The sequence below is a fragment of the Medicago truncatula genome, chromosome 5 (genome assembly GCF_003473485.1).
Source record: "Medicago truncatula cultivar Jemalong A17 chromosome 5, MtrunA17r5.0-ANR, whole genome shotgun sequence".
NCBI lineage: Eukaryota > Viridiplantae > Streptophyta > Magnoliopsida > Fabales > Fabaceae > Medicago > Medicago truncatula.
Window position 1 is genome coordinate 17442752 of NC_053046.1, and position 56252 is coordinate 17499003.

General features: G+C 31.6%; 4 protein-coding genes and 1 non-coding gene across 6 annotated transcripts; 4 read left to right on the plus strand and 1 right to left on the minus strand.

The window, feature by feature from the left end:
* Nucleotides 1-6538: 6538 nt before the first annotated feature.
* TRNAL-CAA (transfer RNA leucine (anticodon CAA)) lies at nt 6539-6622 on the plus strand. Its single transcript has one exon. It is a non-coding gene; the product is annotated as a tRNA-Leu (tRNA).
* A 21930-nt stretch (nt 6623-28552) lies between these two features.
* Nucleotides 28553-34884, plus strand: LOC11411434 (cullin-3A). Of its 2 annotated transcripts, XM_024783278.2 has the most exons (4): nt 28553-28696; nt 28828-29019; nt 32002-34044; nt 34498-34884. In XM_024783278.2, exons 2-3 carry the CDS (start codon nt 28859-28861, stop codon nt 34037-34039), a joined length of 2199 nt encoding a protein of 732 aa, XP_024639046.1. In that variant the 5' UTR covers nt 28553-28696; nt 28828-28858; the 3' UTR covers nt 34040-34044; nt 34498-34884. The 2 variants fall into 2 exon arrangements, with proteins under 2 accessions (XP_024639046.1, XP_003613712.1); XM_003613664.4 differs by lacking the exon at nt 34498-34884 and having other exon boundaries at nt 32002-34181.
* A 2322-nt stretch (nt 34885-37206) lies between these two features.
* On the plus strand, nt 37207-40962 carry LOC11408876 (cullin-3A). Its single transcript, XM_024783149.2, has 3 exons — nt 37207-37367; nt 39098-40001; nt 40711-40962. The coding sequence occupies exons 1-3, from the start codon at nt 37207-37209 to the stop codon at nt 40957-40959; spliced, it is 1314 nt and encodes a 437-aa protein (XP_024638917.1). The 3' UTR covers nt 40960-40962.
* A 251-nt stretch (nt 40963-41213) lies between these two features.
* LOC11419090 (soyasapogenol B glucuronide galactosyltransferase) lies at nt 41214-43079 on the minus strand. Its single transcript, XM_003613666.3, has 2 exons — nt 42456-43079; nt 41214-42086 (listed from the first exon to the last, which is right to left on the minus strand). Exons 1-2 carry the CDS (start codon nt 43077-43079, stop codon nt 41214-41216), a joined length of 1497 nt encoding a protein of 498 aa, XP_003613714.1.
* An 11208-nt stretch (nt 43080-54287) lies between these two features.
* LOC11427750 (uncharacterized) lies at nt 54288-55360 on the plus strand. The gene is made up of 3 exons (XM_024783170.2): nt 54288-54564; nt 54729-54887; nt 54986-55360. The coding sequence occupies exons 1-3, from the start codon at nt 54544-54546 to the stop codon at nt 55256-55258; spliced, it is 453 nt and encodes a 150-aa protein (XP_024638938.1). The 5' UTR covers nt 54288-54543; the 3' UTR covers nt 55259-55360.
* Nucleotides 55361-56252: the final 892 nt, after the last annotated feature.

Genomic DNA, 56252 nt, shown 5'->3' on the forward strand with positions numbered 1-56252 from the left:
TCCATAATCTAAACTTTTATGTTCCCAATAATTTTTTTATCATCAAAAGTAGTTGGTAAAAACAATCTCTTTGCATTTGTTTTTTTAAAATAAAAAAGAATTTAACATTATAATGAGTTCTTAAAAGTTTTTTTTTAAAAGATAATAGAATAATGAATATGGGTAAAAGCCCTTAAATATGACATGAATTTTTAAAAGAGTATTTTTTTTTTAAAGATAAAAGATTAATGAATATGTGTAAAAGCCCTTAAATATGACTAAAGTGATTATACATCACAAGCAAGATATATAAATGAGTGCCAATCAGCTGGCAATATTCATTCTGGTATAGTGAAACTGTTGGCATGTATATAGTTTTGTTTTAGGAATCTTCTCATGGTTTTTTGTAAAAGTTATAAGTGTTTTTTTTTCCTCCTAAAAGCTAAGCTTTTAAGAATCACTTCATGCTTTTTATAACAGCCATGTATGCACAACACATGAGTACTCTTAACCCCTTCACGTTTCCTACATGATCCAAAGAACGTATCGTAAAGTTGTATTAGAGTTTTACATTGCGTATGTAAATAAACAATTGAATGTGTATATTTACTTAGACGCCCTCATTTTATGACTAACTTTTAGAAGTGAGATTAAAGTCTATTTCATATACTATACAAATCCGATTGAAGATTAACAAGAAGTTAGACTCACAACCCACACTAGGCGTGAATGAGTGTATTAAAGTTATATTGAATTCACGTTATCAAGGTTCATATAGCTTTGGATGTATATGTAATTAGACATCCTCGTTTTATGTCCTAACTTCTAAGAGTGAGATTCAAGTCTATTTTATATACTATCAAAATCCAATTAAAGATGACAATGTAGAAGTTAGACTCACAACCTACACTAACAGTGAATGAATGTATTAAAATTATATTGAAGTTCACATTATCATATTTCAAGACAACCTTTCCAAGTAAGTTTCACACAAACCATCATTTTCCCATCCTGTCAATAATTTATTCACGCAATATAACAAACACGCCAATAACTAATGCTTTAATCACGTCATGTACACCCCTTCACCACGTGCTATTCACACACTCCCTCACCAACCTTGAACTCTTTCTTTCTCACATATACAAAAAAAATCTCACCACATCATTCACGTTGCTAACCACATTCACATGACCAACGTTCACTCCCCTCACAAATCATCACATATAAACATCCACCCAGCAATGTTATAAATTGCGATCTCCAACCACAATTATATACAATCATAACATTGATTAATGTTTTAGTGTGGCGTCTATAGTTACATCGGTTGTATTTGTCCGTGATTTTCTGCAGCAGATATATCGGTGTTGTGTGAGGCTTGCAAGCACTTGAGGAGGAAGTGTGTTAATGTATGCATCTTTGCACCCTACTTTGGTACCAAAGTAGGGTGCAAAGATGCATCCATTAACACACTTCCTCCTCAAGTGCTTGCAAGCCCCACACAGCACCGATATATCATGCACAGAAAATCACAGACAAATACAACCGATGTAACTATAGATGCCACACTAAAACATTAATCAATGTTGTGACTATATATAGTTGTGGTTGCAGATCGCAATTTATAACATTGTTAGTATGCCTTAGTATTTTCAGTTATGATATTAATAAGTTTTTTTATGAGACATTAGTGAGTTGTTTTTTGAAATCGGCAAAAGACATTTGGGACTACATCAAAAAAGAATATGAGGGAAATGAAAGAACCAAAAACATGCAAAACTCAACCTGATTCAAGAGTTCGAGATGCTAAAAATGAAGGAGACGGTAACCATAAAAGAGTATGCAAATAAGTTGTTGGGCGTTGTTAACAAGGTGAGATTACTTGGTAATGATTTTTCTGATGAAAGAATTGCTTAAATTTTTTTGGTTTCTGTGCCTTAGAGATATGAGTCAAAAATTTCTTTATTAGAAGAAACAAAAGATTTGTCTAGCATTTCCTTTGTAAAATTGATGAATGCATTACAGGCACAAGAAATTATTGTAAATCAAAATCCTATCATGAACCAGTTGTCACCAGAAAATCTTCACCTCTGATACAAACTTGGTTTGGTCTCTAATTAAATATAGACCGTCTTGGATTTTTTTTGCCCCGTTTTATAAGAATCTTTTAAATTTTTAACTATATTAATTATTATTTATACTAACATACCCCTGCTTATGTTATATCTCTTTCTGCAATCTGTAATGAATGTTTTGATGAAAACATTAACTGATTTCCTCTCTTGAAGTGTAAATTTACAACACAATATTAATTGTTAACAAATTGAATATCATGATCAATTTTCTTGTTTCACTCAAATGGATCTTATGATGGATGCTAGGAAAAGTTTATTTCTAACACTTATTTTTAACACTATTATCTAATATCATGACCATTTTTCTTGATTCTCATGATTTACCCAAAGGGTTCTTATATCGGTGCTAAGAAAACATATTTTTCCAACACTTTTTTTAACACTCACTCTCTTGATGTTGTTTAATGATGTTGATCAACTAAGCTACAAGGAAATTGAGAAAGCAACGAAAATTAATTCCTTGGATTTAATAAAGTGCTTGTATTCCATGGCTCTCGTGAAGGATGGAAATATAATCAAGAAAGAGCCGATGAATGGATATATTGGTGAGGATGATGTATTCTTTGTCAATGACTAGGTCTCAAGTAAGTTCTATAAAGTTAAGCTACGGACAACGGACACACCAAGAGAATCTGAATGCGAAACTACAAACCCGGAAAAGCGTGGAAGAAAACAGAAGGCCTCAAATTTAAGCAGCAATTGTGAGGATCATGAAGTTTAGGAAGAAATGTTATTGCAGAGGTGACAAAGGAGTTAATCTCTTTATTCCTTCCTAATCCAACAGATATCAAGAAAAGGATTGAATCTCTTATTGAAAGAGATTACTTGGAGAGGGACAGTATTGACAATAATTTGTATAGGTATCTTGCATGAAGAAATATATATATAGGTGACTGTTCTACATTAGTGAGTAAAGTGAGGAGAAGCAAACAAGTTCAATTTAGAAATTAATCTGACATTGCACAATTTTTTTAGTTACTAGTTTTTTCTTGGTAGGATTTCTTTCTATCTATCTTAAAGAGATTGATGTGTTGTTATTTTTCCTGTTTTGTGGATATGATTCAAAATCTGGCTTGTTTCTAAGTGAGCAATATTTCTAAGGGTCATGCTAACTCTGTCCTGGGACACAGGTTAAGGATACCAAAAAAGGAAGTTGTTATTAAAAATGAAACTTTTTTGTCTTTTTATGGATTGATATTACACAATTTTCAAAGTAATAACTACTATATAATTTTCCTTTTTAGTATCCTTAACTAGCGCCTGGTAAGCATTTCCCTATTTTTCTAATGCATTCTTTTTTTCTTCGTAATTGATCGATTTTGTAGTTTTTTTGATAATCTCGATTTTATAATTTTTAAAGATGGATTACAATACAATTACTCAAGATTGGCAACAGATAAAGCAATTATTTTATTTTTCAATCAAAGATAATATTCCAAAGGAGATTTGCCTCTAGAATCTGTGGATTTTTAGGGTTACTTTTGAATGATAATAATATTTTGAGAAATGCTAAGGACAAACTCTCAAACACACTCTTTCAACACACTCCAATAACATGTTGACACATCATCCCCATCCTTTGTTTAATTAACCAACAACCTAATATGAAATTGAAATGTATTAAAAATTGGGGTGAGGTGGCTTCCTATTATTGGAGTGTGTTGAAAGAGTGTGTTTGAGAGTTTGTCCTTAGCATTTCTCAAAATATTATTATCATTCAAAAGTAACCCTAATATTTTTACTACCTGAATCTAACCATAGGAAGTTTAGTAACTTTTTCCATAAGAGATTTGTCCAACGCATAGAAATCTTCAAACATATACACGAATGCAATATTTGATGCGATTCTACAATGTAGATATTTAAATTTAAATGAATGTCATAAACTTGGTATAAAAATTTCTTCTTCAAAGATATTAAAATATTCTTAAATTGCTGGCCTCAATAATATACATTGCAAGCCTTTACTATTTCTCCAATTTTCTGTTAAGTTTATGCTCATATTCTGCATTGCGAAGCCTTTCCATTTCTTGCAAACTCTCAGATTTTGAGACAGTTTACTGTGGTAGCACCATAAAAACCGACTGAACCTTGGTTGAAACATCAAGTTGAGCAGGATTAATCAGTTTTTTTCTTAGCCTAACAGACAAATAAATTACAACGATCCCTCAAAAAAATAAAATATAAATTACAACGTATGTCTTAACATCAACCGTTATTATGGGAAGAGGATAAAAATGCCTATCCATAATTGAGATATGAATCCATCAAGACATTTTAAGTCCAAAACAAGAGGCATGAGATAGCACTACAACAAAATTGAGATCTAGTAACGGTTGAAAAATGTAACTAAATCAAGAAAAATGTTGCTAAATCCATAATTGAGATATGAATCCATCAACACATTTTAAGACTAAATCAAGAGGAATGAGATAGCTAGGTTGAAATAAATGTTCTATTGCTACAGAGAGTTAGAGTTTATTTACCAAGTATTGGATGCATAGCGGAAACCTGGATTTTAGTTGGATATTTATATGAATCACTGACGCAAGCAAGGACACCAGACACAATGACATGACGACACTAGTTATAATTTGAAATCTACATAATTGAATATAATCACATGTGTTGGTGTCGTGTCGGTCAGGGTCGTCCCTATGAGATTGGAGGTTCGACTCTCATAATAAAAATAGACCCCATATAAAATAAAAAAAAATAAAAAATTTAAAAGAGAAATCTTTTATTTAAATTGAAATTAACATCCGTATAATGACTATTAGCCATCGAAATCAAAATTAGCAGTTATTTTTACTAAGGAACATGTTTTTTTTACTTAGATATAAAAATATGGAACATGTCAATACTCTTTTTTTCTTGATGCTCATCACTTTTGGAGGCCCAACTCAGTTGAACAGTTTACATCCAAAGAACGGGTCTGGTGTCGATGTTGGACACTGACACGTCCAAGACACTAGACACTCCCTCTATCAGAATTGTCAGTGCTTGAATTTTGATTAATATTTTTTTTTATCAACAAAAGAAGGTTTCAATAAAAGAAATGTTTAATTTCACTTTTAGCCCCTATGTTTGGCTCCTTTTGAATTTTGTAGTCCCCCATTCAAAGTTTTGTTGAGTTAGCAATTTTTGTTGACACGAATCATTTTCATTTGTCCAAGGTGAATTTTAATTAAATTAAAAAAAAAAACAAAAAAAAAAAGAAAGAAATTGATTGATTGAACATAGCATAACCATCAAGCACACTCCTCTCTTTCTCCCACAACATCTATCTCCAATATCATCATCATTATCTCTCATTAGAGCTTCATCATCACTCCCTTCATGATATTGGAGATGAATGTTGTGAGAGAGAGAAGCATGGTTGATGATTATGCTACATACTCAATCAATTTTTTGTTTTATTTTTTTAATTTAATTAAATTCCACAGTGAACAAGTGACAATGATGCTATGTCAGCAAAAAATGCCAACTCAACAAAAAAATTAGATGTGGAACTACAAAATAAAAAAGGCTAACTATAGGGGTACGTCTAAAATCAAACAACAAACTATGGACCAAAATCGTTCAATTGATAAATTAAGGAATTAAAAGTGCAATTAAGCTTAAAAGAACTAAGAAGTGTGTATTAGTAAAATGTAAACATAGATTGAATGGATATCAAGGGAACAAAAACAAGAAAAAAAATGTAATTAAGACAATTGAACACAATAATAAAAGACATGTTTATATTTTTAAGTTGATCAACAACCTAAAAATGCAAGAAAAACACTTTCCTTAAGGATGCATTCAGCAATATCTATCTACAACTCCGTGTCTTGAAATCCACAAAGGCGATGGGAACTTTTCATTAGATATTAATATGTACTCCTTCTGGCCTTAAGTATAAACAACAATTTATTTTTTAGATTCATTAAATAAATAATGTATTCGTTATGTATCACAGACCAAATACATTAAACATTATAATGATATATTATGAGTTTTAGCTAGACAAATTAAACATTTTTACATAATATATCTTATAATAAATTTCCGCAGATTAATTATCCGTAGAGTAATGCTAACAACAATCTCTCTTATATTCACTCTCTTATTGGTTTAAATCATTATGGATCTACACTTTGAAAATTAAACCAACAAAAATTGGTGGGACATACATTGATTTGATCAAATAAAAGAGTGAGTGATAGAGAGAGTGTTGAAAAGTGAGTATTGTTATCATTCCTCATTACCCATAAACTACAACAGATACATTGTTTGTACGTATAATATAGTTAAATAATTAAATAATATAGTTAAAGAAATGAATGCTTTCTAAATAATCTTCATAGTAACTTAACTCTACGTATTAGTATTCTGTGTGGTTTATGTATTAAAAACAATTACGGAGAAGGCAACAAGAAGTCAGGATGGCCGAGTGGTCTAAGGCGCCAGACTCAAGTTCTGGTCTTCGAAAGAGGGCGTGGGTTCAAATCCCACTTCTGACATTTTTTATTTTATTTTTTCTCAATTTCATTTGTTCTTTAAAAAGGAAGTTTGAGTCATTGAATTGAGGCCCCATGAGACAGGACTTGGAGACAATAATTTAGAAACAAAAATACATTAAGAATTTTTTATTGGAAATTTTAATAAATAATTATGCTTTATTTATACATTATAATAGCACCTTCAAAACATTAAAGAATGTAAGTTTCAATAAATTTTGATACTTAAATTAGGGTCCTAAATTTTCACAAACTGCATTTCTAGATAACAATTTTCTTTAATTATAAAATTTAGAGTAAGGATATAGTGAATAAGTCTAAACATATAGGACTTTCAAGCACAAACGACACTTACAAAATAAATTTACATTTTTAATTTTCTAATCAATGTCCTGAGTTTTTAATTTTCCATTAAATAAATGTGGTTCATAGTTTTTTTTTTTTTTTTTTTGAGGGATGTGGTTCATAATTTATAACCTTTATGGTACAATTTTAATTCTCTAATCAATTTTACTTTCTTGTTATTGTCCTGTATCAAGTTTACCTTTGTATTTTTGGAATAGAAGGTAAACTCCATAATAAAGATAGAGAGAATATGTCCAACGACTTTATAGTTCTCTGAATTTATATTACAAAAAATCTGCTTCCAATTTGTTTAACTTATAAAAAAATCTGCTAAAAAAAACTTCTAAAAAAATCAACCGTGTGATTGTTATGTCCGACCGAGAGACGAGCGAAATAATGGACTAACATTTCAAACCCTTAAGAGATTTAGACACAACATAACCATCTATAACTTTAAGGCAATGAGTATATAAGCCAGCTCTCTTATGTATCAAACATTTCTTTCATTTATAATTGATATGAGACTAACCATTCACATAATTCCAACATTTTTCTCTCATGTCTAAGTCACCCACATAACTAGTTTGATCCACACTAAGATCTCACTCGTGCTCCCCACCAATAATTTAAACATTAATGACTCTAAATAAACTATGACTCCACATCTTCACAAAAATCTTTATAGTTTTATGTATATGACCTTTATTATATATATCCTACGTTTCCATCCTTCATAATTAAAAAATCTCTTCACAATCAAGAGAACTTGAGAAGTTTTTTTTTTTTGAAATAAGAACTTGAGAAGTTAATAATACAAAATATTAATTCCTTTACATGTATATATCCGGCATGCTGATCTTTATTTTCTTATCTGTAAGCTTTCTCTCCTTTGGTTGAAGAGCTCCAAAGAAAATGATAACACAGACAGAAGATTGTGGAGGTGACACAAAAGGAATGGTCCCCAAGCTGTTATTTTCCAATTTGGACCTTTCACGAGGGATTGATTAGTTCCGATTGTTCGAAAAAGAAAGAACAATAATATTTGTATAATCATTTTGTAATAATTTTTAGGTCAATTTTCTTATCATTTTTAACTAATAAAAACAATAAATAGAACAAAAGAAAAAAAGAGAGAGATAAGAAACACGATAAAAATATGACTATCCAAAAACTGTCACAAAATAACTGTACAAATATTATTTTCCAACAAGAAAATATGTTGTATAATAATAAACGTGATTTTGCTGTTTTTATTGTGTTATAAATTCCATTTTTGCTGACAATGCAACACATGTATATCACGTGGATGATTGAAACAGAATGTCTGCATGATTTACATACTTTTGTTTTGAAACAGCATGCTACATGGCTTACATACTTTCCTTAAAACCTCGGAATTTTCTGGACCCTCTTTTTTGTCCAATTGATGCATATGGTTGCTGGAATTTAATGTAGGTTACTATTTCTCATACTGTACAATACTGTTCACTGTAGTACGAAAATTTTCATCACACTGTGCATACTGTTCAAGAAATGGATCGTCTAACTTTAAGTTCTTTGTCTTTTTTTCATTTCAATTTAATATTTTTTGTCCATTTTCATGTATATATATATATATATATATTTTTTTTTCAAGCTTCAAAACTAATATTTTTATGCAAACATAGATGATGATCATAAATTTAAAAATTGAAAGACCATCGTCATAATACACACAGTTTGGGAAGAGTGTTAAAAAGAATATGTTCTGACAAGTGGTACGTAGAGAATATGTCGATATTCACATTCTTTCTATTCTAGTTTACTACCAAACAAGGCATCATCATGAATTCACATGCGACATTGATTATGAGGAGACATTTGCACCAATGATAAAAATGAATATTGTAGAATCTTACTTTCTCTTACTACTTACTTTGGATGAAAATTGCAAAAAATTTATGTTAAAAATGTGTTCTTACATGGACACTTAGATGAGGATGAAGTGTATATGGAGATTCTACCCGACCCTAATATCACATGTGGAACCAATAAGGTGTGTCTACTGAAGAAGGACATATATGAGCTAAAGTAGGGGATGGGATTTGCTGCTGTAATATTTACACGCTGTAGCTGTTCTACACCGTCTGATCTGAAGTGAACGGTTAAGATTTGACATTGTGTGAAATTGTTGAAATTTGTGCTGTGAATTGGAACCGTCAGATCATAGATTGATGGCTGAGATTTGCTACTGCGGCAAACTGTGTGAATTCACAAAGGTTATGATGTGTTTGGGCTATAAGCAAATCAATGAGACCACACACTTTGTTCTTGAACCATTTACAATGGAGAGACCTAACCGTACTTTTTGTTACGTTGATGATATTATTGTTACATGAAATGATTTGATTAAGTTAGCTTATAGCTTGTTGGATTAGCTTATAAGCTCGTTGGATTAAAACGTGACGTGTTTGGTAACAAACTTTTTTCATGAGCTTATAGCTTTTTGTGAGAAGCTATTTCAAGTAGCTTTTGAACTTATAGCTGATACCTTTTATATTTTCTTCCATTTTTAACCTTTATTATTTTTTATAAAAAATAAATTGCCCACTAAATAGGCCTTAACTGCCCACGTTCTATTATTCATTTTTCTTTAATTCTCTTTTTTACGTTGCTTTTTTTTTTTTTTTTTTTTTAAACTCTTGTTCTTATTCTCTTTTTTTACGTTGCTTTTTTTTTTTTTTTTAATTCTTGGTTTTTTAAGGATTAATTCTAAAATAGTTCTTGAAAATTGGGGTAGTTATTATTTTGAAATTAATTATTTTTGCTACAAACTGTTTTTGAAATTAGGTATCAAAGATAGATGATTGAAGGATAAATAATCCAAATAAATTTATCATTTGCAGATATGCGTGTGCACTTACATCCAAGAAAAACATTAAAGTTACTTTTATCAACATTATGTAATATTTTTATTAAATATTTTCTCTTTAAATATCCGAGTTTAATGGTGGTCGGTAGACGATCTAAAACAACTTTGCACACATAACCAATCAAAACATTTTAAATTGTCTCACAAATTAAAAACATGAATTGATGTTGCGATTCTAAGTGTTTTGATTAGTTGTGTGTGCAAAATTATTTTGGATTATCAACCACTATCATTAAACTCTAAAACGTTGAATATTTGCAACGCGTTAGTTGCATATTTCATTTGCTTGTATTTGTGGAAACAAATTTTTATGTACCGATATAATAAACTTTTGAAAACTTATGACTATTTTCTATATCAACATTAATACATTGTTCGATTAAGTATTTTTTATTTTATATACAATACAATGTTAAATATTTGCACGACACTCGTTGCGGATTATGTGTTTATATTTGGTGAAGCAAAATTTTATATATCGATGTGAGTAAATCTGGATTCTGCTATTGTGGATCCTTCTATACCACTTAGCTAGTTAGCATTGCACAATTTGCATGGATTTAAACCCAAGTCCAACATTTTGCCTAAGCTCCTTCATAATTTGCATGGATTTGGACTGCTGCATTCAAGGTAACACATTCACACGGTTAATAAATCTAGACTCTAATTTTTATTTTTCTTTTAACAAGATCTAGATTCTTTAATTTATATATCAATCCACGTTACTTCTTCCTAAATTTTTTCTTTGTTTTTGATATCAAAGATTTAATATTCATAAAAATAATGTTAATATGTAATATCAACATTTCAGATTTAAGACATATTTAAATGTCCGACACGTATACAATACTCACTTATTCTTCTAATTACATACAAATACAACCACTTATATTTTTGTCCAATTATTATTACCCATGATAGCATATCAGTGTCATGTATAATGTGTGTTGATACTTCGTCTCATTATTTTTTTTTAAGAAGTTAAACTAACTGATTCAAATTAATATAAAGGATAATCGAACCTGAAACTTTGAAAAAGACACACTTCTATGTCCAAAGCTAATACCACCAAATCAACTCTAAGAGTGTGTTTGGATGAGGTAATTGAGAAATTTTAAAGAATTTAGAATCCTAGACAATTTAAATGATTCAATTAAATTACTTTAATTTCTCAATATTTTTGTTTGGATGGAGAAATAAAAAATTTCATTGCCATCATTTTTGGGCAACTTTTATAAATTTTATTTTTTTGGGCCAAATTTAAAAATTGAAATTAGGGGTCAATTAGTATATTTCAAAAATTTTGAGGGGCCAAATTATAATATTTTAAAAATCAAGGGGTCAATTTGCAATTTAAAAAAATTATTCGGTTCAAATTGAAAATTTTGGAAAATTTGAGGACCAAAATGCAAAATTTGAAAAAATATAACAATGAAGAATTTTGAAATTCTTAACTTTTAGATGTCATTTGAAATTCTCTAAATTCAACTTGAACAAAATACTTCATAAATTTCCATCATTTTAAAAATTCTTTAAATTATTATTCAAACAATGGAATTCACCTCAAAGTATTTGAATTCCCTCAAAACATTCTCCCATCCAAAAAAAACACTCTAATGGTTTTGTTACTTCATATTCTATTTAAAACTTTCACAATATTTGGGCCATGGTAACTGCCAGCCACTTCATCCACCACTTGATTGCCCTTATTTGTCAAAAGCATGTTTGAACAGATGCCTAATTTGAGTGAGATGGGCAATGATTTTATCATCACAAGTGAATGTAATGCATGTCATGTTATCCACATCTTGAATAAGCTGGGGAATTTGCATGGTGTTTGAGAGAGGCACAATAATAGTAGTACTCATAAAGGTCACTATCTAATGTTCTTTCGTTGATAAGGAGTACACATATATACCAACAAGAGAACAAAGGATGCAAATTAGTTGAAGGAAGGAATTATGGTTTTTTTTTTCTCCCAACATTATTTGTCCCTTGTGCCCTTCTTGTCTACCTTGTTTTCAACACTAGCATATGAACATCTTCTCCCTTGGTCACAAAATTTAGTAAATGTCAATGACTTTTTATAGAATATTCACACACACAGATCAATAATAGAGTTGGAAACAAATCAAGTTTCATAAATGTCTAGAAGTCTCCAAAAACCTTAATGATCTTGAGAAAACCTTGATGAGCTAAGAACCTCCACCTAAAATTTGACTGACATTATGATAAATATATAAAAAGGGTAGGAGATGAAAATTGTCTTTATATATATAACATTCAAAAGAGAATACCAATATCTAAACATATAGAAACTACACCAAGAAAATAAATTGGAATGCTCAATAAGGTACAATACATTTCTAGGTGCATGCCTAGAATTCTCCTCTATAGCTAAGAATCATTTTCCTGAAATGAAGAAAATAATGAATTCAACGTTCCAAGTAATTAAGCAAAAGTATACATACACAAAAACATTAAAATATAAATCAAATAAAAATAGCATGGCTATATGCATATATTATATATATATATATATACCTATTGATCTTTTGCAATGGAGGACTGCTTCAAAAATTTGGTCATCATGATCAAGATGAAAATTTCCAATAGGAGATGATTTCTGTGAACCTCTGCTCAAGCTTTTAACTAACCTATTTGTCTTGTATATATCATTATCTCTGGACATTTTTCTTGATGGCCTCTCCATTTTATGCCTTAATGTGTTCAAAGACCTGAAAAATTGTACCAAAGTTCTCCATGTTGATTTTCTCAACCTTGTAAGAAAACCATGACGAATTTCCATATTCCTTGAAGAAAATGTTCTAGAAGAAAAAGTAGCATCAAACATTGTTTGAATAGGTTCTGAGGTATTACAGAACAACTCTACTTTTGAAGAGTCATTATAAAAGGGCTTAAGAAAGCCATCAGAGAAAATTTCATCAGCATGAACAAGCACAGCATTTGATTGAGAAATGCTATCAAAATTGAAGTTTTGGGTATTATTTGAGGTGCTATCTCCATAGAAACTATTAAAAGAGTCTCTATGAGGCTCATCATCAAGGTAACTCACATGAGATTTATTAGAGTTTGATAACCAACTATATGAAAAACTATCACTAGCAAGAGGCAATGATGTTTCCATTTTAAAATGTTTATTGCAACAGATGTGTTGTGTGAATTAATATAAAAATGTGTATACCAATAAGGACAAAGTTTATTTGAAGCAACAATGAAAGAATAATATTAGAAAGGCTTAATGATATGTTTCGTAGGCGTGATTTAAAAATTAGTCCCTGTAATTGCTAATCCTGACAATTTACTCTTGCATTGTTTAATCATTTAAAATTTTGTCATTTGACCAACTTAATCACTGTCAAGTCATCAAATTAGCAAAATGGCATGGGAATGGACAAAAATACCCTCGTCTTTATTATGAGAAGAAGATGAAGACAGGGGTAAAAATGTCATTTCACGAATGGATGACGAGGGTATTTTTGTCCATTCCCATGCCATTTTGCTAATTTGATGACTTGACAGTGATTAAGTTGGTCAAAGGACAAAATTTTAAATGATTAAACAATGCAAGGGTAAATTGCCAGGATTAACGATTACAGGAACTAATTTTTAAATGACGCCTAATTGCAAGGACGAAACACATCATTAAGCCTATTAGAACATAGACTCATGCTAACAAGTGCTTGTTATGAAGGTAAAAAAGGAAATAAGTGATATATTATAAGTAAAAAATGTCAATTTCTAAAGTTGTAAGGTGTAAAATACATCTTTCTCAAGGTGTAAACTTCTTAACCAAAACATCATATGGGTTAAAAAGTTTCGACATGAAAATACAACCTAGATACTAAAAATAAAATTTGATACATTAATATTGAATGAAGCATGGACACCTCCAAAATTAATCGTGTCTCCATGTCCGACATTTGTATGATACTCGTACAACACGTGTCACTGTCTCACAACCCAAACAAAGGTAAAAAAATTATTTCTTCGCTTCGACACAATTTAGGCATGTTTTAAAAACATCTACATTGGTAATAAAAGATGTGTTAAAGAAACGACGATCAACGACGATGGGTTTGGTTAAAGATATTAAATTTAATTACATTATGTATAGCTTTTTAGTAGTATATAAATTAAACATGAAATATTTCATCTTCATTTTTTTTTTTTCCGTCAAAAAAAAAAATGAATATGAAATATTTCATGTTTAAAATATTTTCATAATAAAACAAATTCCTATATTTTGATGCATATATATTTTGCTCGATTCTCAATTTAAAATCTTTTTTTTTTTTTGTCAAGTAGCCTAGTGGCTAGAGCTCACACAATTAAATTATGGAGAAGTGGAGTGTCCGGGGTTCGAACCCCGGCCCCTGCATATAATATGCAATATCCCTACCAACTGAGCTAAGCTCACGGGGATATTTAAAATCTTTTTATTAATAATCTTTATATCTTATTTTGCGTCAAAAATATTCATATGTTATTTAATTATAATAAATAAATGATTTAAATGTACCTTTTATTCTCATATTTTTAGAAGAAAAATACCCATTTTAAAAAATTAGATTTGGTCCCATATTAATTTTTTTTAAAAGTTTGGTTCTTAATCTCATTTTTTTTATCACTTTTGATGATGTGATCTATTTAATTAGGAAAATGCTAGATATCAAGAATGATTTATCAAAAAATATTTAAGAATGACATGACACAATAATCATCCTTAGATTTCAGTCTCATTTATTCCTTTCATAAAAAAAATAAAAATAAATAACACCCACCACCCCATGATTTCCGGCCCGACAGAGATTTTATTGACTAACATTAATTTCAGTACAATTTCTTGATAAAATCTAATGGTGATTATTCTGCCATGTCATTCTTGAATTTTTCTTGAGAAATTTTTTCTTGATATATAGCATTGCTCATTTAATTATGATGTGACCGAGCTTGTTCGGTGATACTGAATATTTATGTCAGCAAAAAATATCTAATAAACACTTTCATACCCATAAATGAATAGGCCACATCATAAAAAATTAGTCCAAATAAGATGAGAGATGAAAATTCAAGATTTTTTTTTTAATTGGGAACTGAGAGACTTGTTTTTAAAATACGAAGACCAAATATTGATTTTTGTTTTTAAAAAAGAAAAAGATCAAAATGTATTTAAGTTTAAATAAATATATGTATCAAATTTAGTGTCATACTACATCTGATCATTATTATAAACAAATATTATATTTTCAGATTCATTAAATAATTAATAAATCTAATTTATAATATAGTTCAAATGAATCATATATTCCATGAATCTAAAAAAAATTATTTATAACGGAGAAAGCATCTGTACGATATTAAATGTGTTCCCGACATATGCGGGTGTAGGCCTGAGTTTGTATCTAGGTAATCAGAGGCTAAGTACGATGCATATATTCTAGAGGAATGCCACACCACTCGTAAATAATACTGTAGAAACAATGGCGACATTTTGTATGTGTTATTAATTGCTTATAGTGACTAAACAATGGTGACCACAAGAGGAAAATTTGTCTATTGTGTTGACTGTTAAGGTCAATAGGGAACAAATGGAACAAAATATATGCAAGTATATTTTGTTTGATTTAAGAAGGAAATTTTGGTTGATTTCTCATCTTTATAGTTATGGTTGTCTGTAATTTCAACTAGACGAAGTTAAACATGTGTAATAGGTGAATGAAGTTAATTAGATATTGTTGAGTCAAGATCTTCTCCATATTTTATATTTTCTATATTTTATATTACAAAGGTTTTGAAAATATAGAAGGTAATAATTGACGGTAATAGGTAACAAAATTGTTTAGATGAATGTTATGATTGTCATATAGTATTTCATAATATTAAGAAGTATAGACGTTGGTACTGTACCATAACATAATTTTTCATGACATCGTCCTTGATACCGTAACGTAACATTATAGGTTAATTAAGTACAGAGACGGATCTAGGTACTAATGAAAAGGGGCAGCCGCCACCCATGAAATATATAGGACCCGTGTAGGACTCATGTGCATATTAAACGTTCGCCACCCATGCTTTCATATCCACTTGGTTCACTTATATTAAATTTTATTTTTTTAATTAAAGGTCCACTCATGTTCTCTTTTTTCTGACCATCCACTCATATTTTTTTATAATAATAAATATAGCATATTGAATTCATCAGTCTATTAAGTTTTATTCCTATTTCTAAGTAGAAGCCAACGAAATTAGGGGTGATAGAGATACCCTAAATGATACATTCAAGAACAATTATATTCTAAAGTTCCAATTTTTAAAAATTTCAAGTACCGCCACACCTCAAGATTTAGTAGTATATATTTGTTATTGTTTATCTCGCAAACAAAGTAGGAGCAGGGAAACAAAATAGGAGGAAACTGTTATAGGATGGACTCCGTTTAGTAAAAACAAAGTAGCAACGATGAGTTGAAAATAGGAGCAACGATTATAGGATGAAACAGTTAGCGTCCGGATTAACTTTAATAAATATGAGATAAGAGATCTATCCGTTTGAAAATAAGATTTTGATTAAATGAATTAAATTAACTAAATTAAATAGGTTTAATTAAATATGGGTAATATAGTAAAAGTAAGCATATAATTTAGGTTAAAATTAGGGCAACAGTTAACGTCCGGGTTAACTTTAATAAATAAGAGATAAGATATCTCTCCGTTTGAAAATAAGATTTTGATTAAATTAACTAAATTAAATAGGTTTAATTAAACAGGGGTAATACAGTAAAAGTAAGCATAGATTTTAGGTTAAAATTAGGGCAACTGTTCGGGTTAACTTTAATAAATAAGAGATAAGAGATCTCTCCGTTTGAAAATAAGATTTTGATTAAATTAATTAAATATAATAGGTTTAATTAAATAGGGGTAATACAGTAAAAGTAAGCATATAATTTAGGTTAAAATTAGGGCAACAATTAGTGTCCGGGTTAACTTTAATAAATAAGAGATAAGAGATATGAAAGTTATGATTATTTTTTTTGGTGGCTGGGGTTTGAACCCCAGAGCTTTGCATACATTAAACATTATTCATACCAACTGAGCTAAGCTCACGAGGACATATGAAAGTTATGATTAAAAGCACTAATTTGCGCTCGCAAAAGGAAACTTATAAAAATGAAAATTAGGATATAAAATTAAACTATTAGAATGATAATATAGAAAAATCCACATAAATTTAGCTCAGTTGATATTGACATTGCATATATGTAAAGATCGAAGTTTTAAACCCCAAACACCAAACTATTCATCTTTAAGATATGAATTTATAGTCACTAGGTTATTTGACAAAAAAAATTGATAATGTAGGATTTTTTTTTGTTAATCCTCCAAATCTCATGGAAAATTAGCACTAGTAATTCAGAGTAAGACCGGAAAGAATCGAACTCATATTTTCTTGAACAATTAATCTTTGATAGATTTCATTAGTCACTTAAGTTCAATCATTTTCTTAATCTTTGATAGAGCTAATTAATTACTTGACTTCAATCAGTTAGTTAATATACAAGGAATCTTATTTTCACATCTCACATTTTAAAAATAATACATGAAAGGTGTGAAAACTTGATAGCACACCAAATGAATGTTAAAACTGTTTTTTTAGATGATGAATTAGAAGAAGAAATCTATATAAAACAACATGTAGGTTTTGTGATATATGGATAAGAAAACAAGGTTTGTACGTTAGACAGTTCTCTGTATGTCTAAAACAAGGCCCTAAGCCATGACACGAAATCTTTGACAATCTAATGATTTCAAATGAGTACAAAGTAAATGAAAGTGACAAATGCATTTATTACAAATATGAAAATAACATTTGCACAATGATATGTCTCTATGTAGACAACTTACTCATATTTGGTTAAAAAGTTCATGGTGTAAATGTTGTGAAATCTTTGATATGAAAGACCTAAGGAATTTCTTTGGATCAATCTCACTATGTTGAGAAGATCTTAAGGAAATATAATTATTTTGGTTGTAAACCTGCAAGGACACCTTATGATCTAGATGTAAAACTCTTAAAGAACATTAGAGATGGTATTAGACAAACTGAATATGCAAGCATCATTGGAGCCTCAAGTATGCCACTAACTGTACTAGACCTGACATTACCTATGTCGTGAGACTCTTATTTAAGTTTACAAGTAGAACGAGTAAGGAGAATTGACATGCTATTAAAAGAGTCATGAGATATCTCAAAATAACCATGCTCTAGGACTGCATTATCCAAGTTACAATGTTGTACTTGAAAGGTACAATGATGTAGATTGGAATCAGGGGCGGATCTCTTTGGAGACCCCCAGGTGCCTCTGCACCCCCAAGTTTTTATATAAATTTCATATTATACATGATATTTCAACTGATACGTTGTCGCTGCAGCGGTCATGCAGTCTCTCAATGTAATATAGGTTGCACATTCGAACCCTGGCACCCTCCTTTTCATAATTCTTGCTGGGATTCGAACCAGCATCCTCGAGTATCAAATAAGCGATATTACCACCACAACAATTAACAACGTTGCACGTTTTGTGAAACTGTTTAATATATATTCTTAAAATATTTGGCACCCCCGAAAAAAACTCAAGATCCGCCATTGTTACACCTTATCACATGATTTCAAAGCGACCAGTGGCTATATATTTTGCATTGCTAGAGGAGCTGTTTCGTGAAAATCTAAGAAACAGGCAATTCTGACTCAATCTAAAATGAAGTTTGAGATGATAGCACTAACTACTTCAAATGAAGAAGCAAGTTGGATAAGATGTTTGCTAGCTGGGAACCCTTTATGGGAAAAACCGTTACCGTATGTTTTAATTTATTGTGATAGTATTGCGACTAATGAAATGATTGTGAATTGTTATTACAATGGTAAGAGATGACAGATAAGGCGAGAACACAATTCAATTAGAGAATTTATCTCTAATGGAGTGGTTATAGCAGATTTTGTATGTACTGATTAAAACTTAGTTGATCCTTTGACGAAAGGACTAACAAAAGATAAAATCCTAAATACTTCTAGTAGGATGGGACTAATGCCTATAGATCAACAGTGATGGTCAGCCGACCTAAATGACTAGAGATCCCAAGAAATAGATTCAATGGGTAATAATAAGTCATGAGATGATAAGAACATGCTACGATAAAACTAGAGAAGCATGATTCTTGAAGTAACATGAAGAAAAGATAATAGGAACTCTTAATGAGATCTATAATGCATATGAAGTGGAGTACAAATCTACATGAGTACTCTTGATAGACTCATCTATACGAATGTGGAACTGAGACTGGTTCCAATGTGATTTTGAGGAAGAATATTAGAGGGTTTGTTAAAATTGGGATAGATGTTTAAGGTAATAAATGCACGAGCTTTTAGAATACACCTTAGGAAAAAGGTAGTGTGCGAGTTCTATATCTGAGATAGAGTTCAATGCTAAGAGAAACTCTTGTTAATCAGAATTTTACTTGTTATAAAAAAATTCAAGTTCTAGACAATACCTTTATTTATTAGCAACCTTCTAGAAATGTCTTTGATGGTATTTCTCGAAACCATTTTTTAATTCAAATGGGGGAATTGTTGGAACACTAGTTAAATGAGAATAAATACAAAGTCCAATTAGGATAGAACTAGTGTTGTGTGAGTTGAAAAAAAAAATATCCATAGAGAAGATAACACACGCTAGTAGTGTTTATATAAGAGGGGGTTCACTTCCAAGTTCACGTCCATAGGGTACACATTTTTGTGAATGTAGTGAGCACTCAAGAAAATATATATATCGCGCCGTCGCCGGATGTTCGGGCCGGACTTGGGTAAAAAAGATGTATATTTATTATCGCATAAAAATGTTAAATTAATATATTATTTTAATCATTATACAAAAGCGCTTTCTTAACGAATATGTTTCATTTAAATTTGATCCAACAGACGATCCGGAAATTTTCGGTTATATTCGCTCGCGTGTTTCATTGAAGCTTTAAGCTTATATGATATGTTTGTTACTTGAACTAATCTGCGGGTTGCTTAATTTTTAAGTTTACTTCTCCAGATTAATTAGGAACTCTCCTATAAAAGGAGAGCTCTCCTAGTTCCTTGGATACACCAAAAAGTATTCTGAAACTTCGAATCATTTTCTTCTCTACGTATTCGACTTATGTTGACGAGTCTTTCTTCTCTGCATCTTCTCCTTTTTTTTCCTTCGATTTCAACTGTTATTTGTAGCATATTTGATTTGTATTCATACCATATTGAGGATGTTAATTCTCAAACGATTATCTACGTTGCAATAGGTAATGGTACAGTTTGAACTTAGCTGTTTTATCGTGGAGACGATACGGTTGATAATATACCTTGCACAATTTTGGGTAGTGTTACGAAATGTCTTAAAGAGCGATCTGATCATGACTCAACCTGATCATATTTACGGTGATAAATGTTATATGATCAACCTTCTCCTTCATGTTATATGCAAACTAACTTTTCTTTTATAAGATCAACCTTCAATCTCGCCATGGGAACCCGTTGAGTATTCCTTGAAACCTTGTCTCTAAAGAAGACACTTCCTATTGCAACATTTCGACCCTTCCCTGTTATGTTCTTGTCGGTACCACCTTCGGTGGTCCTTCCGGCTTTTTTTAGATTTTTTATGTTTTGAAGATGAATTGATCCTTTCTTTCTTCACACTACAAGGATTAAGAAGAAAATTTTTATGGTTCAGCTATATATATATATATATATATATATATAAACTGTAGAAATTCACTTTAAAAAAATTGAAGAAAAACTAAGGGTGGACTAAGATAACACTACTTTCTTAGTAGCTTTCGAAATTACTTTTAAATGAGTTTTTGTAAAATTTTGACAAATCTTTGAAATTTGAATAGTGTAACAAAATGCATAAAAATTATCAAAGCAAATGTAATTAATAACTTAAATACTATTTAAGTAAACACATTTAAAAAAAAAAAATTAAATTTGACCTAATATGTAGAGAACTGTTTGCAAACTGAACCATAGAAGCTACATATTCTCTATATTTAAAGAGAATACATGGTTTTCAGCTGCCTTTTTCACTTTCAATTATACCCTTAAACAAATTTGAGGCTTAAATATGTAAAGCGTTCATCTAAGTTCGCGTGTTTTTTATCTTCGTCCCTATATCTTTTTTTCTTTCTAAAACAATCCCTGCAAGTTAATAACTTTTTGATATTTCGTCCCTCTCGTCAACTTCTGTTAAAAAAAACGCCAAAGGGTCTAACAACGCATGACATGGCAATCATTGACATAGCATTAGTTGCATATGTGGCCTTACAGGTGATCCCTATTATATTACAGGGACCAAATCCAAAACAGAAAAAAAACAGAAGGATGAAATTAAAAAATGTGAACTTACAAAATTTGAAATTTAAAACTCATTTCTTCATCTTCTTCCTATCTTTTTCTTTTATTCCTCTCTCTTCAATTTTCCAATTCTTCCCAAATTACACCAATTACATCATATCAACTTTGTGCTTGCTCTTCGTATTTGTCCTAGCTCTTTTCTGAATTTTGCTTGTAGACATAATCTACAATTGGTAGAGCATTCACAATATCTCCTTCCAAACTGATATGTGTTGCCATTTTGTTGGAAGAAGACTTGTTTTGCCTACAAAGCCCTATGCCATTGATGGTAAATTTACGACAATTGCATAAAAAGCATTCCAAATCTAAGTTAGTAACACACAACAAGGTAGTGTTCTTCAAACTCTAATAATTTATTTTTTCTGGTTTGTTGTTCCGTATGTGCTTTTATTTGTAAAGAAAATGATAGCTCAGAGAAAAAAGTAGTAGTTGATGACACTAGGTTAGTCGTTTTTGTTAACTTTTAGTTGAGTTCAGATGATTCTGCATAAATTTGAAGCTACAAAGAGCAGATTTTATGTTTCCAAGTGAAGAAGAAATTGTGCCATGATTTACAGCAATAGGAGCAAGATCTGGAGCAAGTTGGAATGACTTTTGGTTCGTAATAAATTGGAATTGAAGTAATTTGAAAGTTATGGAGTTACAAGTTGTGCTTCACTCCAGTAGACTTTATTAATGTGGTGTGGATGTTTTGTTTGGGATTCAAAATAGTAGCGATGGCTTAAAGAAAATGTGGGTTTGATGATTTTTTACGTGACCGATGAATTTAGTTTTGAAGATGAAGATTCGAGAAGGTGGAATTTTTCTGGGTTACGATTGAAAAAGGATTGATTTTCTAAGTTAAGATGGGAGAAGATGAGAAGAGGGTGAAGAAGATGAATGCAATCTGTGAAAATTATAATTTTTTTTTCGTTTAGTCCCTCTTGTAATTTTAGTTTTTGGAATTGGTCCCTAAAACACGCAGAGAGAGAGAGAGGAAGGTGGAAACAACAAGAGTTTTAAATTTCAAATTTTGTTATTTAGGTGTTTTTAATTTCGTCCATCTGTACCTTTTTTTGTTTGTTTTGATCTCAGTAATACAGTCAACATCTGTTACGACACATAAGCATTTTTTGCCACATCATCCTGAAGTAGCAATAAACATCACAAGAAATGGTGGTTTGAATTGTGACCCTTTTTAAATTTTAATTATGAAAGGAAAAGTAAGTAAATATACTCAAGAGTATTTCTTGGTAAAGTTTGATAGAAAGATTAGTAGAATAATTGTTTTATAAAGGACCAACATGTTATGGAGAATAATTCTATAATTAATACTTAAATGAAAATATTAAAGCAGTATTAATAATTATTAAGGACCAGAGAACTTTGGATTAATATAAAGTAGTTAAGAAAATATTAATTAAGGACCAGAGAACTCTGGAGATAATTTAGTAATTAGTTAAGGACCAGAAAGTTTTGGATGGTTAATTAATTATAGTGATAGTGTGTGTTTAGTGTTTAAAAAAATAAATAGAAAAGGTTAGATATGACAAAGGATATTTATCCTAGTTCACCCAATGTGGGCTACGTCTAGTCCCCACACTTTGTGTGAGATTTTCCACTATAGTTTCAAGCCACCAAATCATCCTTAGTAGCACTACAGTTCTTGATCACGCCATATCAGTCTATTACACCCTGTATTGTTAACCTTAGTAGGTTTCTACAATTCTTGAGCACACAAGAAAGGTCATATCTCAAACTATTAAGCCCAATAGACTTGAGATCTAAATACACTTTGTGTTTGTAAGAGAGTTATGTTGTGGATCCTATTTTCTCAACACTTGTTTGAGATTATGATAAAACAAACTTAAAAGATTATGATCCAAATCTAGTGAAAGAATAGAAGTTTGTTTGTTGTTGTAGTTGAAGAGCTTTTGAATATTTTTTATTGATATTCACGTGAGAGAGAGATTTGATATTGCTTTGAGAGAGTATGATAATCTTGTTGTAAGCTCTTGAGAATTAACAAGGGTGTGTGCTTGTATTTATAGAAGCTTATGCCTTGAAGCTTCACAGACAAAGGCAGCCGTGTTGTCCTTTCTAAAAACATCTCATGTACTTATGTTCTTTGAATTCCAGCTGTTTGGAGAAAGCACACACGTGATTGTAGGCCAGCTGTGATATGGTGGCATTAGGATGACATTCTTATCTTGTTGTAACTTCAGCAGACCATTCTTGAGAATGTTCTTCTTGTGTAAACTTAGATTTTCTTCTTTCTTTTAAGACTCAAATGAGCCTTTGGCCTTTTGACAATGAATATTCTTTTTGTTGCAAAGCCTTGCCATGACACATAGATTGCTTCCTTTTAGTGGCAATTATCAATGTAGCTCTTTATCCTCTTTTGGTGAGACAAAGGGAATATTTTGTTCTTCCTTCCAATGATGTAGTAGAAAGTGTATGTGTGTCTTTTTGCTCTTTTGCTTTGATGAGATTATTTATAAGTTTAGAATGTTCTTCTCTTTAACAAGAACATTCTTCATGAAACATTTCTCACAAAACATATTAGTAGATAACAAGTTAAAAACTATAGAATGTTTGTGATCTTTAAAACATCAAATAAAGGATTTTGTTCTCAACACATCCTTAGCCACGTCAGCTACTGTTAGACACTTTGGCATTTTTGTAACGGAAGTTGACGGGAGGGACGAAAATCAAAAAGTTATTAACTTGCAGGGGTTGTTTTAGAACAAAAAATAATACAGGGACGAAAACCAAAAACACGCGAACTTACATGGACAATTTACATATTTAAGCCCAAATTTTACTATGAAAATACAATTTATTAAAAAAGATAAGAATTTATATAATATTTATTATACTATTGATATCATTGAAATATATAAGTATAATTTGTTACAATATGAAAGTGCAACTGCAAAATATCTATTATCTATACCTATAATTTTAATCAAAATTAAAATTTTATAAAAAGTTATTATCCATGGTTTATACACGCGTTAGTGTAATAAAATGAGTAGGGAGACAGGTCGTGCCCGTCTGAATGCTAGTGTATAATAAATATTTAATAAAATAATATTTATATATATATTTTTATTTTTTGAAGTTAAATAGGATTGCAGCCCAAAAATAAAGAAACTTGGGCCACCTTATAATTATCAATGTGGGTGTGTAAGTGATTCATCGTTGCATGTGTTGGGATATTGCTACTTTGTTTGTGTGTTACTTATCTGTTCGGTCTTGAACAAAGACTTGTTTTTTAATAAATTTTGCGGTTAAAAAAAATAACAAATTCACGATGGATATTTTTTCACTGGCATTTAAGTTGTGGTTGGAGGTATTAGAAGGGTGCATAATTATGATATGGCTGCTAGCTAGAACTTGGTGGTTTCACAGGTTAGAGTGGTGGTAGATATTCAATATGGCATCCTTATGGGGTCTCTTTCATTGCGATACTAGGGAGTGGATTTGTGATGTCCAATAGTTTGTGGGAGTCAATATGTTCATTTATGGGACTCATAGGTTCGTTCTATGGACGACTTTAGGTTGGTGCAAAAAATTACATGATTGTTAAGAGTTTAGTTGGAAAGTTTGGATGTGTCATTTATGTAAATGCCATGTGATGGTTATCCTACTTTGTTCAACTTAGCTTGAAAAGTGATAGTTTCTTTGAATAATACTTCGTCTCAAAATATAAGTAAAAATGAGTCAACGTAAGTTGATATATTTGATATAAATTTTGAACCACATACATTAACTTTTTGTTCACCAATTTTTACTTATATTTTAAGACGAAGAGAGTACTCAGTTACATTTATTAACTTTAGAAACTTCAATGGATCAATTTTTTAGTTAAAGTAAAATACTGCTCCCGTCTCAAAATAGGTGTTTCTTTTGGATTTTAGACGATTATTAATTAAATGATTTTTAGAGTTGATTTCAATGGAAAAATATGGTTTATTTGATTAAAAACCCTTATTAGTTTATAACTAATGGAATGATTAAATGATTAAAATGCAATAAATTGAGATATGTTGGTGGAAAATAATAATAATAATAAATACTCTATTGGTATCATAAAAGGGGTAAATAAATTAAGACAAAAAAAATATAGCAAAGGGAACACATATTTTGAAACGGATGGTATTTTTTAAGAAATGTAATTATTTCCCTCTTTTTCTAAAATCAGTTTTGTTTCTAAAATCAGTTTTCTAAAATCATAGAGTCATGGTATACTATTATTTTATTGAACGAACTCTAGTAATGATGATGATAATGTCTTTTTAAACTAAAAGTATCTTGTGAAAATGTAAAGGAAATCTATGCATGCAAGTATCCATTATGAATACTACACAATACCCAAATCAAGTATAAATCCATTATAAACTTTAAACACTTTATTATGGTCAGCTAATTCCATACCAAGTGTATTAAGCAGGGAAGATAAGAAGTCTCTAATGACAAATCAGAAGATTCCATACCTGAAATTATGGGAATGTTATTTAACAAGTTATCACTAACCCCTAGTTCAGTTTTTGTTTCTATTCTTTCATTTTTTGTTTCAATTTTTTACTCACACCGTTTTTCTTTCTATCACATAGGTAGAGTCCACATAAATAAATAGGCTCGTCTGAATTTTCAATTGACAAATCTTAAAGCATCATCTCCTCACGTTAAATTTTAGTTTAATAAAAAAATGCAGACTCTCCAAAATTTTAACCAATAATAATAAAAACATATTTGTAAAAAAAAATTTAAATTTGTCCCCGTGAGCCTAACTCAGTTGGCAGAGACATGCATTGTTATATGTAGGGGTCGGGGTTCAAACCCGGACACCCCACTTATTCACCTTAAAAAAAGTTAATTCTGATCACCAGACTACTTGACAAAAAAAAGACAAAAAAAAGAAAAATGTTGAATCTTTGTAAGCTAGATCCTAATTTTATTTTATTTAAATCACGTTTAAACTAATGCACCAATTAGTTTTTATCCTTTATTGTTTTTATAAAACCAGTATCCAATATTGAGAAATTTATAAAAATAGTTATTTGTTATGGAGTAAAATGATATTTTTGAAAAGTATATTTACATTTTTATCTTTTATATATTTATTTTCAAAACTAATTTTATTTTTTTAAGGAAAATTTATAATATTATATTCATTTAAAAATATTCTATATCTATTTAATTTCCTTTTTTTTCTAATATTCTATATAAAAAATTTGTTAAAGTTTATTTCCATATTTGAATATATTCATTGTATCAAACTGGTATCCTTTCAAAGAAAGAGAATTTTAGCCCAACTGTCAATGTTGATATTATTAAGCTGGACACAGAGATCTCGCAGTTGTGTGTTACTGTTAGTTTATTAATTAGTTTAGTGCGAAAGCCATCCACAAAATGGAGGACAAAATCGTACATTGACGGTGCTTTGAGTCGAAAGTTCAATTAAACCATATATTTATAATTTGTCATTGTTGCTTAAGAAAAAAAAAAATGTAAGTTATCGTTCAATTTTTTTATACATATTCTTTGAGAAATTTAGGCAAAAATAGTATTAGTTCATCATAAAATCTACGACAAATATCTTCCGCGGTTCTTTAAATTACTCCATCTGTTTCTTTTTAAGTGTCTTTTTAGGGTGAATTTTTCGTTCCTATTTAATTGTCGTTTTGATATTTTAAGGGTATGATTTGTCAATTATACCCTTTGTCAATTATTCTTATATTTTTCAATATAACTAAGTTTGTTTTTTTAAATAAAGTTTGTTTGTTTTGTTTTTAAACAAAATTTGTTTCTTGTTACAAGAGATAAAATGAGTAGTACATGAAGAGTTAAAATTCTATAAAAATTTCAAGAGTTCCATGAAGAGTTAAAATTCTATAAATAACATGAGTAGTACATGTTAAAAATTTCAAGAGATATGCATAATATTTAGAAAATTGAAAATTGTTTGTTTTGAAAGAAAGATAAAGCGCGCAAAAAAATAGGAATTTGTTGGAGAAAGAGAGTAGTAACTAACAATTGTTTGTTAAATATTTAGTTTATTGGAAATATAAAGTGTGTGCAAAAAATAGGAAATTATTAGTGGATTAAAATGAGGATATAATAGGAAAAATGTGTGTAAAAATACACTTCGCTATTTTTGTGTTAAAATTCTAAAACGACACTTAAAAAAAAACGGAGGGAGTAGATGTTTATAATAAGTTAGTCCTTTAATGTATTTTTTTTTTTTTTGTAACAAGTTGGTCCTTCAAGTGATTAAATATTTTCATTTCACCATTGCCATTTTCATCAAACTAAGTTTTTTTTTTTTTTTTTTTGAATAATTCATCAAACCAAGTTAAAAATGTGTTTATGAGAGGTTTAATGGTAACTTGGTGGGTCCTAATTCATTGTTATAAAAACTAAAATTCTTATGTGTATTATCCAATTATGTCTTTATTTATAATATTGATCATGAAACATTTATGAGTAAATTATTGATCATGAAACATTTATGAGTAAATTAGGTTTGAATTTGAAAACAAGAAGGTGAAAAGGTGTGTAATTTATCATGTTATGAGCAATTTTTGAACCCATCACCTCAATGTTAAATGGTAACTTGAATAATTTTTAACGAAGTTTGATGAAATAAAAAGAACACTGTAAATATTTTATGACTTAAAAATCAATTTATTGCAAAAAAAAATTAACTAAAAGATTAATTTGTTACAAAAAGAAATTAAAGGATTAACTTATTACGAACACCAAACTTAAAGTAAAAAAAAAAAAAAAAAAAAACTTAAAGGACCTTGAGAGATATTTTGTAGTCTAAATACCTCAAAATAAAAGAAGTAACCGTATCGAATATGTATATTGATACTATTAGGATAGTTTCTGCTAAGTATTCTAGAAGTAACCTTTATATATGGGATTTGCTATAACACACCCACTGATTTTTATGTGGGAGTGTTTTAGCAAGTTATAACTAAAAAGTTAATAAATACATCTTAAGGTGTATGTTGCTATAACACACCTTCTAAAAAAACAAGTGGGTGTGTTATAGCAAATCCTATAGACATTTGCTAGAATACTAATTCTTTTTTTGTTCAAATTCCTTTTATTTAATTCTTCCATATAAAAATTTTTACTAATTTTTTTTTTTAACATTTTAGTTGAATTCCATTTTTGAATAATACAATGAATGAAACCATAATACAAAACCAAACTTCGTATCATATAATATAAATACGACGCGCTGAAACCATTCAACTAAACCCAACGTTCTTCTTCACTACCAAACCAAAAACAAAATTGCTACCATTTTCTCTCAACTCAAAAGCTTCATTTCAACCTCATAATCACTTTCTCGGTAACTTCTCTAGCTTTTCTTGTTATTAATCTCTCATTTCTCTTCAATTTGATGTTTTTTTTAATGGAATTAATCTAGGTTATGTAATGGATAATTATGTTTTTTTTTTTTTTTTTTTTTATGCATTGTAGGTGTTTGTGTATTTGCTTGAAATAGAAGAAGATGAGTAACCCAAGGAAGAGGAATTTTCGCATTGAGGGTTTTAAGCATGGGGTTGTAATGGATCCGCAGTATGGTGATAAAACTTGGATCATACTGGAGAATGCTATTCATCAGATTTATAATCACAATGCTAGTGGACTTAGCTTTGAAGAGCTTTACAGGTTAGTTTTTTCCTGATTTCTATTGTTTGATGTTGGTTTCTTCGAAAAATTTGTGTTTGTATGATGTTAATACGTTATGTTGTTTGATTTTGATGTTAATTCTGCAATTATTTAGCTTGTTTTTTTTAAGATATATAAGGTTTGATTGGATTTGCGTTTTTGAACTTGTTTATTGGCATAAGTTTTGTGATACTGTTATCGGTCTTTGGGTCGGATATCGAGTTTTTTTTTTTTTAAAGTTTTGTGACACTGTTTGGAAGAGCTTATGAAAACAGCTTATATGACTGTCATAAGTTTTTTTTAGTTTATTTCCATAAGTTTTTTTATTTGTTGTGCTTCTTGGAAAAATTTGTGTTTATATGATGCTATGCTGTTTCACTTTGATGTTACTTGTGCAATTATTTAGCTTGTTTTATAAGATATATAGGGTCTGATTGGATTGCCGTATTTGAGCTTATTTACTGGCATAAGTTTTTTGACACTGGTTGGAAGAAGTTATTTCAGCTTATTTTCACAAGTTCTCGAAGATAACTTATAAAAACAGCTTATACCTTATATGAAAATAATTTAACCGATAAGCATTTGTGGTAATAGCTGAAAATAAGCTGTATATCCAAACATCGCCATAGTTGTAGTTAGTTGTCATTGTTTTTTTTAGGGGTTTTTATAATGATCAAATTGGTGCCTAGGAAAGCAAAAATTTTCAATCTTAGGGTTTATTACTTTGGAGATGTTTGGAAGAGCTTATTTTCTTATGTTACGGTGTAAGCTATCTGGAAGAACTTGTGAAAATAGCTGATGATATGTCCATAGTTTTCAAAATATTTTCATAAGGTCCTTCAAATCACTTATTGTCATAAGTTGCTTTCATATTATATAGAATTTACCCTAATTTTCTATTTGACTAAAGACATAGCTTTTATATAAGGTCTTAGATTATAAGCGACTATTTAATAGCTGTTCAGATATGAATCTATGATATAAATCCAAACAAGATCAGCTACTATGATGTTGTATTACTTGGTTATTTGACTAGTTCATTAGTCATGACTTGTGGGTGTCTTCATTTGTTTCGTATTCTTCACTCGTCACTCTGTTGAACTTATGTGTCTTGTTTTCTGTCATTAACTTATGTGTCTTATTTCTGTACCAAATTTGTGCATATGAAAGCAAATTCTATCGTTCTTTGGATTTACACTTTGGGGATGTTTGAAAGAGATTATTTTCTTATATTATGACATAAATACTGGCATAAGTGTTTGGAAGAACTTACGAAAATAGTTGATTAAATCCTCCAAATCACTTGTTATCATTTTTCCAAAAACTACTATCACTTATTGTCATAAGCTACTTTCAGATTGTGTAGCGTTTACCTTTATTTCCTCTTTGATTAAAGAAATAGGTTTTATATAAGCTATTATACGAGAATTGCTTATTAGTTAACTGTTTAATTAAGCTCTATATCCAAAAGCTCGCCTTTTCTCTTTTTCTTTTGAGGAGCAGATTGGATGAATCAAGGGGCAACTTAGTGGCATGCTTATTGAAAATTTGAGGGTTAGTGGAATAATGGTTTATGGGTATCAGCTACTATGATGTTGCATTTGTTAATTGTTGGCCTAGTTCAGTACATTTTTGTACCTTATAGCTCATTGGTCATGCATGTCTTCATTTGTTTTGCATTCTTCACTCTTATGAACTATGGTTACCTGTGTTAGTGGACTGTTATTATGATAAGATGTCATGTTTGGTACAAATCTTTTAGAACCAGTCACCATATGTGTTAACTATACATATATGTTAATGTTTAGCTTTGTTAAGTTCCTGTTTTCTTGCTTGGAGTCTTTCCTTCTGTAGCAAGCCATCATTGCGCGAAGGCTGTAGACTTCAAAAAGGAAAATAGGGATTGATTAGATTCGAGTAATACTTTATCCTTCTAACATCTTAATTATTTTAAAAACTCCCTATTTCACATATTAATTACAAGTGACATGATTATGAGTCAGGTTCCAGGCCTAGCAATTAACTTTTTTATGTATTAATAACACATATATTTGATCGCCGAGCTGGCATTCAATATTTAAGATGCTATTACGCTTTTCCTCATTCACACAACATTCCTAAAAACATTTAATACTTCCTACCTTAAGAAACTGGGCGAGTTATTATGCTGATCAAGTAGAAGGATATAGATTTATTCAACATTATTGCATAAATCTATAGAAGTTCAATTTTGTATATCATGAAATTTAGTAACGTTGAGCAAGTCGGTTATTTTGAAAAAGATGCAAATTATATTATGGTTTTGTTAATGTTCATTAGAGAGATTTTGATGTTAGGATCCAAATTAGAATTTTATTTGAATACAAAACATTTATTTCAATTTTATATTTCTGATGTAATGAACGCTCTTTTCCCAATGAAAACATTTCAATTGCAAGTTTATAATGTCTATGTGCAAATAGGGTTAGGATCCAGTGTTGTCAAATAGTGCTGATAGCGGCGCTATGGCATAGTGCATTTTGATGAATTTGCTATGAAAACCACGATGCTATCTTAGTTTCGCTATGCCGCTTTTGCTATTTGTACGCAACATTCTCTGCTATTTCACATAGTAAATTTTTAGTGTTTCACTATATGTTATTGATAACATTCTCTGCTATGTCTTACTTATGTAAGACATAGATTGACAATTTTTGCATGAAATTTAAATTCAAATGTTACTTTTAAACTGATAATTAGATGATAGATGCACAAGCTGTGGTTGGACATTAGTCAGAGTTTCTTTCCTACTTTCATTATTGTCCTCTCCTTTATTTAATAGTTTATAGAATCTAAAATAATGAATTGTTTTCACATATAAGATGATCTTGATATACAAAATTTCCTATTGATACGTGCACATCAAATGGATGGTGTACTTTATTGTCTTTATTATGGGTATTTTATCATCTAATATTTTTTGTCTTTATTTTGTTGATTTAGGAATGCTTACAATATGGTTCTTCACAAATTTGGCGAGAGGCTATACTCTGGGCTGGTTGCCACCATGACTTCTCATCTCCAAGAGATGGCTAGATCTGTTGAAGCCACTCAAGGAAGTTCCTTTCTGGTAGAATTAAACAGAATGTGGGAAGATCACAATAAGGCATTACAAATGATTAGAGACATTCTGATGTACATGGACAGGACTTATATCCAAACCATCAAGAAGACAACTGTTTATGAACTTGGTCTGAACCTGTGGAGAGAAAATGTTCTTCATTCAAACCAGATAAGGACTCGACTGTTGAATATGCTTTTGGAATTAGTACGCAGTGAGCGTGCCGGCGAAGTTGTTAATAGAGGACTGATTAGAAGTATAACAAAGATGCTAATTGATACAGGTCCTTCCGTTTATGGGGAAGAATTTGAGAATCCTTTTCTGCTAGCTTCAACTGAGTTCTATCGGGCTGAATCACAGATATTTATTGAGTGCTGTGGTTCTGGGGATTATCTCAAGAAGGCTGAGATGCATCTGAATGAGGAACTTGATAGAGTGAGCCACTACTTGGACCCTAGCACTGAAACGAAGATTACTACTCTGGTGGAGAAGGAGATGCTCGAAAATCACATGCTTAGATTAATCTATAAGGAGACTTCTGGGTTAGTAAACATGCTTGGTGATGATAAATATGAAGATTTGGGTAGGATGTATAACTTGTTCAGTCGTGTCACCGATGGTCTCTTGAAAATACGTGAAGTGATGACTTCATACGTCAAAGACCACGGTAAGCAGCTTGTTACTGATCCTGAAAGGTTGAAGGATCCTGTTGAATTTGTGCAGAGGCTCTCAGATGTGAAAGATAAATTCAACAAGATTATAGATTTGGCATTTAGTAATGACAAGTTGTTCATGAAAGATCTGAATTCCTCATTTGAATTTTTCATGAACTTGAATCCTCGTATTCCAGAGTACATTTCACTCTTTGTAGACGATAAGCTTCGAAAAGGTCTAAAGGGAGTTAGTGAGGATGTTGTAGAGATTATCCTTGACAAGGTTATGGTTCTATTCCGGTATTTGCAGGAAAAAGATGTGTTTGAGAAGTATTACAAGCAGCACCTTGCAAAGCGGCTTTTGTCTGGAAAAACAGTTTCTGATGATGCTGAGAGGAGTCTCATAGTTAAGCTGAAGACAGAATGTGGATTCCAATTTACCGCAAAATTAGAGGGCATGTTTACAGACATGAAAACATCTGTAGACACGATGAAGAGCTTTAATGCTACCCACCCTGAGTTAGGTGATGGTCCTACACTTACTGTGCAGGTTCTGACAACAGGGTCTTGGCCAGCTCAATCTAGTGTGACATGTAACCTTCCGACAGAAATGTCAGCACTTTGTGAGAAATTTCGGTCATATTACCTCAGCACCCATAATGGCAGGAAATTGACGTGGCAAACTAATATGGGCACAGCAGACTTAAAAGCTACTTTTGGGAGTGGTCAGAAACATGAGTTAAATGTCTCCACCTATCAAATGTGTATACTCATGCTGTTTAATAATGCTGATAGACTAAGCTACAGGGAAATTGAGCAAGCAACCGAGATTCCAGCTTCAGATTTGAAGAGGTGCCTGCAATCTTTGGCTTTGGTTAAGGGAAGAAATGTCCTTAGGAAGGAGCCTATGGGTAAAGATGTTAGCGAGGATGACACATTCTATGTTAATGACAGATTTAGCAGTAAACTGTATAAGATAAAAATAGGAACTGTTGTTGCACAAAAGGAATCGGAACTGGAGAAACTGGACACTCGACAAAAAGTGGAGGAGGATCGGAAGCCCCAGATTGAAGCAGCAATAGTGAGGATTATGAAATCCAGGAAGCAACTTGAGCACAACAATCTTATGGCTGAGGTCACGCAGCAGTTGCAGTCGCGATTCCTTACAAATCCAACGGATGTAAAGAAACGGATTGAGTCTCTCCTTGAGCGGGAATTTTTGGAAAGAGATCCTGTTGACAGAAAACTGTATCGATATCTTGCCTAGAATTGGTAAGCTTGTTTGTTGGGTAGGTTAAAGTGATACAAATGTTGTGTCTTGTGAACTAGGTCAAAAACAACTGATACATTGGTTCTCTATGTTTACTATTTGTTCTTCCAATTTGACATGCTGTTTTTTTTTTTTTTTTAATCTTATTATCTACATCACCTATCACATTAATATCTTCCTCCAACTACACTCATTTCTACTTATACTAGAAGTTGATGTGTGCAAGTTTTGACATGATCATGACAAGTGACAAATTTGTTTCTTACGAATGGATGGTTTCACCGAAAATATCTATCAATAATAAATTGCCGTGCTTCTATAATCTTGTTATTGGTAGCGTTAAGTTTCTTGTTACTGCCTGTGTAAGACTTCCAGTAGACGAGACTTAGAAATTACTCGGTCTGGTACACAGATTTTTTATACAACTTAACCTAAGGTTCTTTTTACTGATGCAGAATAACATACGGTAACAACCTGTGTCTCAACCACAGTGAATAGAAGCTAGTAGGATTTACTTCGAGTGTTCAAGAAGTTAGTACTTGGTGTCTTGTTCCCTTACTCCCCCCTCATACAAAGCCATTGGCAACATAAATAAATTCAAATTCAGACTTGTTGTGCAAAGGGATTCAATCAGGAACTTGGATATAATTTTATTTCACATTTTTCCTTAGATGTGAAACCTTCAACAAGCCAGTGATTTTTACTTTGCCTATCACTCACCTCAAATGGGATATCCATCAAATAGATGTGAACAATGTTTTCCTAAATTGTTTATGACTAGAAGATCACATGTAATATAGTAATCAAAAGCAATTGGCATAAATGTGAATTAATGATTGATTCCAGCAACTTAAGATTTGAATCCTTTCATCTAAGCTATTATGCAATGTAGTAATTCTCAATCAACCCACACAATTTCTTGCCTCATAAGTCATAATCCCTATTGTATGATAAAAATTCCTTAGTTCCTTATACATTCATATTGCCATATTCCCATGGCCAATATGTTTGATTAATGTGTTAGATAAGTTCTTCCATCCTTGAAAATATACCAAATTTTAATTTTAGTCCTTAATAAATAAAACGGAATATTTTTGTCATCACAAAATTTTCTGATCAATTGTCTCTAACGGACGTAATTTTTATATGTCCTTGAATTTTTTTTACAAATATTAACAATATTTATTCATTCAAATTGATAGATTACATTGATACTATACAAATTCAAAGTCGCTATAAACAACACAGATGAATTTGCAAACAAACTCATAACATCCATTTTAATAGCATAAAACTGCAAGTACATACATCTACAAATATGATTATTTCAAGTCTTCGGAATACTCATTTCATATTGATCCTACGAGCATTGAAGATTTAATTATTAGATTCAACTAGCATAGGTTTAGTATGTTTGTTGTTAACAAAAAAGGAAAATATCATTTTGGGTTTCGGTATCGTTCAAATTAAAGATAAAGAGTAAAGGCACCTGGTTTTGAGATTTCAAGTGAAAAAGAAAAGTTGGGAAATTTAAATCAACTTTAAACCAAATTTCTGGTTGCAATTGCTACGATGTTGTTACAACAAATTAAATCGGACAAAATTTAGGGGTCATTTAAACACATTCATCATGGTTTTCATTAAAGTAACACTGTCTAGATTCTTATTAATTACAACCATGTTTCATTAAAGTCAATATCATTAAACATATTACGCGTTAATTATAATAAGGGAAATGATAACTTGTGCCCTTAGTGCACATATTAAGAATTCTACTAATAGAAATTTTGTATTGAAATTTGTGTTTATTTATTGTTCAACATGTTTAATATTAATTTTTTTCAATTAAATTCTTATCATTAATAGAATGAAATTAATGTTTAACATGTGCCTTTAGGACACAAACTAACATGACCCTTATAATAAACCTATTGGTTAACTCAACGTATCACTAAGTGAATCGTCAATTATTCTACAAGCTTAAGGTAATGTTAAAACTGTAACGTCCCAAAATTTTATTTAATAATTTATGTGTGTGCATATATATGGAATTGAGAGAGAAGAGAGAGCATGGATTTTGTCTTCTCTGCTAATGGAAACCCCCACCCCAGCAGACCAATAAAACCCCGACCTAATTAATGGTTAGTCCCCTGTCCAAATTGTTGAGGCTAATGGACATTCAGGAGGAATCTGGCTCCTTCAACACTCTACTGCTACAACTACCACAAACATCATTGATTCCAACCAATACTCTATCACCTTCACCATCAACCTTGGTAATGTTTATGCTAGCCTTAACCATACTTGTGAAACAATTTTTGGAATTACCTAACCAAGCTTAGCCAAACCATCACCGGTACTTCAATGCTCATAGGTGATTTTAATGAGACTCTCGAGCCTCTCGACGCGCTTGACAACGCTCTTCTCGCTCTCTCCTAACGGATGCGTGCATGGCCTCATTATCACCCCTAATCCGATCAACATTATCCATACCTGTAACTTGCATAACACAACATGATCCAAATTTAGGGCACAACACGACACAAAAGGGGGGGGGGGGGGGGGGGGGGTTGAAATACACACGAATCTGTCTGGATTTCAAAATCCGAAAAACAAAATCCAGACAACTTCAATGCCCAACAAAAAAAAAATGCCCAAATTAACTTGCATGCATGAGGATTTCGAACTAACTTTCGATTTGATGTTTGATAAGGCTTGAAATGCGGTGATTTTAAGCAAGAAAACTCCAAATTTAGACTGATTCGTGCAATTCGGATTTTGGGATAAGGGAGAGAGAGAGAAAGTGAATTGTAAAACTGTAAAATAGGGGGTGAATTGCCTTTTATAGTTCGAAATTGTCAGGTTTACGTAATCCGGACATTATTTCGTTTTTTTCCAGATTACATAATCCGAAGGGCCTTTTTATCATTTTTCTAGGGTGCGTGAGTATGGCATAGAATGGGAAAAGTAACGGTGTTTAAGTTTTACAAGCATAATTCGGCCCACTAATTTTTTGAAGAAATAATTTGGCCCACTATTCACAACCCTAATACGTAGGAAATAACATGTTTTCAAAGTAGGTCATAACTCGTTTACTTACGGCAAAAAGTATAAAAAGAAACGCAAAGCAACGATAAAGTGAAAGTTGTGTTTACAACGAGAAGATGAGTAACATGGGGAAGAAGAGTTTTGTGATTGAGGCTTACAAGCACCGTGTTGTCATGGATGCTGATTATGCTGACAAGACTTGGAACATCCTGGAGCATGCAATTCATGACTTATACAACCACAACGTTAGGAATATCAGTTTTGAAGAGCTTTACAGGTTCTTTCTCATGGTTCTCATTATTTGTTCTTGAATATTGTTTTCATCTGATGCTATTATGCTATTTTGTTATGATCATAACTGTGCTTGTCTTTTGATTTTTTATTTCTTAGGGTTTTTTCAAATGGTCATAATTGAATAACTGTATAATATTGTTTTATTAGGGTTTATTGAATAACTGTATAATATTGTTTTATTAGGGTTCATCTAACTGATTGGATATTGTTTATCTGATTTGATAAATATTAGTTTTTTTCATCTGCTACAATTATTTTCACTTTGCATGATGCGGCAATACTATTGTGGTTGCGGAAATGTCCACAACTGCATCAGGCTGCAATTTTGTTGTGATTGTAAATCACAGTAAACTCATTGCAACTATGTAGTGATCACACAAATTATATATATTTTTCGAGGAATGCTAGCAACACTCTCTTTTGAGCACTCTCCCTAGCACCCACTCTTTTATTGGATGAAATTAATGTAGGACCTACACTTTGGAAATAGAACCTACCTAAAGTGGTGGGACATAAATTGATTTCACTCAATAAAAGAGTGAGTGCTAGGGAGAGTACTCAAAAGATTGTGTTGTTAGCACTTCTCATATTTTTCATTATATCATAGATTAATTAGAGAGTATTTTAATTAGAGATATTTCAAAGTGATCGAAAGCTGATAATGTGATAAATATGAGATTAATGACTTAGAAAATAGGAGATATTTGAGTTATAAGATACTAGTGTTAAGATGGGCACTTTGTGCCCGCTTGTCTGCTTTTTTTATGGCACTAATACTTATAAATTACAAATAGTAGTTTTTAGGGTTTCCTCAGTCATAATTTGATCAATACTAGGGTTAGCTTATTTTCACAATTAAGTTCCTCCTAATCACTTACTGTCATAAGCTGCTTTTCAGTTAAAGTATAGTTTACCTTTATATATAAGCTCTTATATGATAATCTCTTTTTGAACAACGGTTTAAATAAGATATACATGCAAAACCTCTTGTATAATCACTCAATTTTGTATGCAATGAAATTGAATGACGATTGAACAAATCACTCAATTTTAACAAGTTGCTGATTATATTATGATTTTGTTAATAATATTCATTAGGGGAGGCTTCATGTTAAAGATCCAGATAGGAATTTTATATGGATAAAAAGCATTTATTTCATTTTTATACTTCTGATGTAAGAAATGCTTTCTTCCTAATGAAATAATTTACATTATAAATGTAGTCATGTAATAAAAATAATGTGTAGCTGCAGATACGGTTACGACATTAGTCCTTACTAGCTGTGGTTGGACATTAATCGGAGTTTATGGCCTAATATCTTTATTGTCCTGTCCTTGATTTAATAGCTTATACAATCTGAAAAAATAAATCGTTTTAGCAGATAAGATATTGCAGCATGAGCAAAAGAAGAGAAATGATATAGTTAATAGTCGTAACTTGCAGTACAAGTCAAAATAGTGTAATACAATTCTAAGATAGTAAATGTTAGTTAGTGCTACAATATCAACAATTAATGTCTAAATACTTGATGTACTCTCTTATTCTCTTAATGGAAAATTCACACTTTCATTTATTTGATAATATAAGATGATCTTGCTATACAAATTTTTCTATGGATATGTGCACATCAAATGAATGTTGTACCTTTTTTTATTTTTAATATGGGGTATTTTGTCGTCTAATATATTATTGTCTTTAATTTGTGCATTTAGGAATGCTTACAATATGGTTGTTCACAAATTTGGTGAGAAGCTATACTCTGGGCTGGTTGCAACCACAACTTCTCATCTCAAAGAGATAGCTAGATCTCTTGAAGCCACTGAAGGAAGTTCCTTTCTGGAAGAATTAAACAGAAAATGGAATGATCATAATAAGGCATTACGAATGATTAATGACATTCTGATGTACGTGGATAAGACTTATATCCCACAGACCAAGAAGACACATATTTATGAACTTGGCTTGAACCTGTGGACAGAGAATGTTATTTACTCAAAACAGATCAGGACTCGACTGTCGAATATGCTTTTGGAATTAGTATGCAAGGAACGTGCTGGGGAAGATGTTAATATAGAACTGATTAAAAATATTACAAAGATGCTAATGGATTTAGGTTCTTCTGTTTATGAGCAAGAATTCGAGACTTCGTTTCTACAAGTTTCAGCTGAGTTCTACAGGGCTGAATCTCAGAAATTTATCGAGTGCTGTGATTGCGGTGATTATCTCAAGAAAGTTGAGAGGTGCCTGAATGAGGAAACAGATAGAATGTGCCACTACTTGGACCCTAGCACTGAAAAGAAGATTACTAGTGTGATCGAGAAGGAGATGATTGAAAATCACATGCTTAGATTAATCCATATGGAGAACTCGGGGTTAGTAAACATGCTTTGTGGTGATAAATATGAAGATTTGGGAAGAATGTATAACTTGTTTCGTCGTGTTACTAATGGTCTCTCGAAAATACGTGAAGTGACGACTTCACACATCAGAGAGTCCTTGAAACAGCTTCTTACTGATCTAGAAAGGTTGGATGATATTCATGTTGAATTTGTGCAGAGGTTGTTAGATGAGAAAGATAAATATGACAAGATTATAAGCTTGGGATTTAATGAAGACATAACTTTCCAGAATGCTTTTAATTCCTCATTTGAATCCTTTTCGGATGAGTACATTTCTGCAGAGTACATTTTAGTATAGAGAGAGTGACTTAGACAGGCCTCAATAGTGAGGATTAAGAAATCTAGGAAGCAACTTGATGTTTGGCACTGTGTGAACTGACAGAACTATGAAGTATTTGATGTAAACCAATTGCATGAATTAATTAGTTTATGAGAGTTTGTTGACAATTGCATGAATGTAATTAGTTTATTGAGTTGGTTGGCTCTTTCATTTTATTTTTTATATATAAAAATATCGATTAAGGGAGATACGATTCGTGCAAGCTCAGGTTTCTAATTTGAACCGGAGGATGATAACGGATAAAGAGAATTCTCACTTTAGAGGAGTCGGATCCTTCTGACTAACATGGATAAAATATATTTAACCCTCTGATAAGTTTCATCTCCCTAAAGCTTTAGTGTGGTCTTTGTTTGGATAGTGTCATTCGACACTCATCTTTATTAGACAACCTGATGCTCTGTACATGATACCTAATAAAACGAGACAGGCCTTGGATCCCTTCAAGTAATTTTAGGAATATATTTTATATACTTTGTAAGAAAATCAATGTGTTAGGTCATAGTTCCATTTTGTAACTAGGACGATTTCTGGTGTTAATGAGAAATATGAATACGAGAAAATTATAAACTTGGAATTTAGAAATAACAATTTCTTCCAAAATGCTTTGAATTCCTCGTTCGAATTTTTCATTAACTTGAACCCTTGTTCTCCAGAGTACATTTCACTATTTGTAGACGATAAGCTTAGAAAGGAACTAAAGGGAGTTAGCGAGGATGATGTAGAGATTACTCTTGAAAATGTGACGACGCTATTCCGATACTTGCAAGAAAAAGACATGTTTGAGAAGAATTCCAATCCTAGATTACTAAGATCCTTCTTTCACTTTACTTGTTAATACCAAAAATAAAAATAAAAGAAAGACCTAAAATATCTTTTTTCAAAATGAATGAAGAAAGTACAACATAACATCATTAAGTTTACATGGTTTTTAGATATCAAATCCCGAATCGAATAAACTTGAAGTCATTTCATTTTGCAACAAGTCGACTCCTTGAGTGTAAACCAAAACCCACCCTCCAAAGTTCCAAGATACATCCACACAATACCAAATAATTGAGATTTGCATTCAAATCACTTATTTTAAAAACATCAAAGATCTTTTGTATTGACCTTGAGCCTTTGAAGTTTGAGTGACTTAAGCTCATGAATTAGTTGCATCAAATTTTCATGAGAAGACCCACCAACAAGTATAGCTTTCTTTGCATCCTCACTCAAAGCTTTGGCTCTTGATCTCATCTCATCAGCTTCTTTTCCATTTTCCAAAACCAAAGCAATAGCCTTTCCAATTTCTTCCCTTTTCACAACCTCACTCCCAAACTCATTCCAATTTCTCCATTCTTTGGCCCCAACAGATACCCCAATTCTCAACACATCAACAACCAACTTCTCATTAAAAAAATGTTCAGCAAACAAAGGCCAAGTCACCATAGGCAAACCAACATTCATGCTTTCAACTATTGTATTCCAACCACAATGACTCACCATTCCTCCAATAGCTTTGTTCTCAAGTATTAACAATTGGGGAGCCCAACCCCATATCAAATAACCCTTATTGCTTTCTTTCACTCTCTTTTCAAACTCCTCCATAAATCCTTCACCTTCTTTATCATTATTTTTACGAACAACCCAAATGAAATCATGGCTTGAAGTTTCAAGTGCATGAGCTATTTCAATGAGTTGAGATGTTGGGAACTTGTTTAAGCTGCCAAAACTTACATAGAGAACAGAATTCTCTTTCTTGGAGTTTAGCCATTTAAGCAAGTCACTATTTCCTTCTTCTACTCTCTTGTCTCCTCTTTCTTCCTTATCAGAAACATCTTGATTTGCCCATAATGAAACTGGTCCTAAGCTCCAACACTTTGTTCCAAATGCATTCTTGTAATGCTCTTCATAAGCACCCTCGAAATCGTAAAAGCTATTAAATACTGCGCCATAACTTCTTGTAGCTGAATCATTGATCACCTTCATAACAAAAAATATTGGATGATTAGCATAGTATAAATTATAGCCAATCATTATCAAGCAACGGTCAATAGATAAATATGTATCGATCTATCTCTATAAAATATTGTGGCTATGTATAAATTTAGATAAGTCGAAATCCTTCAAGAGGATGAGACTCAAATTCTCTACTGGTACGTAGTTGTTTTCGAACCATTTGGAGAAAAATCATTGACCTGGCTAGATTTTAAAAACAACTTAGAATATAATTTGTCCAATTTTCATCCGAATGCCGAAACATGTGACAATTGGATTAGCTGGTCAAGATAAAACAAATCTTCATATGAATTAAATCAAAATAAAAATCTTTATTCAAGATTTATTTCAAACCTTCATTAACTGTCCATAAGCATTTGGCTTTCTCATCCAATCTGGTAACTGCAATCTAGTCATCTCCAATTTATGTGGCAACCCTACCATCGTGAATTTGTCAGAATCACGGTCCACCCTAGTGTGACTTGCATGTTGTTCCAACGTGTGAACCGCAGATCGAGAGAGAACACTCGCAGCATAGAAAATAATCCGCGGAATGCCTAACTTTTCTGCAACTCCTACAGTCCACGGATGAAACATATCACTTACTATGCAATCAGCTTGTAACTCTAAAAACAGATTCTCTATTTGTGGCTGTAGAATTGCAAGTCCATAATAGATCTTCGGAGGCGTGTCAGGAGGAGTATCGGCATTGAAGGTTTCCACCCCAACTGGAAGACCAACTTGTTTATCTGGAAACTCCAAAACATGTGTTCGTATGGAGCGACCACGATTGAAATCGCGGTCGATGGACTTTTGGAAAATTGCAGCGTTGCCTGCGGTGGTGATTATGGTGATATCAACACCTTGCATAGCAAATACCCTTGCCATATCAACCATAGGAATTATGTGACTTGTAGATAAGAAGGGAAGGAAAATAACCTTAAGGTTATTGGCTTTGGCTTCATGAGACTCTACCATACTGTGTTACAAACTAATGTTTCTAGTGATGAATGAATAATGTGTCACAGTTAAACATTATTTATAAAAAAAAGTTACATAAGATTTTTCAATAATTGTTGGGTTCTTTAGTAAAAAGAGTAATGATATTTGAACAACTATTTTGGTACAACTTTTGGGACAACCTTGTTGTTCTTTCTTCTCACTGGTCAAAAACAATGGATAGAGAAAAAGGAAGCGAGAGAATAAAAAGATAATGTGAGTATGAGAGAGAAAGTTGTACAAAAGTTGTACAGATATTATTTCTCTTTAAACATTGTTTGTCCATTAGTAGTTTTTTTATTGACTAATACCTCAAATTCGTCCTTGAATTTTAAAAAATCGGCCAAATTCGTCCCTGAATTTTGCGAAATATCTATTTAGTCCCTGAATTTTACAGACGTCCATCAAAATGGTCCCTCCGTCCAAAAGCTCCGTTAGTGGTGATGACGTGTCCCTTGCATGCTGTGTTGTCTTGTACACGTGTCAACAAGGCAGCCACGTGTACAAGGACTAAATTGATGGAAATGGTAAAAATTCGAGACTTAACTTTTCAGTATAATTTTTCCTGTGTTTCCAATTATACCCCTCTAAAATATGGATCGATTTGAGACTTACTGGCATAATTTGAGGACTAATTTGATGGATTTTGTTATAATTTAAGAGCTGATATGATTGATTTTATTTGCAGAGAATGAGTACAAGGAGATATTGCATGAGAGGACCAGTGATTTCAAATGACATGCATAAACAAACACCACTGAGGGGTCCTGCTCCACAAAATCCAACTGCTCCTGGAGTTATTAGAGTTCCAAATCCAAAATCCGCTTCTACTCAACGCCAATACATGGAGTTTATCCCAACTTCAGAATTTCCAAAACATTGATACTTGTTTAAATTATGCTTTTGGACTAGTTTAATTAATTTTTTTGGACTTGTTTAGTTTATGCTTTTTTGGATATGTAATCAACTCAGTCAAACAAAATACTCCTATCAATATCTTAATCAACCTAAGCTCACTTTCCTACACAATCAACTTTATCCATCAACCTTGCCCTCCAAACCTCTTCTCTGCCCCTATCATTTGGCTTCTCCATCAACCTTGCATTTCTTCCATGACCAACACCATTGTTTTTAAAATAGCCTAATTCTTCAGCTTCATCAACCCACACAAAAATTTACAATTTTCACAATCATCATATACAATCAAAAGACAAAATCAGTATAATTTAAACAAATCATTCATACATCAAATAACCATTGTTAAACAACCTTATGCAGAGGGCAAGCATAGAAAGGCCTTCCTGGGTTATTGACAGTGTTTGCTGTTCTTACAACACAAATTCTAGGACACCAACATGGAAGCTCTCTCACATCATCATTGTACATAGAGCTTGAAGATAAATACCGATTGTTGTAGTTGTTTTTGCTCATTTGCGCACCACCCATCAATTCTGAACACCGAATCTACAAGGCAGACCACTTGATTTATGAAGTTCGATTTTAATCAAAAAAATTAGGGTTCTAAGTTTTTTGAATTGGGGAAGAAATTTGACATCAATTCATGGAAGAAATTTTGGGGATTTTGAACTCTATGTAAGGAATTATAACATTAATTTATGCTTTTGGACTAGTTTAATTAATTTTTTTGGACTTGTTTAGTTTATGCTTTTTTGGATATGTAATCAACTCAGTCAAACAAAATACTCCTATCAATATCTTAATCAACCTAAGCTCACTTTCCTACACAATCAACTTTATCCATCAACCTTGCCCTCCAAACCTCTTCTCTGCCCCTATCATTTGGCTTCTCCATCAACCTTGCATTTCTTCCATGACCAACACCATTGTTTTTAAAATAGCCTAATTCTTCAGCTTCATCAACCCACACAAAAAATTTACAATTTTCACAATCATCATATACAATCAAAAGACAAAATCAGTATAATTTAAACAAATCATTCATACATCAAATAACCATTGTTAAACAACCTTATGCAGAGGGCAAGCATAGAAAGGCCTTCCTGGGTTATTGACAGTGTTTGCTGTTCTTACAACACAAATTCTAGGACACCAACATGGAAGCTCTCTCACATCATCATTGTACATAGAGCTTGAAGATAAATACCGATTGTTGTAGTTGTTTTTGCTCATTCGCGCACCACCCATCAATTCTGAACACCGAATCTACAAGGCAGACCACTTGATTTATGAAGTTCGATTTTAATCAAAAAAATTAGGGTTCTAAATTTTTTGAATTGGGGAAGAAATTTGACATCAATTCATGGAAGAAATTTTGGGGATTTTGAACTCTATGTAAGGAATTATAACATCAATTTATGCTTTTGGACTAGTTTAATTAATTTTTTTGGACTTGTTTAGTTTATGCTTTTTTGGATATGTAATCAACTCAGTCAAACAAAATACTCCTATCAATATCTTAATCAACCTAAGCTCACTTTCCTACACAATCAACTTTATCCATCAACCTTGCCCTCCAAACCTCTTCTCTGCCCCTATCATTTGGCTTCTCCATCAACCTTGCATTTCTTCCATGACCAACATCATTGTTTTTAAAATAGCCTAATTCTTCAGCTTCATCAACCCACACAAAAAATTTACAATTTTCACAATCATCATATACAATCAAAAGACAAAATCAGTATAATTTAAACAAATCATTCATACATCAAATAACCATTGTTAAACAACCTTATGCAGAGGGCAAGCATAGAAAGGCCTTCCTGGGTTATTGACAGTGTTTGCTGTTCTTACAACACAAATTCTAGGACACCAACATGGAAGCTCTCTCACATCATCATTGTACATAGAGCTTGAAGATAAATACCGATTGTTGTAGTTGTTTTTGCTCATTCGCGCACCACCCATCAATTCTGAACACCGAATCTACAAGGCAGACCACTTGATTTATGAAGTTCGATTTTAATCAAAAAAATTAGGGTTCTAAGTTTTTTGAATTGGGGAAGAAATTTTGGGGATTTTGAACTCTATGTAAGGAATTATAACATTAGGGTTCCAAATTTATATATTTGGGGAAGAAATAGCCCTTAATGAGGAAGAGGAGAAAGAGTCGTTACTCACAAAGAAGGGAAAGAGCCGTTGCCAATTTTATGAAAATCCATCAATTTGGTCCTTGGAAATTTTGTGTAAATCCATCAATTTGGTCCTTGGAAATTTTGTGTAAATCAATCAGTTTGGTCCCTGCTTGCGTGACATCTGACGTGGTAAGCTTTGTTAGAGGTTAACGTTACACGTCAGCTCCGTTAACAGACCAATTTAACGGAGGGACTGATTTGATTGACATTTTGTAAATTCATGAACTAATTTGATATTTTGCAAAATTCAGGGAAGAAATGGGCCGATTTTTCAAAATTCAAGGACGAATTTGAGGTATTAGCCTTTTTTTTATTATCACAACTTACTTATTAAATGTTCCATGCGTCTCATGCTAAACTTATTAAATTTAGAAAAGTACAACATTGTTTTTTTTTTTATTATCACAACTTACTTGCTAAAGGAATAACTCGTGCCTTAGGTGGGAAGCCTATATGGTTCATTTAATAGTATATTAAGTATATAATCCGTGCGCTGCACGGGTCTGATTAAAACGTTTTAGATAGTTTTTTTTTTTTATTGAAAATAACAGTTTTGTTTACCATGTTGCATTGTTTTCTGAATTTAAAAAATGATTTTGAAATTTTTTTAATTATTTTCCTCATTGAGTGAATACTGTATATAAAGTGTTAGATAAAAAATTGTTGTTGGCATAGATAATTATCGTTGAGTGAAAATAACATTTTTTTTTTTAATGTTGTTGTTAATTAGATAAAAAAAATAAAAATAACAGTCTTGTCTTATTGACGTCTTACTATATTTGTCAATATATGTTTTCGTTCAAAATAAAAAATATTGGAGCACTTGTTTTCTTCTATTTGGAAATTCAGAAGAGTGTGACATTAATCTCTCTTGGTAAGAGATATTGTATGTTTTAATTTCTCTTAAAAAGAACTTGATACTCGAAATACTCTTTCAATGAACTTAGTTTCAATGAGCACCTTTTTGAGATATGATATTTGATATAATTTTTATGATGAGTTTTGAAATGTTCTTCATAGTGGATTCTTCAATGGTACTTTTATATTAGTTCTTGAACACCCTTTAATGTACGTTATATTGTATATGATAATAATCTTCATCTAATAAGAGAGAAATGAGGAAATAATTCTTTTTAAAGATAATAAAAGTATGCTATAGAAAATAACAAAGAGGGGCTTAAAAGAGATATTATATATCATAGTCTTCAAATGGAGGAATGTTATTTCATGAAAAAAATGCAGATAAACGCCATATGAAATTTAAGATAGAATGTAAGACACACATTTTTTAAATCTAAGGTGAAGTCATCTAGCTTCAGCTGTGCCAATTGTACACCAACTTCGTCAAGCAATACAAATAGTGTTGAGTCCGTAGAGTCATTGACTTGAAGCTTCAAACAGTACCTATAGAGATTTATTGTAACTACTTCAAGCAACATGTATCGGAACTGGGGGGAAAATAATTACTTCAAATAACCTCACCTAATCTTTGGATAGTCAACTTTTTTAGTAAAATGCCCACAATTGAAGTCTGTACAATCAGGACAAGAAACGTAGTACAATCAAAAAATTGAAAGTATGACACAAACTATGATAAATCAAAAAATTAGGTTTAAAGAATATTTAACCAAGTCTCGACTTAACTAACTCCTGAAACTGCCATGGATAAAAGCTCATATATAGTCTTCACATCAACAATAGTAAAAGACAAATCTTCAGTTGTTTTCATAACGCTGGTTTTTCCCCAACAACGAAATGCAACAACATCAGATAATTAGAAAATAGGCAACATAATATTAACCTAAGTATTTAAACATTAGCAAAATGACGCATTTGGACGACCAGATTGGATCAGCAACTTCAGGGGTGTCTATGTTGATATAAATTGTTGTGGATCTTGAAGATGAAACAAAAAGCTCAACTACAAAAATATATCACATATGGAGTGGTTATAGAGAGGGTCATTTAAATGTTAAATGACATGGTATAAAAATTGCCCTCCTTCATTCTTCTTCAAATCTTCCTAACCCAAACAAAGTGAACAATCATATATTTTTTTATCATGGTAAGTATGATCATATAATTTATATTTTCAAAAAACATAATATTTTAAAAGAATGAGAGTTTCATAATTGTTAAAAAAAATTAATGACAATTAATATAGTTTTTTGTGTGGTTCTTAAAATATTTAATAAAAAGTAGATATGTCACATTTCATCATAGGCACATTTATCCCATCATCCTAGAAGACTGATCATCATCATCATACGAAATTTCACATTTTTCTCTTCTGATTTCCGTTGAAAGCTTTAAGAAGGAAAATCAACTGATCTTCATATGGTCAACAAAATATAAAAGACTCGATTAAAAAATTCTAAAATTACAATATCTTTTATATAAAAGCCATGAATTAAAAATAACTGTTTTTTATGATTATTATAAAAAGAAAAGTACATAGCATGCTTAAAATCCAAATTATATAGTACTACCTTTTTTCCAAATTATATAGTACTACCTTTTTTTCTCTTCTTTTGATTATATCATGGAGAAAATCAACCGAACAATATATATGCCAATATTGTCAAACACCTCGAAAGAAAACCTAGAATAAAACTCAACATATGGTTTTTTGTTGCCAAAGGGACACTATATATACACTGAAATCAAAAGATAAATTGACGTTATAAAGATGAGCAAATATCTCTTCAATTGCTCAATTGTGTCAATTACGTTGGAATCCTTATAGTCTTTGCCAAAACGGGTCATACGGCATTATAATTTCTTTTTTCTGGCATTTAGGATTCCAAACATAAAAAATAAAAAGAAGTAACCGATGGATTATTTTTCTAGCTAATAGAACCATGATGTATTAATTATGCAATATGCATAAAGTCAAATTAATGGGGAGTTTTTGTTTGAAAGAGTAAATTTAATGGAGAGTTAATTCGTAACTTGCATGGGAATTTAAAATTAGAATGAAAAATTGAATTGAAAAAAATAATAATATGTAAAAGAGAGTATGCATTAGAGCAAGTGTCAATCTTAAAACAAAAGTAAAAAATATTGGGAGCTTCCTTAGAAGGACACGTCAGCAAAGTGTAGCTTAGAATATATAGAGATAGAGATAGAGATAGAGATATAGAGATAGAGATAGAGATAGAGATATAACTAGTAAGTGTATCGTTAACATTACAATAATTATATATAAACAATTATATTTGATAATATTGTGAAATCTTACATATATTAAACAAAAACTAATAGCATTAATGTAATTTTTTCTTTAAATATTTTTTTTCTTTTATATGCAAAAATTCGTTAAATATTTACAATGCACCAGTTGCGATTTTATTTTAGTATTACCGTGGAAAAAAGTTTTTATGTATTGATATCACCAAGTCGAAATGATAAAATTTTAAAAACTTGTGATTATTTTCAAAATATATCAACATTAATGTAGTTAAAACAGGAGTGTGGTAACTAGGTCTGTTGAGAGTCTCATGTATTAAGAAGTGGTTGACCCCCAATGATCTTGTGATTGCCAACTTTGATAGAACGTCGTCTGTCCTTGTATTTTTCTCTTGAGGGATATGTATTATTTAAAAAGCCCGAAACTTGACGAGTTTCTCTTGGACCTCCGTGAGGTATTTCTATAAGAATGGTTCCTTGACCTAGGCCTCCCTCTTTACTTGTCACACGACCAATTGGAAATTTATGTAATGTTTAACTTTCTGAGCCATCAGGCCGGCTGCTAATGTTAGCCAAACTATGACAGCTTCATACCCAGCTTGGTTATTCATAGTGTGGAAGGCAAACCGAAGTGAGACCTCAACCACCAGTCCTTCTTCGCTTTCTAGTATGAGCCCGACCCTGCTTCCTTTATTGTTAGATTACCCATCGGTGAAGACCGTCCAATTTGTGCACAACTCTTAGTTGAAGACAATACAACATAACATCATTAAATTTACATGGTTTTTAGACATCAAAACCCGAATCGAATAAACTTGAAGTCATTTCATTTTGCAACAACTCAACTCCTTGAGTGTAAACAAAAACACACCCTCCAAAGTTCCAAGATGTTGGAAACTTGTTTAAGCTGCCAAAACTTACATAGAGAACAAAATTCTATTTCTTGGATTTAAGCCATTTAAGCAAGCCACTATCAAATACTGCACCGTAACTTCTTGTAGCAGAATCATTGCTAACCTTCGTAACAAAAACAAATCACTGGTAAATATGCTAAGTTAGATAATTTTATGATGACTGATGAGAGGTCTGTCCTTGCCTGATAATTTTATTAGGCAAGGAGTTTTCATCATCAAACTGTTACGATTGACCGTCGTTATAAAAAAATGTTTACAGTGAAAGGTATATCTGAATTAAATCAAAATAAAAAATGATAGTTCAAGAGTTTTGCTTTCTCATCCAATATGGTAACTGCAACCATTTTGGAGGTTGCCCCTAAGATAGCACAAGTTCTGCACCAAGACACTGATAATATTGTGGAAACTTCACTTGAGGCACAACAACAAACAGCCATCCAAGCAAATTTTGTCAGATAAATCAAGCACATATTTGCACTTCACAATGTATAATGTTACAAATGATATTCGAGCACAGGGATATCAATCATGAGAAGAATAATGAACAAAGCGCCACTGATCCCAACAGTAATATAGAAACATTAAAAGTGGTCGCCCAATCTATCACTAAAGCCGAACTTGTTCAGAGGTGGACCTAGGTGGAGACATGGGAGGACCATGGCCTCCCCAAAGTCTCAAAAACTTCATTTTTAACAGGTATATAAACACATTTTTACCTAAATGTTATGTTATATATTGTAACGTTTACATTATACATCACTCGTTTACACTCCAGCACAGTGGTAATGCATCTCGCCTTTGAGCTTTAGGTTGCTTCTTTGATCCTTGATTCGTCCACTTTTATCCTTTCACTAGTGTTTTTTGCATTTTTAAACAAAAGATGCGATGAAAATATTGCACAATGCAAGTATTGAACCATGATTAGGGTTGTTGCAAAATACAAACATCCCAACCACTTGACCTACACCTTTAGATTAAACATATATCTAAAAATTATGGCCCCTTCATAAAAAAATTATTGGCTCCGCCATTAAACTTGTTGAGGAAAACATGGTCGAAAAAATAAATGATAAAAAGTCGATGTAGCGCCCTTTTGCTCTTATTACTCCTCTCCTCAAATGTGTCTATTAGTAACAAGGGATCTTGAGATTATACAACAAAACATTGACAGCAGCGAACGATCCCAATGAAAAAGAAATTGATCTTGTTATCGAATATCTTATTCAAGGCAAAGATGTTGTTGTCCCTTTTATGCCTTATCGGACAAAGAACCAGAAGAAACTAGTCTCCCTTTTACACCTAATTGGACGAAGAAGCAGAAGAAACAAATCAACCAACTCAATTCCCACAACACTCGATCCAAACGTGAACCCAAAGGGTGGTTGAGCAAGACATTTTCTTAGAAGGGGCCAAATCTTTTTGAACGAATGACACCAACAATACAACATTCTTATAAAATAATTTGTTTCAAGGGTATAACTGGAAGTAAACAATCTTTTATTATATCAATCTTTTATTCGTATATATCTGAAAATCTCTTACAAAACCATACGAAAAGCACCTAAGAAATTGTACCTAAGTTTTCTCCTTTAATTATATCAATCTTTTATTCGTATATATGAAAATCTAAACCTAAACTATTGAATTCAATTTGTTACAAAAAGGTCAAATTGTTATAGACAACCGTCCAATTTATGATAAATTAGACTATATTTATGTCATGGTCAAACTTCATGTTAGTGGCATCTTTTCTTCTCCTTTTATGTAAAATCGGTTGACACAATTTTTCTTGAAATCTTAAACGATATGGGCTACTAATCGTTCAATATTCCCTCCACAAGCAAGCCCATTAACCCAACAAATCACCAAATTAACGGTATTTATTGCAATATCGTCGTTTTCACTGTTCATTTTCCAATTCTCAGAGTTTTGAAACTTACTGTCTCTTCGCTCACTCCAATCCTCAGCAGCGTATGCATGCATGTATGTATTCACTTCTCTACCTTCTCCCCATAATAACATGATTTTCTCATGTATCAATCTTTGTTTAATTTTCCTGTTTTATGTTTCTTTCTTTTTTATCGACTATTTTATATTGTGTATGTTGTGTTGGAATTAGGGTTAGTATTGTGTTTTAGTCCTTTTAACTTGCACCTAGCTAGTAATGTTGTGATGGAATTTACGTACGCTTGACACATTAGATTTGAAGGTGTCTTTGATTACAAACATGTTTTGGTGTCAGATCCAAAAAAAGCTAACTGTTTCTATTTTTTTAAATCATTACCAACATATATGTTAGTATTGTATATTGATTCCGTGTTAAGAGTCCCCCATCAGATAGGAGATGAGTTATCGATGTGTTTATATGTTGGGGCAATCCTCACTTTACAAGTCGGTTTTGTGGAGTTGTGTTAGGATCGTGATTTTAATTGTATCAGTGCTTATTGAGATCTAACTTTGGGCTTCCTGCATCATCCACACTTCAACCCATTGGGTCGGGCTTAATAGTGAGGGGGTGTGTTAGCAGCCAACACTAAGTGGATTTAGTCCACATTGGATAGATATGATTCTTGAGAAGAGTTTTTAACCTTGCAAGTCGGTTTTGTAAGGATGGATTATGTCCCAATTTTCTAAGAGTTCGTGTAATTGCTTCATATATTAGAGTGCATGTGAGTGATCTACGCGTCACCATTTGAAATCTGTTATTATTATTTTTGGTACAAAGAAAAAACTGCAAAACTAAACGGACATTCCTAGGCATGCAAGCTCCAAAAATATCATAAAAAAGTAGTATATGCACAGCTCATCAGGAGGAGCCGTCACATTAGTGCATTTAAAGGAATCTATGGAAAGGCTAAAATTAGCTAGCCGATTAGCACAACGGTTTTCTTCCTTCAAGTATGACAGAACTGAACATGCCAATATAAAGCCAAAAGATGTTGAATGTGCCGCATTGAAGTAGGAACCACCACCCTAAATTTTCAATTATCTGTAACCATGTCTAAAAGAATTTTAGAGTCCTTGGGTTGGATATTACGGTGAAGCAATTGAGTAGAGCAACTATTGATTACTTTTGAGAAATTCTGGATTGTCAAAACATGTACAACATATATTCTAGAAATCCATATTTTTGCTTTGTTTTTAAAAAGAGATTAGAAGCTAAGTGTGTCTCCTAAAACTTCATGAATTCCATCCGATCCCCGACTCTTGTATTGCCCATTTACCAATCATGATTTGTCTCATTAATTTTGTTTTTATTTTTGGCTGGCAGGCATAGCTGATGGCTGATACAATCTCATCACCAGATTTACCTAAGATCAAAAAACATAATGCTGGTGACATGAAAGATATGATAAGCAACATGCCTGATGCCATTCTTCATTATATTCTTTCTTTACTCTCAACCAAAGAGGCGGTTAGAACTTCAATCTTATCACCAAAGTGGAGATACTCGTGGACTCAATTATCTGTCTTTGAATTTAAAATTCCTCATCCTCTTTATGAGTCAAATCTTGAAAATGAGGACTTATTAACTGCCTCTTAGATCTTGTGGAAAGACTACTACACAAATCCAATCACGTAGAAAGGCTTTGCATTGAAATACTTAAAATTACTATTGATGCTAACAAAGTTACTTCTTTAGTATCTTCTGCAGCGAAGCACAATGTGCATGATCTTCAACTTTCAATAGATGATAAAAAATATCTAGATACGATATTTGTGTTACCCAACTGTTTATCAGTTTTCCCTTCATTGAATAAGTTGTTTTTACAACTTGGGTCCCTTTTGTATGTTCGTGATGGAATTTGTTTCTCTAGTCTGAAGACGTTAAATCTTTCATATGTTAGATTTGTAGATGAGAAGTCTGTGCAACAACTTTTCTCTGGGTGCCCTGTGCTAGAAGAGTTGATCTTGTATAATTGTATTTGGCAGTACATAAACGAGATCACTATTGAAAATTCCACATAATGGACATTGACCATTCACTCTAACCCTTCTTGTTTAGATTATGATCATTATGACTGTCATACAGTTAAGATTGATGCTCCGAATATTTCGTCCTTATCTTGCTCAAGCACTCCGACACTAAAATTTGTCCTGGTTAATCTGATCTCCATTGTTGATGCAAATATTGGTCTTGAGTTTGACTATCCACAAAGCGAACAATATGCTGCTCAGTGTGTATTTGAGCTATTGAGTGCACTTAAAGGTGTCAAGTCTCTCACTATGACAAGTGATACTTTTCAGGTATCTTTGTTTGTTTTCTCGTCATTTTTATTTTCTTTAGTATATTTACAAGTGATGCCTATTGACATTGTTGCCTTTTGTTTTGTGTTTTTTTTAATTAATCGTTGCTTATTTTTCTATGTATGACACAATAATCGTCGATCTTGGTTTGCTTCCTCCATTAGTCTCTTTACTTTTCGGCGGATACTCTCCATCTCCTTCCTTTGTTCCATAGCTTGACACATCTTTACATAACTCATTCGTGGATTATGGATTTCACTCTTGAAGTACTGTTTGACATTCTACACAAGACTCCTAAATTGGAAGTTCTTGGTATTCCTATGGTATATCTTATATCCTGACTTGGATGCTATCATTTGTCAATTGTCGTGTTTGTGTAATGTTATTTTTGTCGCTGATTTGTTTATTATTTCTTATTTAGGTATATTGCTTACATTTGGTGGATGAAGAAGTGACAATAAACTCAGTGCCCTGTTGTTTCAAATCTTCTCTCAAATTTCTTTGGATTTCAGATTTTAATGGATACAAATATGAAGTCCAAATGATAAGTCTTTTGGTAGAAAAGTTTACAATCTTGGAGGAAATGAAGATATCCTTTTCTGGATTTTTATCAGATTGTTTGGAGGAAGAGACTGCTGTCAAGAATCAATTGCAATCTCTCTGTCACGGAAAATTTGCTATTGAGTTTAAGTAAATCCCTTTTGTCTCGTGCTTATCTAAAAAAAACTTTATATAGTTAGACAACAAGGATCCTGTTTATGCATAATGTTGGATAATCGACTAGAGAGACCAATGACTATTGAATTTGAGGATTGATTGTTTAGATTGTGTTGTTTTTGTTCCTTCACTTTTTTTTTTTTGTACTTTTATATGTAGAAACAAGTTAATTTGGAGACAAGTAGTGTCACTGTTTCTCCCTTTCTTATTGCTGGATGTGCTTACAGTTGAGGTTGTGATCTTATGATTCAAGAAAGACCCATATTACACAAGAGAATGTAGAAGAAAAATGCAAAGAATGCATATTTCTCAAAAGTGCAGCAACATTCTTTTTTGAAAAGAGTAATAAAGAAATTAGCTTGAAACTTGATGCCTAAAAGCTAGTACCATAAGTGACACAATTGTTATGATTACTACAACTTCATTAACAAGTACAAAAATCAAAGAGTAAATAGTCAATTTTTCTCATGAAATTGTAAGTTTCATCAATTACCTCCCTAAAATTAACAAAACTTTAATTACCCCCTTGAAATTTCACAACGTTAGTCAATTTACCCTCTCCGTCATATTTTTCTGTTAGTGAACAAGACGTTTTGCAAATACCCCTCTGAAATTTTGCATTTATGTGCAAAATGCTCTCCAAATCTAAAATTTATATTATTTTTTTCTTAAAATCAAACAATTAATAGTTAAATATTAAAACTAACTATTAATTTTGGAATTTGGGAAAACTACATGCATATATACATCAAAATAGGCTCCAAAATGGGAAAAAAAATATGTATTTTTTAAAGTGGCAATAATGAGATGATTTGTGGATTAATATTGGGGGTTGTCTAGTTTAAATGGTTTGAGCAAATTGTTGAAGGAGTTGGAGGAGTTAAAAGACTAAGATGGTGAAGGAGAAAATATAAATTTAAATCTGATTATTAATTTGTTTATAAACCTCTAAAAATAATAATTTGTCTATT

Bases quoted from the DNA above. Each gene is read 5' to 3' on its own strand.
- LOC11411434 (XM_024783278.2), top strand. From the start codon at position 28,859: ATGAGTAACCCAAGGAAGAGGAATTTTCGCATTGAGGGTTTTAAGCAT. The intron at 29,020-32,001 runs GTTAGTTTTTTC...TTGTTGATTTAG, and splicing joins AGCTTTGAAGAGCTTTACAG to GAATGCTTACAATATGGTTC.
- LOC11408876 (XM_024783149.2), top strand. From the start codon at position 37,207: ATGAGTAACATGGGGAAGAAGAGTTTTGTGATTGAGGCTTACAAGCAC. The intron at 37,368-39,097 runs GTTCTTTCTCAT...TTGTGCATTTAG, and splicing joins AGTTTTGAAGAGCTTTACAG to GAATGCTTACAATATGGTTG. The intron at 40,002-40,710 runs ATAACTTTCCAG...TTTAGAAATAAC, and splicing joins GCTTGGGATTTAATGAAGAC to AATTTCTTCCAAAATGCTTT.
- LOC11419090 (XM_003613666.3), bottom strand. From the start codon at position 43,079: ATGGTAGAGTCTCATGAAGCCAAAGCCAATAACCTTAAGGTTATTTTC. The intron at 42,087-42,455 runs GTTTGAAATAAA...TTTGTTATGAAG, and splicing joins CTTATGGACAGTTAATGAAG to GTGATCAATGATTCAGCTAC.
- LOC11427750 (XM_024783170.2), top strand. From the start codon at position 54,544: ATGACAAGTGATACTTTTCAG. The intron at 54,565-54,728 runs GTATCTTTGTTT...TTCCTCCATTAG, and splicing joins TGACAAGTGATACTTTTCAG to TCTCTTTACTTTTCGGCGGA. The intron at 54,888-54,985 runs GTATATCTTATA...TTTCTTATTTAG, and splicing joins AAGTTCTTGGTATTCCTATG to GTATATTGCTTACATTTGGT.